Here is a 71,563-nt window from a genome sequence, read left to right as displayed (position 1 = left end):
AAATTGATCAGGGGCCAGATTAAAGCACTGGGAGACCGAGTGTGGCCCACGGGCCTGACTTAGTGTATGAATATATTGGAGGAAATACAACATAATTGAAGACTCTGTGTCCACATTATGGGGACTTTAACCACATGTTGTAATTTCTTCAAACACAACTTCTAATTGACTTAATCATTCTGGAGTTTAATGTGTTTGTGCTGAGAAAAAAAGCAATAAAAAGTTGTTCTTTTTCAGGGAAAGGAAAGAAGAAAACCAAAGTGGTAAATAAAAACTGAGCTGCTCTTCAAGGTTCCTTTTTGTTCAGCAAACTCCAATACAACACACGACTGATTCCTTCACTTTTGTTCTGTGAATATGTAGAAAGATGAGCTGCTCTTTGTCATATTTTGACGTGAAGAAGTTTGGGATCATATTTCCGTGCGAGCAGCAGATGAAGTGTCCTTTTGAGCACGAGCACAAATATCTTTGATTATTTATACATTTGTTCAATGACGCTCAACTTTGTAATGAATTTAAAAATAAAAAATCATGTTACATTTTTAAGTGTCTGGTCTGTGTTCATACATGTGTGACTCTTTTTTTTACTTGATGCATGTAGATGACATCATTTTACAAAGGCATGAGGCTGTAGGCCTGTAACTGATCCTTCACTTTGTCTTCTTGTTGAAGAAAGATATTGAGATGATGAATGTGCAGCGACAGACTGTTGTTCTGCTTGTTTAGCTCCATGTAGAGCGCTGGGCTCAGAACTACGAGTGTGTGAGATCCATCCTGACCCGTCACTGGGAAGAACATAAAGAAGCTTTTAGATTTGGGTGAAGTCAAACTGGAGAACATGAGCTGGAGGGTGGGGCCCCCCTCGGCCCCACCCATGAGGGATTCATGCACAACCACTGTCTGTTGATTGACAGGCGCACATGTAATAAAAAAATATATGGAATAAGATTGTGCACAAGCCAAACTTTATAAAAGTGACAAAACACATGTTGGAGTCGTCAGAGCTCAGTCACATGTCACTGTGTTAAAGAGCCGCCTCCGTAAACGGCTTAAATGAAGACAGTTTGTGCTTTTGTGCATTTGCTCTCATGTTGTAGAAACTTAAGCCGCATGGCTAGTTTGCTACTGTAGCTTTATGAAACAGCAGTTGAAATAAAAAAAGGCTAAAGGGAAATGTGATGGCTCATTTTTTTTATCCTTAAATGTCTTTATTTGGACACTTTGTTGTTGCATTTGCAATACAGTAGGTGGAGGTTTGTACTTTTGTTTTCCTGCAGTCTGCCAATAACCTTAAAGAAGAAGAACAGCAGCTCTTGGTGATGTCACTTCCTCTTTCCCTGGGTAAGGACGGTCAAATTGGGCAAATGCTGCTGAAGCAAAAGTTCATTAACAGCATAGAGACCAAACAGTTGACCCCATGAAAGGTTAAGGATGAGGAGCTAGAGTTAGGACATAGAGGCTATGATTTGATAGTTTCGGACACAGCCATGGTTAAAATATACTTTTTGGTAGAATTAAACACATCTCAAAGCTCAAAGCTGCAAAAGCATTCTAATGAAGTTCTAATAATATATTGTATTTTGTGATATATGTTGTGACTGTGTTGTAGCGTCAAATGAAATGATTAAAAATATCCTAAACCTGAATAAAGACTCCAAACGTCCCAGTGGCTGCTGTCAAGCCCCGGCCTGTTGTAGAAGCATCAGTTCTCGTGATATAAAATAAGAGAAAAACTGTTCTTTTCTCGTTAAAGGGAAATGACATTGTTACAGCCACAATAGACTCAAATAGTAAATAGCAAGAACAGTAACAGATAGAAAATGTACAGGAGCAAAACATCTGACTCAGTTTTACATTGTTGACCCACAATATTGTTCCACCTTCAGTGAGTTCAGTTTGTTGTTTTGTTGCTCAGCTTTTGTTGCCTGGAATTGTAACCAGATGGTTGTAATTTTCAGAGACACATTTACTAACCATAAAAACTCAATTGTAAAGATAAGTGGGTTGTTGAGTTTATTACTATTGTTTATTATAGTTGTTCATCACGATCGTTCACCAAATGTTAAGGTAAAGCTACATTTTCTGATATTTATGTATCTGTCTTTGCCCTAGAAAACATGAAATTATAGTAGTTCATAATTCATTCAACACATGGATTACATACTGTCTGTTTGAATGCTTTGTGTTTTGAGTTTTAAAGTTATAGTTAGTTATAATCTACTTGTTGACACAAACTCATTGCCGGCGCACCTGAAAAAGAATCTCTGATATGAAAAAAAGAAAAGAAAACAGTGGTTCCTGCTCAGCTCTGGGCAGGCGCAGCTGGTGGGAGGAGCCTCTGTCGTCAGAAACACCAAGGATTCATTTGTGCAAAGGTGAAACTCACACAGTCACTCACAGCCGGAGCAGAAATGGCGCAGAGAGCTCTGAACCAGGACGCCATAACTTGTTCCATCTGTTTGGATTTACTGAAGGATCCAGTGACTGTTCCCTGTGGACACAGCTACTGCATGGACTGTATTCAAACCCACTGGGACCAACAGGTGAGGTTCAGCTGCCCTCAGTGCAGAGAGAGCTTCACTCCCAGGCCTGTCCTGGTCAAAAACACAGTGTTGGCTAATCTATTGGAGGAGCTGAAGAGGACAGGGCTCACAGCGCCCCCTCCTGACCGCTGCTACGCTGGTCCTGGAGACGTGTCGTGTGATCTGTGCTCTGGGAGGAAGCTGAAAGCTGTTAAATCCTGTCTGCAGTGTCTGGTCTCTTACTGTGAGAGCCACCTCCAGCCTCATCATGAAGTGGCCATGCTTCAGAAACACCAGCTGGTGGCGCCCTCCGACAAACTCCAGGAAAACCTCTGCTCTCAACACAACAAGCTGATGGAAATATTCTGCCGCACAGATGAGCAGGTCATCTGTTACCTCTGCTGCATGGACCAACACAAGGGCCATGACACGGTGTCCTGTTCCACAGAGAGGGCCCAGAGACAGGAGGAGCTGCAGACCAGGAGGCCCCTGCTGCTCCAGAGCCTCCAGGACAAAGAGACGGAGCAGGAGAGGCTCCGACAGCAGGCCCAGGACATCAGCCGCTCTGCCCAGACTGCAGTGCAGCACAGCGGGGACGACTTCAGAGAGATGGCCCTGCTTTTAGAGAAGAGACGCTCTGAAGTGGAGCAGCAGATCCGGTCTGATGAGCAGAGCCAACTACAGCAAGTCCAAGAGCTTCAGGACAAACTGCAGCGGGACGTCACTGAGCTGAAGAGGACCCTCTCTGAGCTGGACACACTGTCCCTCACACCAGACCATAACCAGTTCATACAGCTCTGTCCTCCTCTGGTGAGAGCCACACAAAGCACTGAGTCTGAGACAGAGTCCAGAATCCAGACCAGGACAAGGAGGAACTTAGAGGACCTGACCAGAGCTGTGTCAGAGCTCAAAGACAAACTGCAGCTCACTTTGAAAGAGTTTAAACTGCCTGAACCTGAGCCCGTCAGCTTTAGAGAGGACTTCCTGAGATATGCATGTGATATTACACTCGACCCAAATACAATCAACGATCATCTGTCTCTGTCTGAGGGAAACAGAAGAGCAACATTAATGAACCAATCCCAAAGTTATCCTGATCATCCACACAGATTTAGTTCTTTGAGCCAGGTGTTGAGCAGAGAGGGTCTGACGGGCCGTTGTTACTGGGAGGTGGAGTTGACCTGGAAGGGATGGGTTTATATCGCAGTAACATATAAAGATATCAACAGAAAAGGATATGATGAATCTGCCTTTGGAATGAATAATAAATCCTGGGCTCTAAAGTGTAAGAATAATCTCTACACATTTTGGTTCAACAGCGTCGGCTCAGAGGTACCGGGTCCAGTTTCAAACAGAGTGGGAGTTTACCTGGACCACAGCGCAGGAGCTCTGTCCTTCTACAGCGTTAAGGATCAAACCATGATCCTCCTGCACAGAGTCCAGACCACCTTCACTCAGCCTCTGCACGCTGGACTTTGGCTTTACAGGGGAGATTCTGCATGTTTTCCAAAACTCACTAGTTTTTATTGTCTGCTCAAAGTTTGATGCCGTACCTGCCATATTTACTGGGACGTTTTTTTTTTTTAAATGACTGCCGTTCATGTGTCTGTCCTTTGTCAAAAAGCTAAACATGTTAAATTCAATAAAGTTAGCACATGGATTTGACCATTATTGTTTTATTTTAAAATTTTAAACATAAACTAGGAAATCCCTTCCTCCACACCCGTCTTTCTACACAACGACAAATCAAAATCATAAATTAAATAATGGGGTTTTATTTTATTACACACAGTGAAAAACATAAATATCTCCATTGTGTCATTGGATGTACAATATCCCTCTCTCCCTTTGTCTGTCAGTGTAGCATTTACTCTCACGGACAATTAATGAGTAAAAAAAACATGCTACGACACCTGCAGTGGCGCTTTTGGCCTCTAGGGGCATGAGAAAGATAGTTCTGCTTTAGGGAATAGGCCACCGCTTTTACATACTGAGATATGTTCTTACCTTTGCTTAGACGAGTTGATTTGAACCTGTCTGGTCTTCATGCGTGCCCTCAGTTACGTAAACACAGCACAGACGCCGTTAGCATTTGTTCTCCTCCTCTTCTCTATAGCTCCAAATGAAGTGAAGATAGAAGCTACCAAGCTCTTCCACGTTTTCCTTATTTAAATATGGTTACGTGAAGTGTTCCACTACAAAGTATAATTACACAAAATTAAACAATGTGGATTTTCTAAGCGGATAAAAGGTGGAACTATATTGTAAGGCGTAATAATATCAGGAGTAGTTCGACATCCGCACAGTAAAGTGAAGATATTACTGCGCGGATTTTGACACTATGTTGCTGCATAAGCAATACACTAGGTGGCATCATGCGCTGTTGTTTGGCCTGCAGTCCGCCAATAACCTTCAAGAAGAAGAAGAAGTAAAGAAACAGCTGTTGGTGATGTCACTTCCCCTGTGTTTTCCACCCTGGGTAAGGACGGACGGATTGGGCAAACATCTCTGAAGCTCCAGTTCATTAACTGGCACGGTGGATTATGGGATGGCACATAGCTCCTAATCACCGGTTAGTTAGCACCAGAGGTCCCTATGCTAAAGAGGCTATGATGGTTAGCATTGAGGCTTCTTTCCGTATCTCCTTCCTATCTGACAGCCCAATTCGGAAGCTTCTTGTCATGGCGGACACTGACGCACATCCGGTTTGGCGTAAGAGCTCTTACCAATTTACTGATTTCGGACGAGACGTAGCAGTTGACCCCATGAAAGGTTAAGGATCAGGAGCTCGGGTGAGGACATAGAGACTATAACCTGATGGTTTCTGACACAGTTCTGTTCAGTAAACTACACCAAAGCAAGCTTTTGGGCAAGCACATTTTGTTGCTCTGTTCTATTCACCTGCAGTGTCTTACCTTAATAATGTCCACAGCACTGACCAGACACTGCACGTGTTTGAAATGCCGGGTTACAGGATGTAGATTTCTGAGCTCAGATTAGAAACCGCTGGATAGAGCATTTATTGAACTTATTGATACAGCGTTTTTGTCTTTTCCTGCACAGATTTGCTTTTGTGGAGTTTGCGTCTGTGGCACATGCGGCGAAGGCTCTGAAGTCGTCCAAAAACAGTGCGATTCAGAAAAGGCCGCTCAAAGTCCAGTTTGGTTTGAAGTGGAAAGCCGAGCCGGCACAAGGTTGGTGACACACCGGACTGCATTCAGACCAAATCAATCAGTAAATGGTGATAGTCGTGCTTTATGATGGTTGTTCCAGTCCCGTCTAAAACCCTGATTGTCCTGGGCCTCCATGAGAAAACCACAGCGGACACTCTGACCGAGGCGTTTGAGAAGATGAAGAAGAGACACAATGATGAGAGCTTGTTCTTTGTGCTTCAAGAGGATCAAGATAGAAACAAAAAATAACAATAATAAAAAATATTGCAATTTATAGATGGTCATTTTGAAATAGGAAAAGTCTTTCCTCCTAATCTCAGAGTTGTTGGTCTTTTCCTTTAGTTCTGCCGGTCAAAGTGCAGGTCATGAGTGAGCAGTAGGAAAAACAGTCTCACATCAAATAGGACAAATTAATCAGACAATTGAAAATGCTGATTGAATACACTGGATACAGTGGATTAACTGGCATAGGCGTGTGGCGCCTCCCAGTGGCCATCATGTGTATGTGGTGATTACAAGTGTTAGGGCTGTCACAATGATTACTATATCGATGTATCGCTCAATAATGACATAAATAAATAAAAAAATCAACATTTATTCACATTTTTTGTCACATTTTTCGAATGTAATTTTTTTTTAAACATTTTTACTAATGTTATTATTGACCATAACTGTATTTTTTAAGCTTCAGAGTTAGGTTCTATGGCAGTAAAAGGTCTTTTACATTTTGGTGGCTCAGTACGTTGAACTTCAAATGTGTTACATTTTGTGTGGCCTGACTCTCCAGGGCCAGAGTATTGGACGCTTTTCTTGAAGTCACATGGCCATTAATTACACATTACAAAAAGTCTGGAGCTTGGCCTCTGTGAATCACTCTCATTTGTTCCTTAGGTTTGGACAAACTCCAGGTAATGAACAATGTACTGAGGGCAATGGTTCATGGGCTGCAGTTCTACATTCAGGATCTGCCAATATCATAAACATGATCCTTCACATGTAAATATGTTTTCAAACAGGTCAAAGTGAGAGAAGCACACTGTGTTGTGCTGGTTTGCAAATCACAACTAAACTAATCAGGAAAGTGTTGATTTGATTCAGTTATTGATGTTCCAGAGCAAACATAAATGTACAGTAGAACTAATCCAAATCCAACAGTTCAGTGCAGACACTTGCACTTGTGCCTTTTAACATCATCAGAACAAAGTACGGAAAAAGCCTCAGGGGCTGGATTGAAGTTCCGGGGGTCCCAAATGTGGCCCACAGGCCGCATCTTTGTCCCTCATGACCCCTGCCTACAGTATGTGGAAGCAAATAAATGCCCAAACATGATCCTAAATTAACACACATTTTAAAGCTTCAGCCGTTGCTTCCAGTGATAGAACATGTGTCTTGTTAGATGCTGATTTCAGTGGTGCAGCATGTCTCTGTATCCACACACTCACCATGTCATTGCATCAGACACAACTTCTAATTTCTACTTGCAGTTTAGTGTCGTATATCGAATTCTATGTTTATTTTCAGTCTATACAAACTTTGTGCTGACTCTAGCAATTTGCTCCAATTTCCTTCTGCGTGAGCTCAATCACGAAGCCATAAATCAAATGGAAAAAGTCATAAAAACACACACTTGATAAAAACACACACACGATAAAAACACACACTCGATAAAAACACACACACGACTGATTCCTTCACTTTTGTTCTGTGAATATGTAGAAAGATGAGCTGCTCTTTGTCAAGTTTGGGATCATATTTTCGTGCGACCAGCAGATGAAGTGTCCTTTTGAGCATCAGCAGAAATATCTTTGATTATTTATACATTTGTTACACTCATTGTGATGAATTTATAACAGAAATAAAAAAAATCATGCCACATTTTTAAGTGTCTGGTCTGAGTTCATACATGTGTGTGTTTTTTTAACCGTAGGCATACAGATTACACAATTTTACAACAGAATTGACGTAACATGTACAGTTAGGCTGAGGTTTTCCAGCTAACACAAGCATGGCACAGGGCTGCAGGCACGTAACGGGTCCTTTACTTTTTTAAATGTGATTTTTTTTTATTCTCTCCTCCGTGGCATCGTTACCACCTTCACTGTCAACGACAACCCTCGCACAAACTTGTTTCCCCTTCCCTCAGTTCCCCCCCTCCCCCCCGTGCGTCAGGACGGGACCCACCTGCTTTTACGCACGCACCCGAACTTGCGCGAACTGAGCCCAAAGCGCGTGTCCTGTAATGACCTCACATCCTGTTTTGCACTTCCTTTCCGAGTGGGCCGGTTTGGGAACAGTTCCACGGATGAAACCGAGCGGCGCAGCGTGCGTTCGTGTTCGTCTTTCCCCCTCCACGCACAGGCACGTCTCATGTGCTGCTGCAGCGTCGTCTCCATCGCTCCGCGGCCCGGGCGGCATGAGGACCATCGAGGACTGGTGAGGGACTATTGAGCTCTGATCGGTGAGTTATTGGCTGTCAGACTTTGGGACACTTTGCGCACGTTGAGACGCAATTCGTAGCGACTGAGGAGTTTTTCTTGACTCTACGAGACCTGGCTGTGGTTTTGACGGACGGAGAAGTGAGATGACGGTTTAGTTCAGAGGTGAAGACGTGTGAAACTTTCAGAACTCGCGGAGATTTTGTGCAGGGTTTTCTAGATTCATCACACAGCGGTTGTATAGATATTCAACCCTAATTCTTACAAGGAGGAGGCTCTTTGATCGAAATCAGTGGTTCTCAAACTTCTCACAATAACCACTTCATAGAATATTTAGCCTCTCACGTGCACCCGGGCGGTTTAAAAGGGACTAAACTGGACTAAATTATACATAAACACTGTAAATCAAATAAATAAGAAACATTATCTGAATGAATTCCTAAAGCATGGATGGAAGTCATCTGGCGCCACATCTGGAGATGGGTCCCCGGGTGCTGCACTGCGCTCCAGCGGCGTAGAAGTGTGGGGGGTCAAATGCAGAGAACACGCTGTCTCTACGGGGATTGTTTATCTTAATGTTACATAAACTAGAATTTCAACAATGGCTGAAGTCATCGCATGTGCACGCAACGACTGAATACACCCACAGAGTTTGAACTGCAACTGCAGCGTCGAGCTATGCAACTGCAGCGTCGAGCTATGCGTCTGGTCACGTGACAGTCGCATCACAAACGCTTTTTTTCTGCGGTTGAAGTCGGTGAAAACAGGACTGGATAAACGATTAATGAACGATTGAGGAAAAAAAAAAAGTTTAGGTACTTCTGGATCAGTGCCAATCGGAAAGCAGGTACCGAGGAAAAAATACATCTTGAGAGACCAGGTTAACGAACTGTTTTATGGTTCTAATATGAACTATATTTTAGCATGGGTACTGGAAAAAGTATCATTCAGGCATTTCCATTGTTGAAGTACCGGTATCAAAATAATGTAACAGTATCCAGCCCTACTGAAAAGAATTTGAATGAACGTTGTGTATCACAGTCTACATCTTATTGCACTGTCCACTTGGAGATTGATTACACAAGATGTACAAGCTGAAGAATGAAGGATTCAGTATTTACTTGGTCGAGACAGTGCATGTTAGTGCAGTATTTTTCAACCACTGTGCCGTGGCACACTAGTGTGCCGTGAGATATTGTCTGGTGTGCCTTGGGAAATTATGCAATTTCACTTAGTTGTCTTTTTTTAAATAAATTCATTATTATCCGCAAATAATGTACAGTATTTGAATGTCTGTGCCCTCTAGTGATCGGCAGAGTAACCATATCATATATTACCATATCAGTAAGTGGCCGCAGGTAGCTCATTTGTGATGATCAATGGCATTGTGGCTCGCGAGACTATATGGTGTTCCTATTCAAGACACTTTGATGAGAACTGAATATAGGCTACAGAGTTAAATGTTTTTACATTTTCTGCTGGTGGTGTGCCTTGGGATTTTTTCAATGAAAAATATGTGCCTTGGCTCAAAAAAGGTTGAAAAACACTGTGTTAATGAACATGCATGGGACGCATGTATGTAAACACAACCCCCGACACTTTTGTCCGACACTCGCACTCTCAACCACACTGTACATGTTTTTAGTGGTGCGGGAAACCCGAGTACCCGCAGTAAACCTACACAGACATGGGGGGAACATGTAAACTCACAGAATGGCCCCGTCCAGGTGGGGCCGTTTGCAGGGACGTTTTTAGATCGCACCAGTGCCTCACAGCAATACTGAAATGGTTGAATTTGTTCTTAAGTGTAGAGTAAATCAACATTAAAGTGTGGTTTCATTATGTGACTGCACAAGACCCGAGTGTATCGACATCACTGAGCTGCACTACAGTCTGTGCGCACTCGCAGCTGCAGGTGGAGCTGACTGAAGGCGGAGCGAGCAGATAGTGCAACAAAACAGCTGTTCCAGTCCCGATGACGCTCAGAAATGACCCTGACACCGACTGACCTGACGTTTTTTTTTAACCTTTTATATTTTGTAACGGGATATCGTTCAGTTGTTGAAATGTGACGTATCTGTCAGCGTTGACGTGGCATTTAATGGTAAAAACAAACTAATGTAAATCAATGGCACATTGTTACTGTTGTACTGTTTCAATGAACTAATCACAAGTGAAAAGATCTATAAAAACTCAATTTCCGCCTGTTTTTTGGTGGGTTCAAAGCTGAATAAATCAAGCTTGGAATTAGATATTAAAAAATCCCTCTGAAAAATCCTTCAAAAATATTGTTAAGTCCGAGACTGGAAAGTTTGAAGTCTGTTGTGCTCACCCACTCTTCATTGCTTTTTTATTTTTGTGTTTCTTTGTGCTTTTTTATTGTGCTCTAGTTGCTTTTCCAGCACGTTTTTGCCGCTCTTTTGTTGCTTTGCTTCGCTGTTTTGACGCTTGTCTTTCAAAAAGCTTTAAGATGTGGGTAAAACCAAACTAGAGAAAATGTGCTTGGTTCAGGTGGGGGTTAAGAAGTTAATAGTTATTTAGGAAAAGCTTTTTGCTAGGGTTTACTGTTTAGGCCACAAACTAGCTTGAAAACCAGACAAATTGATCCTAAACAGTAAACACGTTTGCTCACTGTGCACAGTATAATGTGTCTAACATTAATGTTTGTTTGCAGCAACGTGGCCAAAACAGTTAAGCCTCACCTGGAACTCGAAGTACAGATAAGTTAATTATCTGTACTTGGAGTTCCAGGTGATGGTTGATCGGTAATCCATGCGAAACAATAAATGGAGCTCGCCTTCCCTACGGTCCAGATGTTATGAAGGACTTTCTAAAGTGTAACGGTCACGATCTTGCGGACATGTAGTTCAGCTTAAGTGGACTATTGGGTTTGTTGTGAGGCTTGTGAGCAGAGTAAAAGTACTGAGAGCTTTGCAAAAATATTGCTGTGAACATAAACATGTTTCATTAGCAATAACAATAATACAAGACTGTTTTATGAAAAACATTGCTAAGATCAGAGGAATAGTGTCAAAACCAGACTTAGAGAGACTTATCCATGCATTTGTCTCCAGCAGATTAGACTACTGTAACGGCCTACTCACTGGCCTCTCTAAACGAGCTATCAGACAGCTACAGTACATCCAGAACGCTGCTGCTCGAGTCCTGACAAGAACCAGGAAATACGACCATATTAGTCCAGTGCTCCAGTCTCTGCACTGGCTTCCTGTCACTCAGAGAATAGACTTTAAAACAGCTCTGCTTGTGTACAAGTCATTTCATGGTTTAGCTCCAAAGTACATCTCTGACATGTTAGAGCCGTATGAACCATCTCGGGCCCTGAGAACCTCAGGGAGGGGCCTCCTGGTGGTTCCCAGAGTCAATAATAAACACGGTGAGGCTGCGTTTCAGTTTCATGCAGCTAAAATCTGGAACAGTCTTCACGAGGATGTGAGACAGGCCTCAACTCTGACAATGTTCAAATCCAGGCTGAAAACAGTTCTGTTTGCCCGTGTATATAACTGAAAGTATTTTATCTGCACTCTCGTCTTTTACTGTAATTGATTAATTTTATATTGATGTCCAGAGGAGAAGGAGCGACAAAAACAGAGGTTAGGTAACTTACTTTTGAACGAGCAAGAAAAATAGTGCTCAAGACAGAGCGAAATAGTGCTCAAGACAGAGCGAAATAGTGCTCAAGACAGAGCGAAATAGTGCTCAAGACAGAGCGAGTCAAAACAAGACTTAAAAATGGTGCTCAAGACAGAGCGAAATAGTGCTCAAGACAGAGCGAGTCAAAACAAGACTTAAAAATAGTGCTCAAGACAGAGCGAAATAGTGCTCAAGACAGAGCAAGTCAAAACAAGACTTAAAAATAGTGCTCAAGACAGAGCGAAATAGTGCTCAAGACAGAGCGAGTCAAAACAAGACTTAAAAATAGTGCTCAAGACAGAGCGAATCAAAACAAGACTTAAAAATGCATATAACTGAAAGTATTTTATCTACACTCTTGCCTCTTACTGAAATTGATTAATTCTATGTTGATGTTTTATTGATTGTATTTGTTTTCTTATATTTATGCAACTGTGAAGCACTTTGAATTGCCTTGTGTATGAATTGTGCTCTACAAATAAACCTGCCTTGCCTTGCCTTGCCTTTTGAAAAACGCTTGCAGTGTCACCTATATGTCATAATGGTAAAACTTCAGTGACCTTGGGGGACCTGTAAATGTTGCCCAAATGAGCTAAAATTTGGTGTGTAGTTTCATGGTATCATAGTGAAACTTTTTAGGGAGACTGCACTGGCATTTTCCCCCCCAAATCTTTTTGGGACACCCTATGCAAGGTGACACAAGGGGGCGCCCTTCCAACCTTCTCAGTGTAAATGTGAGTTGACTTTCTTCAGAGTGAGACTTTAGGTCAGACACCATGAGTGACAGTAACATGAGGCTAAATACAGTGAGCTCTTTGTTTCCAGTAAAAAGGCTGAGGCCTCATTGCTCTTCAGTCACAGACTGAGAAGTGAAGAAGGAAGTCATGGAGCTTCTGCTTTAGACAGAACTTCAGACTTCTGCTGCATGTAAGAGTCACATCATATTCTGAAACTCAAATATGTAGTAAAACATATATGGAAAATTCTTATTACAATTCCAATAAGAACTAGAAATGCAATGGCTGCGCCATTGCGATTGACTGCGGAATTGCGGGAAGCGAATGCAGAAATTGCATAAACTGTTCAAATTGCATAAATTGCTTAATTTGCATAATCTAATTTGCATAAACTGGTAAAATGCATAAAATGTCATGTTGCATAAACTGTATAAACTGCATAAAGTGGTAAAATACATGAATGGGTTAATTTGCATAAATTTTGTAAATTGCATAAACTCTTTAAAATTCATAAATCCTAAATGGCATAAACTTTTAAGTTGCATAAACTGGTTAAATCCCATAAAGTGGTTACTTTGCATAAATTATTAATATTGCATAAACTTTTATATTCCATAAACTGGTCAAACTGTTGAAATGGCCTCAGTGCTTGATTGGCAGAAGCTGCACAAACGGCTGAAAGGCCTGGAGTCTCCCCATTGGCTGGATTCCCCCCATACACACCAATGCAAAAACTTCAAACTCTCGTATAAAAAAACTGGAAAACTGCAGAAGGCCAATTTTTTCTCAAAACCCACAAGTTGCAGAAGCTGAACATGCACAAAGTGCAGAAATTGCATAAAATGCAGAAAAAAGTGCAGAAAACCATGGATTTGCGGCAGCCCCATTATAAGTCAATGGGAAAAATCTCCGACATTTTGGCCGATTGCGGAAAAACCATAAGTTGCAGAAGTCCCAAAAGTAATAGCACCTTCTCCTCAACATGCGGAACGTTTTGATGCATAACTTGCATAAATTGCACAAAGCATGAAGGTGCTGAAAGCTCTAGAAAATCGGGAAAAAGATGGAAGAGGAATAATAATAAAGAACATGAAAACCAATAATTGACTGCGGAAGAATTCCGCAGTCAATCAAAAATATAAAAAAAAATGTTGTTTTATTTACTCTCATTCTAAAAAAAAAAAAAGAAGAAAACCCAAACAAACCCTAACCATTTGTATCTGCTGTAGAGTCATGTTTGTCCCAGTTCCTCTGAGTCGTGGTGGGTCATGGTGGACCATGACAGATGTGGACAGGACTGTGATAGATCTACTTTTACTTTGGAGAAAATAGTTACTATAGAAACTGTTAATCTCACGAGCTTCTTCTGTAACATCTGTCCACATCAGTCCTGCTGCACCACGACTCAGAGGAACTGGGACAAACATGACCTACAGCAGATACACATGACCTGGGTTTGTTTGGGGGGTTTTGTGTGTTTTTTTTAGAATGAGAGTAAATTAAAAAAAAAACATTTTTTGATTAGATACATGGTTTTCAAATATTTTTCTTTTTGTAGTTGTAATAATAATTTTCCATATATTATGTTTTTACTACATATTTGAGTTTCAGAATATGATATGACTCTCACATGCAGCAGAAGTCTGAAGTTCTGTCTAAAGGAGAAGCTCCATGACTTCCTTCTTCACTTCTCAGTCTTTGACTGAAGAGCAATGAGGCCTCAGCCTTTTTACTGGAAACAAAGAGCTCACTGTATTTAGCGTCATGTTACTGTCACTCATGGTGTCTGACCTAAAGTCACACTCTGAAGAAAGTCAACTCACATTTACACTGAGAAGGTTGGAAACAGTGTTCATTTCGTCGACTAAAATATTTAGTCTTAATTTTAGTCAAAGTGTTATTTTTGACGACTAAAATTGGACTAAAACTAAATTAAAAGTTTTTCATGAGACTAAAACTATGACTAAAATGTCCAGATATTTTAGTCGACTAAAATAAGACTAAATAAAAATGAAAAGGAGAGACTAGAATCATCCAAACTTCTACTGACCGTCTGAAAGAGCCTCAGATCATGTAAAAACTCTGAGCTTTGTTCATGTGGAGCAGCTCCATGAAGCAGAGGAACAAGATTAGATATGATTATAATGAATATTATAAATGCAAAGTCGACTAAATTCGTCTTAAATTTTTGACTAAAACTAGAATTACATTTTTGTCAAAAGACTAAAAATAAATTCAAATATGTTGTCAAAATTAACACTGGTTGGAAGGGCGCCCCCTTGTGTCACCTTGCATCCAAATGCCCCGAACGTAACAGCGGGTCAAACTGACCCGCGAAGGCAACATAAGGGTTATTCTAACATCCTGCAAAGAAATCCAAGCAGAAACTCTCCAAAAACTCACAAGTTTAATGGATTTAAGAATTTTGAAGCTGCTCAAAGAAGGTTCTATGTTAAAATATAACTTGACCTGTTGAGATGTTTTTGATTGAAATAGGATTTGATTTCAGTAAATATGACGTCCTAATGCTGCAAATTCAACAAATGACCATTTTCAGTTAATTACAAGCTTTAAAATGTATTGAAACGATGAGTTGCATAATAATTTGGAACAGCAGATTTTGAGGGTTTTTTTACTATATATATATATTATTATATATTATATATTAAAATACTGTTTTCACTTAGCCTGGCTAACACCAGACTAAAATCACAAGTGATATTTAGTCTGGGGACCACCAATTCATTTTCTCGTAGGAGAGGTGTGGTTTACGATCGTCCATACTCGTTTATTGGGCGATACGAAAAAAAAAAAAAGTCTATCATGCGTCTGCACGTAGCCACAGCCAATCGTATCATCGTATGAGATGACGTATGAAGTATCCGCTGTAAACTTTTGAGCTAAATTATTTAGAACAAGGTCTAAAGCTTGATCGAACAATAGCATCGCGTCTGCTGCTTATGTTGGATCCGTAAAAAAACTTTTTTTTTTTTATCCGTAAATAAACTACAAGCTTTCGAATAGCGCGTCATTGTCTTGCGTCTCTCCTCGTTCTGTGATTGGTTCCCAAATCCACCGGAAAATTGGGCCATGGTCTCCAGGCTGTTGTGCAGTTCGAAATAATTCGAGCGCACACAGCAGCCTGGTGTTAGCCAGGTTAGTTTTCACTGGGAGATTTCTTTAACCACATTTAAATGATCCTTTACCAGTTAAAGACTTGAAAATTATGCTGACTCTCATTTAAGTTGACAGTTTTGGAAATCAGAGAAAAATGTCATTTGCATAATCATTTGGAACACGGTGTTCACATTTTTCTCTGTATAGTGTATAAATTAAGAGCAGAGTTCTCAGCATTGTCAAAGAACTGTTTGTTTTTCTGACAAAACCTTTGTCAGATACCGAGAGGGCACATTAGCGCATTCCAAAAATCCTAAAACTAAGACCCTAGGGGAAAAAAACCTAATAAACAAACAAACATAAAGGCAGTAGCAATACCGTAAATTTACATTGAGGGAGACTAAAAGGGGCAGGGCGGTCGGCGAGGGCCGATAGTCGCCGCTTGCGGCTATATTTTCATATTGACGTTTTCTCAGTTGTTGCTGTCAATAACAGTGTGGACTCACCTGCCATAAGGAAATAAATTTATATGGTTTTATGAGGATTTATACCTGGGTTATCATGCTACAAGAGGCTGTAAATAATGGATGACTTTACAATCAGTGCAATTTCCTTAACGCTTGTCCTACTTCCATTCACTTTCTCACATAATGAACAAAAGACACTAAACATCCTTTGTTTTCATGAATGGGTGACTTTGACTGTGGTCACCCTGAGCCCCAACCTGAGGAGGGGGCGAGAGTTCAAGTGCTGTTTACTACACCTACTGACCAAAAGACTCAACCAAAACCAGATGAGGAGAGCGGCTGGTGGAAATATTAACCCGCCTTTAATGTTTACAAACTTTACTCCCCGTCTCCGTCTGAATGGGCTCGTTTCCTGACCACGTCACCTCTGAAAACAAAGTGAATGGACTTTGTGCTTGTGTCTTTGTAATCAGGCTTCGAAATCTAATCAAATGTGTTTAGATCATGTATTAAGTTACCTGGAGCACATCGAGCATCGTCTTTACTGCCACGGTTTGAGAACGGGTTCACGGTGCTGATGTGCAACATAAAACACATAAAAACATACAGCGCAGAATCTGGATCAAAAATAAGCTGTAAAACTTTAAACTATAAGGCTAAAGATTCTTACTGTGGGATGGGCGTGGGTCACTAGTTGATACCCACGCTTCTGTTTCTGCTTTATTGGTGTTTTTGTTTAGTCGCACTGATAATGCATGGAGCAGAGGTCGCTGCTCTGTGATTAGACAGAAATTGGCACAGGACAAAGGTTTGTGGGAGTCACAAGCTGCTAACATGCCAGTAATGGGTCTGGGATGGCGCTTTTATTGTTGCCATCTACTGCACAGCTGGTGGATAAGGGGCATGCTTGGGTTCCTTCAGTAGAATGTGAAGTACATTAAGTTAGAAGTGGGCAAGTATTGTGAATGCAGATTTGCTATTTTAAAGAGGGGGTATTATGTTTTTTTTCAATCACACAGCACCAGTCTATATCACACTACGATGATGACCAAACCTTCTGTTGGTCTGTAAAGTAGAGCTGCAACTAACGATTATTTTGGTAATCGATTAATCTACCGATCATTTTTACGATTAATCAATTAATCGCTTGGCTGTGAAAGGTGCATGGAAATTGTATTTTTTCAAATTTTTTATCATATAAAGCTAAAGTGGCGCCGCTTGAAAACATGTTGATGGAGTAAACTTAAAGTAAACATTTGTAGGAGGCTCTTTGTGCTAATTCTGCTTTCTGATTGGACGAGACATAGACGGATGTTTATGAAATTTAGAATGTACAAAACACTGCAGACCCTAACTTTAAAAGCAAAGTAGGTTTTCATCCAAAATACATAATTGTCATGTCGTTTTTGCTCTATTTTAGTCTGTGTTTACTAGAAAAGGATTAGTCGATTACTGAAATAGTTGACAACTATTTCAGTAATCGATTAGTTGTCGATTAATCGATTAGTTGTTTCAGCCCTATTGTAAATGCAGTAAATTAGAATAACTGCCTTGTATAAAATTGCTCTCTCAAAATGGCTGTAGTGAATGTCTTGAAATAGGCCTCTGTCTCTTTAAGAACCTCTGAGCCTTTCCGACACGCCCCCTCCACACGCTGTCTGTGGCATCAGTGGGGAGGGGGTTCTGCTGAGGGGCAGTGGTTGGTTACTCGGCTGGTGACGAAAGCTCGGAGGCGTCTCCAGGAGGTGGGGGCGTTCCTAGGAGGACTCAGGCAAACCTGTCCCTAAAATGGCCGCCATCAGAGTTTTTACAGATTACTCAAAAATACGTGAATGTGCCAAGGCAACACTTCAGGCATGTTTTTAATGAGGGAATGACAGAATAACATGATGTAAAGCTTGAAAAAGTCGATTTTTCGGTTGACGACTTTCAAAACTTTAACTTTGATGGGAAGTTCCTGGATGACTGAGCACATTCACACACACTTGTATTGAATTGTACACAGTGAAAGAAATGTTGATTTTAAAACCTTAAACACAAATCTGATGGTAGCGGCACACGTGTCAGACAAATCCTACTACTTGTTCCAAAAACATACATGTCTGCAGAGTCATATTGTTATTTATTTTGTATTCAATCTTGAAGCCGATCATCTTCTGGAGTTTGTTCGAATATTCCAGGCTGAGTGAGGACTTTGAGTTTATGAACCCTCTTGTCAGACTTTGTCACTTTGATGGATGCTCGGCGTCATTACTGCGTTTCCCAGGGACTCAGTGAACCTGGCGGGTTGTGACTCGCTCCGTAAGTGTCTAAAGGCTAAACTGTCTCCTCTATACACCACTGTTATCTGAGCCTTTACACGGCTCCACGGCAAACACATAACGGGAGTTTATTCATCATGTTGTTATGTTAATAGCTATTATGTTATTGTGGCGATAATTGCACTTGTTCTTAGGGCAGGCGCAATACGGAGACCTCTGTGTTTTAGCCTTGAAGCTAAAGGCTAGCGTACATTTGACGCTAGCATGTTAAAATGACACCACCATCTTAACACATTTTTATGAAACGCACTCGGCTTAAGTTTTTTTTATTTTTTTATTAAATGTTATTGTATTTTTATGTGCGCTGCATTAGGGCTGCTCGATTATTGAAAAAATCATAATCACGGTTATTTTTGTCATCATTGAAATCACGATTATTCAAACGATTATTTGTCGCCTTTAAAAAAAAAGGCCTTTATTTTATTTATACATTTATTAATTTTAAAAAAACTGTGCTGAATATTTTCTGTTTTCTGAACAGTCATAAAAGTACAAATGATTTCAAGTTTGCCTCGATTAAGGAGAGGTCTCTGGTTCACACCTGCCCCCTGCTGGCCAGCCCTCACACCTGCACAAGTAAACTGAGCAGCGCGGCCTGATGACATCATCACACAGCGCCGTTTGTTTTTATGTCAGGCAAAAGCATGAGCCGTGGCACGTGAAATGTGAAGGGAAAATAACCCCAGCGGCGTGAAATAATGCAAGTCTGCTTTGCTAAATAAATAAATAAAAAAAATAATTTAAACATTTTGTAATAGTTTAGTGTATTAATCGAAATTGTAATCGACTTTCAATTAATTGCACAGCCCTACGCTACAATGTGGACACTGGACAGGAAGTTGTCTGCACCCTACACTGGCCAACAGGAAGTTAGCGAAAAACATTCTGTGCTCAGTGACAGTTGTTAAATGAAACATAAACGAAAACCAAACTGTCGAGAGTTCCACAAACGCATCACCTTAATCTTAACCTCTCCAGCTGAAATAACCAGAAAAATAAAAAGCCAGTTATTTGTTTATCCCGTGTGTTTTAGGAGGCGTTCTCCGGCACCATGACGACAGGAGAGGTGAAGATCCTCAACCAGGGCCACGAAAATGAGATGGTTCGTACAAAAACCCTTTCCCTGGTTCTTCATGTCTTCATTGTGACCTGTTCCTCTGGCCTCCATGCTGCCCCCCGGTGTGACCCCTGTTGCCTGTGTCCGTCAGGAGGTGTGGGGGTACCGGCCCTGCGTGTGGAGGCTGGCCCTGGTGTCCGTGGGGGCGGTGTGTTCGGGCGGCCTGCTCCTGCTGCTGCTGTACTGGCTGCCTCAGTGGGGCGTCAAGAGCACCAGCTCCAAGTGCAGCCTGAGGGAGGCTCGCACTCTGCTGCTGCGCTCCACGGTACTGCCACTGGAGACCCCCCCCCCCCACACACACACACACAAAAGAGTTGTGCAACCTCATGAAAGAGTTGTAATTGAAATATATCCTGTCACCTGCGGGTTTAGGAGGAGACCGTCACCTGGGGGACACTTCTTTGAATGAATTTACTCATATGAATTCTAAGAAGTGTAATTATTTTTGACAGATATATACGCTTTATTCAAGGGCTGCACGATGTGAGAAAAAGACTGCAGCGTTCGATTACTGGCTTGAATAAGAGACAGGAATCCTCAAACATCCAGGTGGATACATTAAAGGGACTATATAAAGAGTTTAAAAATGTTAAAATGATGTATTTTCCTCCCCCTGCATGTTCCAACAATGTCCTAAGGTGTAGAATGAGCCCAGACATATTCACCACAACTGCCTCTAAAATCCTCAAAAAGTCACTCAAAAAGGTGTTAATTCGGGTCCGAAGTGCCGTCATGCACGAGCTTAATATAGAAGCTGCAGCTACACGTATGACCTGAGGTGGCAGTAGTGAGTATAAAATGGTTAACTTGCATCCAGCCCCTCTAACTAATCTGATACATGTGCACAAAATGTACTTTGGTCCTCGAGAAGTGATTGGGTTAATTACAATCAATCCATTTATTGTAGAAAACCACTAAATTTTAAAGAACATTTAAGGAATTGGTTTGTCTTTTAAAGGGGCTAGACGCAAGTTAGCCATTTTATACTCACTACTGCCCCCTCAGGTCATACGTGTAACTGCAGCTTCTATATTAAGCTCGTGCATGACGGCACTTCGGGCCGAAGCAACACTGTTTTTGAGTTACAGTGCAGGATTTTAGAGGCAGTTGTGGTGAACAGGTCTGAGCTCATTCTACACATTAGGACATTGTTGAAACATGTAGGGGGAGGAAAATACTTAATTTTAACATTTTTAAACTCTGTATAGTCCCTTTAATCAAACGATGTTAAAACAATGACTTAAAAATGCTAAATAAGAATCAAAACGAGGCTAAAACGGGAATAAAATCATGACAAAAACTAAACGTTTGCGCATTAAGTTACTGTGTTTTGTTTTAGGCCCTGTTATGTCTTGATGCATCGTGGCTTCTTGTGATATGTAATTCAGTCTTCTCTGAAACAACAATATATTTGTTCTACAGATCATAAAGTGCTTAAAAAAAACCTTCCCTGTCTGTGATGTCCACAGGATGAGTTCAGGCAGTGGTTCCGGGCCAGAGTCCACGTCATGTCCGCTCCAGGACGAAGACCGTTCGAAAACCTGGAGCTACTGTCCGGAGAGAGGAAGAGCAGCCTCTCCACCAAGGAGCATGATGGGATATGTCTACAGGAACACTCTGCACAGGTCAGATTATATACACATTAACAGAGTTGTGGATACAGTTCCCTTTTAGGAGACATGTTTCTGTTTCTTCTTCTCTGGTGTCAGGGTTTGGTTCTGTTCTTCCTGTACACAACTGTGTCATTGTTAAAACTCCAAACTGTCCTCCACATTTTTAAAGTCCTTAACCCAACATCAGATCAGTTCTGAGCCGTACTGCTCAAAGTGTTTATCAGAGCGTGTGATTCCTTCAGTTTTTAATCACACTGTAAATGGAAACGGAAAGTTTATTTTCTATAAGTTATTCCCACAGCTGCCAGCAGGGGGAGCCCCAAGTCTTCATCAGCTCTAGCGCTTTTATTTCTTTGTTACTATTTATTTCTCACAGACAAGACATAATTTCAAATGATAAAACGTAAAATACCAATACCGAAGCACCAAAATAATGCTTTTAAGTGTCATTTTTTGCCTCATATCGTTAGCCACATAGCATATTTGCCTAAGTCATCAACATTTATGCTGTGTGGCTAACGACAGGATATGTCTACTTTGAAATGTGCTGTGATGGATTAAGTTTTGTCTAGAAAAGATTTATCACTATCACTTTTTTAAAATCTCTACTTCACTGCAGATTAACTACTTCACGCACCACAGCATAAAGTACTACTGGAACGAAGCCCTGCAGAACTTTGAAGTGTACAAGTAAGTTATTAAAGTAAATTAGTTCCCCTCAAGAAATATTGAAACATGTTTTGATTTGTTGTGATTTTATATTTTATGGGGGGAAAATGTCACATCAAAGGTGCATAAGAGTCGAGGGAGTAACCAAATAAATCATCAATCAGAAAATCACTCACTGCCCAACTTGCCAAATGATCTTTATTTGGTCATCACAGCTCTATGTTGGAGCTAAGGCTTTCTGTACAGAGATTGACAACCTGTAGACAATGAACAATTTAAAATTTGGCCAATTTTTTACCAATGCATATAACTTAGCATTGTTTTTAATGAGGGGTGCTAATATTCTATCGGTTAGACTAAACTAAAATCCAGCATGGTTGTTTGATGCTCCTGTGGTGAACTCTGTGCTGTGTGGTTTTCTAGAGGCCTGGACGATGTGAAGGTGAGCTGTGCGGAGGTGCACTCTGAGCACAGCTCTGGACTGTCCAAAGCACTGCAGGACTACAGGTACTCGACGCCAAAGTCACAAGAATCTAGATTGAATTCAATGACTGGTTTCCGACATAGATTTCTCTTCCTTGTGCCGTTGACAGGCGGTTGTTCTTTGGAGAGAATGAGATTGCTGTGAGAGTGCCCTCTCTGTTCAAGCTCCTCATCAAAGAGGTGAGTTCAGTGACATTTTGGAGACACCAGACTAAACCGACTCCTCTAATCTGTTCCCCATCTGTGACTTTGTCCTTGGCAGCCGTCTCGCCATTCTCTTCCTCTCTGCAGTTATTCAGTAACAGGGCAATCCGTGCACTTGCGTCCATCATTAACACACACATGATGTTCTCTCTCTTTTCTTCAGGTGCTGAACCCATTCTACATCTTCCAGCTCTTCAGTGTGATCCTGTGGAGCGCAGGAGACTACTACTACTACGCCTCAGCCATTGTTTTCATGTCCATCATCTCCATCTCCCTCTCCCTCTACACCGTCAAAAGAGTGAGTCCTCCAGGGTGACTTTAGATACATGCAGTCTGGAGGGTCTTTGTTTACATCGCCGTGCTTTAGTGTGAGCTGAAAGTGCTCAAGTAGATTGTTTAACTAAAACCATACTGTAGACTGTAGAATAGTGATGGACTAAGTTAGAGTGGCTTCCCCTATAGCATTCAATGTGGGCTAACTGAAACTCGTTCATGCTAGAAGTGTGACTGTTTTTGAGCCGGCTCCTATATTTATGACAAGCCTGTGTTTAACAGTGTTTGTAATAACAACGTTTAACGGAGTAATCTAATTCATTACTCTCCCTCTCGCTACAACGGCGTTATCATTATTGGGTAAACAAAAGTGGCACGTTCCAATTCGACTGAATGATCGCTGCGTGGCCACCGCAGCTGTATTCTTACTGCAGGAGCATGGGAGAGCAGGTTGGGTGGGCAAAAAGTTTAAATGGAAAGTCCGTTAGAGCAAGAGCCGAACGGAGCCTCCCCATTACCTTCAGCAGCTGATAGTTACGCTACATCTGTGCTTTTCAGTCTGTGTAAAACACTGCTATGCAAAGAGAAATTGACATACATGACTTTAATACTTTTGAAAATATGACTTATTTAAATGGATAACATCTGTTTTAAATAATACATCTAATTATATTTCTGTGAAGCAGCAATTTAATAGAGAAATGTTGAGCAGAGAATGTACTCACTACTGCCACCTCTGGTCTTGTGTGTAACAGGTCTGGGCTCATTCTACACATAAGGACATGGCTGGAACATGTAGGGGGAGGAAAATACTTAATTTTAAACTCTGTATAGTCCCTTTAAGTCAGGGGTGGCCAACTAGTCAGAGACCAAGAGCCGAAATGTTCAACCTTGATCCTGTGAAGAGCCATAAAGGCACCGACCATTAGCGAGATCCCGGGGCGGTAGTTTATTGTGATCAAATAGAATGTGACCGTTTTATTTAATCACAGTAAACTATAACTTTATGCCTCACTTTTTGCTTTTTTTTTGTTCAATAATTGTGTTAGATTTAATGGTTTTACTCCTTACCAAGATTGAAATACATGTATATTAGCTGGAATTTTGTGCTTTCTGCTCTGACTGAGACAGAATTAGATTTTTATTTTTACTTTTTTTTAATGCTGGGGTGTGTTTGTTTGTGGGGCCCTGCCCACTGAGCCCCCGTCTCTGATTCGCCCCTGGCCTGTGCGCTCTGTGCCTGCAGCTTCATCCTGACTGGACTGTGCAGAGAACGCACTCTCGGCTGCACAAAGTTCATAAACTTTAATCAGGAGCCTCTTGACGTCTGGGAGTCTGTTTTAAGTTGTATTTGGTACAGTTTCTGTCACATGTGAAATAAAAGTCATGACTTTGCGTATTTCCGTGTTACGATGTCGCGCTTCGCATCATATGCTTCATAAGAGCTCCGCTTTTTTCCCTTTCCTAATTTCGATCTTTTTCTGTGAATATGAGGCCAAATTTCATCAAATAAAGAGTAGCTGATCAGAAATCTGAACAGCAGAAGCTGATCCCAGAGCCACGATCTGCCTGCCTGTTGTTTAACCTACATCCCGCTTTGAGTGAGGCTGCTGCACCTTACATGCCGCCTCGAAAAGGAGGGAGATTCTCATTCTCTCATTCATGTGTAGAGATTGAAACCGGGTCTGTAGGACGATGATTGGATTTTTGGTCAAAAACTGTTTATGGGAAATATTTACCAATGATTTTGCAAAGAGCCGCATTGTATTAAACATATCCAATCATGCAAAGAGCCGCACTCTGATTGGCCAAGAGCCACGTGTTCGCCACCCCTGCTTTAAGTTAATGACATAGATAGAGGTAAACTTCCACAGCATTTTGTCTCATTTCCCATTGACTTAACATGGTTGGCACGGCAACAGTTTAAAATGGTCACTTCCGGTCGGTGTCCAATAAGGAAGTGGAACTAAAAACTGGGTTCATTTTTAGCAAAATCTTAAATTTAATTGTGTTAACTATGTCTTAGCAAAAGTTGTGTCTAATGCGTCATATGCACTTTCAGGGACAATGTACAGAGACATTAAACTCATGGTAAATGTCTGCTTTTATAAGTGATATTGTGCATATGCATGGAGTTATGAAATTATGTCATGGATCTACTTGTTTGTTCTCATTGCAGCAATATGTGATGTTACGGGACATGGTGGCAGCTCACAGCGTGGTGGGCGTATCGCTCTGCAGAGGAGATAAAGGTACCGAGTTTTGGTTATCATTCCTTTATAGACAACTCAAAGAATAAATAATCCATGAAGCTAATTACACTAGCAGATTCATGCACCTAAACGTTCTACTGTGCCATCTAAAGTCGCTCCAGTGTCATTGGTGTGGTTTGTGCTTGACAGAGGTGGAGCAGGCCATGTCCACAGAGCTGGTTCCTGGTGATGTCCTTTTGATTCCAGCCAACGGGATGATGATGCCGTGCGACGCCGCGCTCATCCAGGGCACATGTATCGTCAATGAGAGCATGCTCACAGGTGTGAAGAGAGGCTGAAGACTCTGCAGCACTGGGCTCTGGAGTTCGCACAACAGCTTTAAATCCTCTTAGAAGCTGCATCAGACCGATACCAAGATGTATTCACTGCACATGCCTACAATGTATTATAATAATTTGATCATGTTTCTTTGTCCTGGAGGTCGTGAGGTCTCATGGTGATGATCCTTGTCTCTAGTTTAGTTTAGCTTTATTTGTCACACACATGTACAGGCGCTCGTCATGTAATTAGAATATCATGAAAAAGTGCATTTACCTCTGTTAAACTAATATATGATAGACTCATTACATGCAAAGTGAGATGTGTATAACCTTTATTTGTTATCATTTTGATTATTATGACTCACCGCTTGTAAAAACAAAAACAAATTAAAAATAATATATACATGTCACTTTGCATGTAATGAGTCTATCATGTATTGGTTTCACTTTTTAAGTTGAATTAAAGAAATACATTAACTTTTTCATTATATGGTAATAATGTGACGAGCACCTGTAGATACATACAGTAAAACATGTATAACGTGTTCCCTGTGTGTCCACCAGGAGAGAGTGTCCCTGTGACTAAGACCAGCGTGCCCAGTGCTGGGGAGGACGGCGCCGACCTCTTCAGCCTGGAGCAGCACAAGCGCCACACTCTGTTCTGTGGGACGCAGGTCATCCAGACGCGCTTCTACAGCGGCGAGACGGTCAAGGCTGTGGTCATCCGCACAGGTCAGAGACACCGAGGCTACTACTGCAGTCTGCAGCACAGCCAGAGGTCAAGCACTTTTACTCAGTGTTTACCTTTGAAAAAACATGAAATACTGGAAATGAAGATTCCAAAATGACAAACTTTATGAGGTACAATTTATTTTATTCATCAGGAACAATGCAGTCAACATGGCTACAAGGTGGGCTTTCAGCTGATGCGATGCTTAAAGAACTGCATAAAAAACTGCATAAAAAACTGCATAAAAAAACTGCATAAAAAACGTTGAAATCGGAGAGAGCCAGGTTTAAAATTGTTGTTGACATATTAAGGCGAGACACGGCAGGTGAAAGTATTGATTTTTCACGCAGTGGTCGAAGTGGAGATTTTTTATGTATTTTCTTCCCTTTACATCTTAGTTTTCATGTCAGATATAAAAATGACAAAACTCACCCGCATGATGTTTATTTTATGATGTTTTGTCTGTGAGGTGGGGGCGACCCGGAAGTAGCTGCTGCGCCGCGTAGAAAGTCCGTCTTTCCCGCGGGTTTTTATTCATAAATATTGACAGATTTGACATCCACGTGTGCTGCGAAGGGGCCCCGTGATGACGCTTTCACCCAAATATGGTGTTTTTCCTCCTACGAGACGCTTGGTCAGAAAAGTGGAAGAACGGGCCGCGCATGCGCACTCGCTACAAAACTTCAGGGCTGGTTTTCTCTGAATGAGAGAAGCCGCACTCGGGCAGAGCCTGAGCCCTTATAGAAGCTCCCACAGACTCCAAACTTTACAGTTTGAGACATAACAAGATTTTGAAGGTTTTTTCAGAGGGATTTTTTAATATCTAATTCCTAGCCTGATTTATTCAACTTTGAAACCAAAAAAACAGGCGGAATTTGAGTTTTTACAGATTTTTTCACTGATTATTAGTTTATTGAAAAACTAAACAAAATATCCAAAATCGTCTCTGAAAAAATCTTAGTTACTAATATGTCAATAAAATAAAACCATACATTTAATCTGTCTCAATTCATTATTTTGATTTCGTTGCCCAAAATATAGGCAATTTTGCTCAAAATGCCTTATTTTTATGTGAAAACATAAAATGACAGAAAAAGTGCAATACATTTTTTTCTCATATTTATATCTGTAATGTTCAGCAAAAGTTTCAAATTGATATCTCTTTACTTTACTTTACTATTCACCTGCAGTGTCTCGCCTTAAATAGGCTGTATCGCCTTTGCTCTGCCCCATCCCGTCAGACCTCGAAGCTAAGCAGGAAGGGCCTGGTCGGTATTTGGATGGGAGACCGCTTGGGAAACACCAGGAAGCCTGGGGAATGTAGTGAGTGAGTGTTTGGTGGAGGTTAGAGGAGCCGATGGCACAGACTGGTTGTCTCACTTCCGTCAGTCCCAGGGCAGCTGTGGCTACAATAGTAGCTTACCCCCACCAAGTATGGTGTGAATGAATAGTGCAATACAAAGCGTCTTTGAGTGTCCAGAAAAGCGCTATATAAAACCAATGCATCCATTAAACTGAAATGATTAAGATTATAGAATTTTGTCTATTTTTTTAAAATAAATTCTCAACAAGTCAGCTGAGGAATTTATTATGTAAAAAGAAAAAGCACAAGTATGGATGTTCAACAGCCCATAAATATATAGGCTTAAATAACAGAGCATGCTAAACATAATGCTAACGTTAGCTTCAGCTGTGGGTTTTCACTTCCTCTGGACAATTTGCTGTGTTTCTACTGTGTTTTTATCTTATGTACTGTTTTATGGATTGATCCTTTCTGTCTCAGGCTTCAGCACAGAGAAGGGAGAGCTGGTGCGCTCCATCCTGTACCCCAAACCCACAGACTTCAAGCTGTACCGGGACGCCTACCTGTTCCTGCTCTGCCTGGTGGGAGTGGCTGCCGTCGGCTTCGTCTACACCCTGGTCCTCAGCATCATGAACAATGTGCGGACGTTACTAAGTCACAAATCACCACGCCAGTCAGAAATACAGTCAGAATACTTTTACTTTGAATCTAGAGCTGGAACTGAGAATCTCCTTCCGCCGGTTGCAGGTCCCGGTCAAACTAATCGTGATCAAGTCTCTGGACATCATCACCATCACCGTGCCCCCCGCCTTACCCGCCGCCATGACAGCGGGCATCGTGTACGCTCAGCGGCGGCTCAAGAAGGCGGGCATCTTCTGCATCAGCCCGCAGAGGATCAACATGTGCGGGCAGCTCAACGTGGTCTGCTTCGATAAGGTCAGCGCACCCTCATAGAGACGCCAGGCCCAGCATGTCACCCCTCGCCCCTTCTGAGCGGTTTAGAAGTGTGACCTTATTAAAATACAACAAAAATACTGAAAATGCTATCAAGTCCTTAAAGGTGCTATACCTGATTTTTGTTCTAGTAGTGGAGCGAAATTTGCTTTGTCCTCTTTAGCGTGTAAAACTCTGGACATTTGCGGAAAAACTGTGCCTCTACATATTTTTATTTAGATTTGGAACAATTTCATGAACTTGCAGGATAGTTTTGTAGCGTTTCTGAGGAATAGACCCTAAAAAGTGACCCTGCAAGTTGTGAAATGTACCCATAAACTTGACTTGGTAGGCCAGAAATATATTTTGGGTAAAACTGAAAATGTAAATGAAACTTATTGGTTAAAAATATCCAATAACTTAAGATTTAATGTTATAGTTAGGTGTAGCTTATGCCAAATCCTGCTTAGCAATTGTATTACAAACAGTGAAAGATGAAGCTACTGAATTAAAAAAAAAGTTGTGTCCAAACATGTTTCTAACTTTCTACACATTTGTAGCATCCCAGTTCTTCACAGTTTATCAGCACATTTCACAACTTGCAGAGTTACTTTTCAGGGTCATTGTCACAGAAATGCTCGAAAACAAACCTGCAAGTTGATGAAATGAATACAAATGCTTTATAATTAATTGCACAGTGTTTTTTTTTCCCACAAATGTATTTACAATAAACTAAAGGAGGACAAAACTAATGTCGTTCCATTACTGGGAAAAAAAACGGGTATAGTTATCCAAGTTGGTCATTTTATACTCGCTACTGCCACCTCAGGTCTTGCGCGTAACTGCAGGTTCTATATTAAGCTCGTGCATGACGGCACTTTGGACCCGAATGAACACCTTTTTGAGTGACAGTGCAGGATTTTAGAGGCAGTTGTGTTGAACAGGTCTGGGCATTAGGACACACATTAGGACATGGCTGAACATGCAGGGGAAGGAAGATACTTTAAAGGGGGGTATTATGCAAAATCGACTTTTTCAAGCTATACAACATGTTATTATGTCATTCCCTCATTAAAAACATGCCTGAAGTTTTGCCTTGGCACATTCACATATTTTTGAGTAATCTGTAAAAACTCTGATGGCGGCCATTTTAGGGATAGGTTTGCCTGAGTCCTCCTAGGAACGCCCCCACCTCCTGGAGACGCCTCCTCAGCAGAACCTCCTCCCCACTGACGCCACAGACAGAAGGTGTGTTTAAGATGAAGTGCGCCTCGCCTCGATTCCAGATGAGACCAGGCAGTGGCGTCAGAGGGCGGAGAAAGGCGCCTCTAATCAAGGCAGACACATCTCAGCCCCGAGGACAGAGAGGAGCCTCAGATCACGCAGCGTCTCGCATTTGTTAGAAAGAGTTCTGGAATAAAACTATTTTAAAAGTTTGTGAACATTTCTGCTTCTCCCACACACCAGACAGACCCATCACTACAGCAAAAATAATAGACTCTCCACTTACAGTTTAGGATTAGATAAACTTATGCTTATTTAAATGTTGAACACACTGGCACTTTCTGTCAAATATGAACCCTGTGAAGCATTTCTGCAGATCAAAGTAGATCTCTGTGGTGAGAAAAGATGAGGCAGGAGCTGCAGAGCGTCAGGGCATCACGTTTCTGATCTAAACACTCATATCCAATCATCTGTCAGTCCTCTGTCAGCGTACGTGTTTACAGCACTTCATTTCCCACAATCCCTTTGACCTTTGTAGTTCAAAAAGCAACTTCACTCGCCTCCCCAAGGCACTCCAGCCGCCTCGGTCTCACGAGAATACGGGCACCGTCGCACAGGTGGCGTCAGAGCGAGGCGGGGCCATCTTGGACACGAATCTGACCGGCATGCACCGCTCGCCTGCAGCCGCCTGCAGCGCCTTGCTCATCTTAAACACACCTAGTGTGTGGGGGGGCGTGTCGGAAAGGGTCAGAGGTTCTTAAAGAGACAGAGGCCTATTTCAACACATTCACTACAGCCATTTTGAGAGAGCAATTTTATACAAGGCAGTTATTCTAATTTACTGCATTTACAGACCAACAGAAGGTTTGGTCATCATTGTAGTGTGATATAGACTGGTGCTGTGTGATTGAAAAAAGCATAATACCCCCTCTTTAACATTTTCAAACTCCGTATAGTCCCTTTTAACTATTCTTCAAGCTACTAAGAGGTAAATAATGACTGTATTTTGGAATATTTGTCTCTAACTACTGAGCAAATTTAAAAATTCAAAGTTTATTTACAGAATCAGTAATTTTCCTGAATGTTACTTGGCACCAGTTTAGTTGGCATCTCTTCCGTTTCCTTTTATAAATCTAAATGTCGCTGTAATTAAGCATTAGCGCTGATTGTTTCAGACTGGGACTCTCACTGAGGATGGACTGGACCTGTGGGGAGTGCGGCGAGTGGAAGACGGGAGGTACGGTTCTGAATACTTAGATTTTTTGTGCGTGAGTAAATGTTCCCCTGCGTTAGATTCCTCCCTCCGGAGTCGTCGGTGAGCGGCGCAGCCCTGTGCTCCTCTCAGTTCGTGGCCTGCATGGCGTCCTGTCACTCTCTCACCACCATCGAGGGGCAGCTGTCCGGAGACCCCCTGGACCTCAAGATGTTCAGCGCTACAGGCTGGGTGAGACGATGCCACTTTTGATTGTTGTTCTAGTGATGCTTTAAGTGCATGTCACACAAAAAGCATCAAAGCATCTCCAGGTTTGATCTTTGGACACACGTGTTTGTTGTTGTGACGATTATGAACTGCCCGATATATTGATGTCACAAGAATGTCTCACCAAGTACCACCTAAATCAGGGGTTCCAGTTTGGCGTTACCCATATCTCAAGGCGTCCTGGGGAAAAAAAGTGTCAAAATAGTGACAAAAGCAATGATGAGATGCCAGAAAATATTACTAAAACGTGACAAAAGAGTTGCGCAAAAAAGTTAAAGGAATGCAACAAAAACGTGACGAAAAAGTATCAATGTGGCAACAATGGAAAGAAGGAATGGAAGGGAAGGAAATGGAAGGGAAGGAAATGGGAGGGAGGGAAGGAAGGAAGGAAGGAAGGAAGGAAGGAAGGAAGGAAGGAAGGAAGGAAGGAAGGAAGGAAGGAAGGAAGGAAGGAAGGAAGGAAGGAAGGAAGGAAGGAAGGAAGGAAGGAAGGAAGGAAGGAAGGAAGGAAGGAAGGAAGGAAGGAAGGAAGGAAGGAAGGAAGGAAGGAAGGAAGGAAGGAAGGAAGGAAGGAAGGAAGGAAGGAAGGAAGGAAGGAAGGAAGGAAGGAAGGAAGGAAGGAAGGAAGGAAGGGAAATGAAAGGGAAGGATGGGAAATGAAAGGGAAGGATGGAAGGAAGGAAGAAAGGGAAATGGGAGGAAGGAAGGGAAATGGGAGGAAGGAAGGAAGGGAAATGGGAGGAAGGAAGGAAGGGAAATGGGAGGAAGGAAGGAAGGAAGGAAGGAAGGGAAATGAAAGGGAAGGATGGGAAATGAAAGGGAAGGATGGAAGGAAGGAAGGAAGGGAAATGGGAGGAAGGAAGGGAAATGGGAGGAAGGAAGGAAGGAAGGGAAATGGGAGGAAGGAAGGGAAATGAAAGGGAAGGAAGGAAGGAAGGAAGGGAAATGAAAGGGAAGGAAGGAAGGAAGGAAGGAAGGAAGGAAGGAAGGAAGGGAAATGAAAGGGAAGGAAGGAAGGAAGGAAGGAAGGGAAATGAAAGGGAAGGAAGGAAGGAAGGGAAATGAAAGGGAAGGAAGGAAGGAAGGAAGGGAAATGAAAGGGAAGGATTGATGGAAGGAAGGGGAAGGAAGGAAGGAAGGAAGGAAGGAAGGGAAATGGGAGGAAGGAAGGAAGGAAGGAAGGAAGGGAAATGGGAGGAAGGAAGGAAGGAAGGAAGGGAAATGGGAGGAAGGAAGGAAGGAAGGAAGGGAAATGGAAGGAATGAAGGGAGGGAAATGAAAGGGAAGGATTGATGGAAGGAAGGAAGGGAAATGAAAGGGAAGGGAGGAAAAGAAGGAAGACAGGAAGACATTAAACATAATATCACTGAATCATATGTCGCTATCACCAAACGTGTTCACCTCCCCTTCTCGATCTGCAGAAGATATTCCAGTCTGGTACGGTCTGTAGGAGGGAAAAAGGACGACTGCTGTACATAACATCGCCACATGCCATGTTTTAAAACGGAAGCAAAAAAGCATTCTGAAAAAGTCAAAAAAGCAACAAGAGTACGATTGTGATGTGATCTTGTGATTGTCAGAACTTGGAGGAGCCCACCCAAGACGAGACGGTCCTCCACGATCCCATAATGCCCACGGTGGTGCGCCCGCCCAACCACGCCGCGGGCGCCGGCCCCGCGGAGGCGACGGTACGTGTGCTCTGTGCGCAGTGACACTGTCAGAACCGTGCAGCTGACGTGAGCCTCTGCCTTTGCCCCGTCAGCCCTGCGAGATGGGGATTGTGCGTCAGTTCCCCTTCTCCTCGGCGCTGCAGAGGATGAGCGTGGTGGTGCGGAGGCTCGGGGAGAAGCGCATGGTCGCCTTCCTGAAGGGGGCGCCAGAGGTGGTCGCCAGACTGTGCAAAAGTCAAACAGGTCAGACACAAAAGCCACTCAAAACCTGTTTGTATTATTGGTGGGTGAACTCAGTGTATGATTTGGGGAGATTTTCAAAAGTCTCACTGAGCTTATTGAACAGTGTTTTTATCATTACTACATTACAGCATCACGTCTACAGTCTGATTGTTTAATTAGGCACGGCAACTTTATTTATAACGCACATTTCACACACATGCAACTCAATGCGCCACAGAAGAAGATGTGCGAACAGGTTAAAGTTAAGGCAAAGCACATACACAAAAACATCAAGACATGGGATATACACAGCACACGGGGCCACGTGTTGACCCATCGACCCATCGACCAGGGGGCAGGGAGTTGAGAAAAGGTCATGAACACAGATGCAGTAGGATTGGGGCGTGGCTAGGAAGGGATGTGTGTGCAGTTCTTTGCATAGTCTTTATGTGTTTTATAATGTAGTCGATTTGTTTGACTATTAGGTCAGATTTGCAGTATGTTTTATATAATTATAATAATGGCTTACCCTTGTATTGCGCTTTACAAGCCTGTGTTACCAAGTTTCCCAAAGCTACCAGTCTGTGCCATCGGCTCCGACCACCACCAACCACTCACTCACTACATTCATTCTGGCCTACCGGGAAACCAGAATACCCGGAGGAGAAGTCCCCTGACACAGGGGAGAACATGCAAACTCCACACAGGTGGGAATCGGACCCCGGACCTTCTAGCTGTGAAGCACGAGCGCTAACCGCTGTGCCACCATGCGGCCCGTATAGGGACTTAGTTCACGGTGCAGATTTCAGATGACTTTAGCAGTTCACATTTGTTTTCTCTCAAATGTTATACAAGAAGCATTTCTAACCATGTTTGTAGAGAAGTGTGAACTGTGAGGTGGAGACAGGTTTGGTTAAGCTGTAGATGAGACACAAGTTTCTATATGTGAAAGCTAAGAACAAGCAAGGAGGAAGGGTTATTTTTTAAGTCATGTAGCTGCACCAGCATAATTAGGACTTGATGGAGGAGGGGGATTGTGGAAGTAGGAGACAGTGTCTTTATTTTTGGAATAGAAGCTTATTTCTATAACACTTTAAGTCCTCCATAGCGCTTAGTGGTGAATTTGTACTTCTGTGTGGGACAGACTGACTGCACATCTGCACACATCTGCTTCAATGGACCGTGGTCACATTTCTGAAATATGTACAAAACGTCCTACTTTAATCTAAATAAATAACAGTGCTGTAGAGATCGATGTGTTCCCCTGTTGTGACTTCTGTTCTGCTCATGTGTTGTGCTTCAGTGCCGGAGAGCTTCTGGGAGACGCTGGAGAGCTACTCCGGACAGGGCTTCAGGGTGATCGCCGTGGCCTATAGGCAGCTGGACAACAAACTGTCCTGGCACAAAGTCCAGGCGCTCAGCAGGTGGGGCTCCTCACATTACTCACTCACTCACACTATTCCACATGGATTACGTACCCAAAAACAGGAGCTCCCCTGCATAAGAAAACTGAATAAGGGATCATTTCTAGTGACTTTTTTTTAGTTCCATTCGACAATAATTAAATCCACGTATACCGAGTACAAGGCCATGGAAACCCAGGGTGCTGAGGGTGCTGAGGGTGCTGCAGTACCCCCTGGTGGATACTTTGCAAACTGCAGGCAATATTAATAAATGGGAAATATGCATAGAAAAAGCGTTTTGGGGGATAGTTTTTGTCCCCTAGCTGTAATATCTTCCCATGGCTCTGCCAACGGGGCTGGATTTGAGTCTGGACAACATTAACCTCTTGACTCCCACCTGAACATGTTTTCTCCAAATTCTCCAAATCTAAAAGCTTCTTCAAAACAGAGGCAAAAAACGAGAAGAAAATGAGAATGTAAATGCAACAAAAAAATGTTAAAAAGTGACCAAAAAGAGCAACAAAAAAGTGACAAAAATCCAGCAAAAAAAATGACAAAAATCAAGCAAAAAAAGATTTTAAAAAAAGCAAAAAAAAGACAAAAATCCAGAAAAAAGCAAAAAAAATCCAGAAAAAAGTGACAAAAATCCAGAAAAAAGTGACAAAAATCCAGCAAAAAAAATGACAAAAAATCTAGCAAAAAAAGACAAAAAAAAGCAAAAAAAAGACAAAAATCAAGCAAAAAAAAGAAAAAAATCCAGAAAAAAAGACAAAAAAAAGCAAAAAATGACAAAAATCAAGCGAAAAAAAGATAAAAATCCAGAAAAAAAAGGCAAAAAAAGACAAAAAAAAAGCAAAAGAAGACAAAAATCTAGCAAAAAAAGACAAAAAAAAAAGCAAAAAAAATGACAAAAATCCAGCAGTAAAAGACAAAAATCCAGCAAAATAGTGACAAAAGAGCAGCAGAAAAGTAATAAAAAAGTGACAAAAACACAAAAGGGAAATAAAAAGTGACGACAATGGCAAAGAGGAGAGAATGGGTTTGGTTTGGGCGGGGGGTAAGAGGTTAAACGGTGGAACAAACGTAACCGTGAGCTCGTGTGTTGCAGGGACGTGATCGAGAACAACATGGAGTTCCTGGGTTTGATCGTCATGCAGAACAAGATCAAAAAGGAGACGGCCGGTGTCCTGAGGGACCTGCACCAGGCGCACATCCGCACCCTCATGGTCACAGGTGAAGACTGAAATGTTTGGGATACACGTGTAGTGCGAAAGAAGCTATAATCCAAATATGGTCATTTCCTTTCTGGTAGACAGCAGACTCCAAACCTCCCAGTCCTGGACGTATTATTTCCAAGGTTTATTCCAGAGGGTTTTTTCCTCCAGTTCAGTTTTACCCTAATCTGAAAAGCTTCTTGACAGGAGAAACAAGGCGACTAGGCAGCTTGTTTAAAAATGCTGCGGTTTCAGGAGACAACATGCTGACCGCCATCTCCGTGGCGCGGGACTGCGGGATGATCAGACCCCATGAGAAAGTGGCGATTGCAGACGCTGTTCCCCCGAAAGACTTCCATCCCGCGCACATCACCTGGCTCTACACGGAGGAGCCCGCCCCCAGGAAGGACGCACAGGTCTCAGAGACTCACTAAAGCCACTGTCGAGTAAAGAGAAATAAACGTGTGTGTCATGATGTCCATGTCAGTCAGTAGAAATCGTCCTGGAGGAGCTCTCGGACAGGCCGGAGACTGAGCTGCATCAGTTCCACTTGGCTCTGAGCGGACAGGCCTTCACCGTCGTCATGGAGCATTTCCCACAGCTGCTCCCAAAGGTGCGCCCATACACTCGTTTTTTTTTATTTACCTTTATTTAATCTGGAATGTCCCATTGAGTTTAGAAACCCTTTCAGTTTGGACTTTAAAGCTTTCAGTGGGACAATTTAGATCTGTGCAACAAATGTAACAGTCAGAGTCAACTCTTCTCCGTGTGATTACATTACACTAGGGTGGTCAAAGTACTTTGTGACTTGAGTAAAAGTACAGGTACTACCAGTCAAACATTGCTTAAGGCGAGACACTGCAGGTGAATAGGGAAAAAAATGTATATTTACAGATATCAATTAGAAACTTGTGCTGTCGATCACTGGCATAAATGTGAGAAGAAAATACACTGCAAGTTTTCTGTCATTTTATCTTTTCATATAAGAACAAGGTGTTTTATGCCTAAAAATGCCCCAAATTTCCCATCTTTTCGGCGACGAAATCTGAATAATGGATAGAGCGACATTCAAATTTATGGTTTCATTTGATTGATAAATGAGTTGCCAAGACTTTCTCAGAGGGGATTTAGGATTTCTTGTTTAGTTTTAAAATAAGCTGTTTTTTAGTGGAAAACTTTGTAAAAATGTAATTTTCGCCTCATTTTTGACATTCAAAACTCAATAAATGGGGCTTAAGGGATTAGATAATAAAAAATCCCTCTGAAAAAATCTTCCAAATATTGTTTAGTCCAAGGCTGGAAAATTTGAAGCCTTTAGGTCCGACTGACGTGGACATAGTGTCGCCACAATGACAGAAAAATGTGTTTTGAGAAAAAGGCCCTTGAAATTGCATTGTCCCATATAAGTCTATGGGGGAACATTGAATCAGCGCAATATTTAAACATGTTATTGTGAAGATTAGGCATATTTTCTGTTTCCGGGTGAAAGCTTGTATGTTCAGAGACCAATTTGGCCCAAAACCTGAAAACTGAAAAAAATTGAGTTTTGCTGGTAGTGTCTCCCCTTAAATAAAAGTAAAGGTTGCTCAGTCAAATGAGTGAAAGTGCTGAAATCTGCCTAAAGAGCAACTAACCCCTAAATCAACTTTTTCTGTCCTAATAAACTATGATATATTGTTATATTTAATAGTGCTGTGTCTCAGTCATTATTTTGACATTCAAGTGTAATTGGTTTAAACCTTAATTTTGAGGTTAAAACTCTTCTTTAGAAACAATATAAATAAATGTTGAAAGTTTGCAGCATCAAAAACATACATTTTGGCAAATTTTTCCCCTGCAAGGCAACAGGACAAAGCTTTTTCCTTGTCAATGGCTTTGACTTTGCATCTGCACAGCGCCACCTGCTGTTCTGGAGTCTGCATTTTAGGGCTTTAAAACCCTAGGTCAAATTGACTTTTTACTTTGATGCATTTATGGAAATGTAGTGGAGTAAGCACTATTATATTTATCTTTCATTTAAATGGAGTAAATGTAATTGCAGTGTTTTTGTTGAGAACTTGCTTCGGCTTCTAAATAAACTTGTACCATTGTCCCAGCCTCCTGGTGGATAAAAAAGCCCTCCCACTGTAGAATGCAGAAGCGACTGTCACTGTCAGAAGCGACTGTCACTGTCAGCACTGTCTCATATCGTTTGTATTTCCCTGCTCTGTCCACCTGGGGGCGCTGCAGCTCGCCTTAGGGGCCACAGTCTTCGCTCGGATGGCTCCGGACCAGAAGACCCAGCTGGTGGAGGTGCTGCAGAGCCTAAAGTGAGTTGAGCTGGACTTTTCCACTGTGTGTGTGCGTGTTTGTGTGTGTCATTGTCTCTGCTTTGTTTTAGTTACACTGTGGGAATGTGTGGAGACGGAGCCAACGACTGTGGAGTGAGTACCACCTGTTTCACTCTTTTCAATGTATGTTAAGGCAACATCGCTGCAGATGAATGGGAGAAAATAATAAATTACGAGTTATCAGGTTGAAACCTTTGCTGACATAGAAAAATATAATGCAAGTTTCTGTCATTTTATTCATTTAAAGATAAGGTGTTTTATGCATAAAAATTGCCAAAATTGTCTATATTTACAGCGATAAAGTCTAAATGGATAGAGCCAGGTTTAAATCTATAGTTTCGTTCTGTTGATATTAGTCACAGATTCAAGATTTTTCAGAGGGGATTTGATCTAGTTTTTAACCCCTTAACTCCCACCTGAACCGAGCACGTTTTCTCCAGTTTGGCTTTACCCCAATCCAAAAGCTTCTGGAAAAAAGGTGTGAAAATAGCAACAAAACTGAGATGAAAACAATGATGGAAATGTGACAAGAAAGTGAGAAAACCTTGACAAAAAAGTGACGAAAAATGTATGGAAAACTGGCAAAAATGTCACGAGAAATTGACAAAAAATGGACGAAAAAATGACAAAAATGTGATAAAAAATGTATTAAAAATTGAAAAAAAAAAAGACAAAAAAATGACTAAAAAATGATTAAAAAATGACTAAAAATGACAAAAATGTGATAAAAAATTGATAAAAATGTGACAAAAAAATGATAAAAAATTGATTAAAAAATGACAATAAATTACAAAAAAATGATTTAAAAATGTGACAAAAAATTGACAAAAAAATGACAAAAATGTATTTAAAATTGACAAAAAAATTACAAAAAAATTACAAAAAAATGACTAAAAATGACTAAAAATGACAAAAATGTGACAAAAAAATTGATAAAAAAATGACAAATGTGATAAAAAATGTGACAAAATGTGATTAAAAAAAATGATAAAAATGTGACAAATGTGATAAAAATTTGACAAAAAATGACAAAAATGTGACAAAAAAATGACAAAAAAGTTACAAAAAAGAGTTGAATACCCAACAAAAAAATAATGGAAAAAAAATCTGATGACGTGAGGAAAAAGATCCTCTCGGTTCAGGCGGGAGTTAAGAGATAAGCTATGCCTTGTTCGAATCTCAATAAATCAGGCTGGGAATTAGATACTAAAAAGTCCATCCAAAAAAAACCCTTCAAAATATGGTTCTAATTCTGGAAAGTTTAGAGTCTGTTGGAGCAGCTAAAGAGATGTTGCTGCAAGAGTATAAGGAAAACCTAATCTAAAAGCTTTCTCCTTACTTTACACAAACCCCTGAGATATTTGTAAGAGTAAAATCCCTTTGCTATTAAAAGTGTGGCCGCATGTTTTGTGCAGGCTTTGAAGAGGGCTCACAGCGGGATCTCTCTGTCTGAGCTGGAAGCTTCTGTGGCTTCTCCCTTCACCTCCTCCACCTCTGACATCTCCTGCGTCCCCAAACTCATCAGGTACTCACCGCCGACCTTACGCGAGCCGTCAGCTGCTTTCAGACGACACGGTAAAGTGTTTTTTTTTGTTTTGTGTTGGCTCCACAGAGAAGGCCGAGCGGCTCTCATCACGTCTTTCTGTGTCTTCAAGTTCATGGCTCTGTACAGCATCATCCAGTACCTCAGTGTGACGCTGCTCTACTCGGTAACACGGCTGCCTTCTTCAGACAAAGTTGTTCTCTCATCAAGAACAGACCTTTAGCTGTGTCTCGACCCACTTGTGCATCTTTGAGTAGGCTTTGAGTCTTCCCCAGAGGCTGTTCTTTGCATCGTGGATCTCTTGCTAAGCTTAATTCTCTCATTGTGAAGTAAAAACACTCATTATAGTTTCACTTCTGACACACAGGCTAAAGCCATGTATCGAAAGGGAGCAAGAGCAGGGAGGGTGGGAGGGGCTTACGGTAGCTCATGCATAGGATCAGGAAGTGAAACTATTGGATATTTTATTTTAGCCGTTCTAGATCAATCTGGCTTTTTCTAACCAACAAAGTGTAAGATAGAGATTCACTATCATTTTTAATAGTTTTATACCAATTTTGGCTCAAAGATTTCCTGTTGAGTTCATTTCTTTAAATTGTCACAAAAAACAGCAAAAAGATGTGACCAAAAACTCACTTCTTGTTCTTCCATTTTGCAGATTCCCAGTAACTTGGGCGACTTCCAGTTTCTTTTCATTGACATTGCCATCATCCTCGTCATTGCCTTTACGAGTGAGTAGCTTCATCTTTATAAATCCCAGTCTAAAGCCCTAAAGCTGATGCGCCGCCTCCTTTGCCCCAGTGAGCCTGAACCCGGCCTGGCAGGAGCTGGTGTCCCAGCGGCCCCCCTCCAGCCTGATCTCGGGGCCCCTGCTCCTCTCCGTGCTCACGCAGATGCTCACCTGTCTGCTCTTCCAGCTGCTGGTCTTCCTGCTGGTCCGGGAGCAGAGCTGGTACGAGAAGTGGACGCCCCAATCCAAGTCAGTGTCCATTGTTTACTAAATGAATCAAAGTGTAAAAGTGACAATTATGTGGCTTTGTGGTGCGTCTTTGTCGAATTGGGTTGTTTGGAAACTGATATTGTATTAAGCAAGTGTTAACATTAACCCCTTAACTCCCACCGGAACCGAGCACATTTTCTCCAGTTTGGCTTTACCCCAGTCCAAAAGCTTCTGGAAAAAAGCTGTGAAAATAGCAACAAGACTGAGACGAAAACAATGATGGAAATGTGACAAAAAAGTGAGAAAACATTGACAAAAAAGTGATGAAAAATGGATGAAAAAGTGGCAGAAATGTCACAAAAATGTCACAAGAAATTGACAAAAATTTGACAAAAAAATGACGAAAATGTGACAAAAAAATTACAAAAATGTGACAAAAATGTGATAAAATTTTTTTTTACCAAAAAATGACAAAAATGTGACAAAAATGTGATAAAAAATGTTTTTACCAAAAAATGACAAAAATGTGACAAAATGTGACAAATAAATAACAAAAATGTGATTAAAAATGGATGAAAAAGTGGCAGAAATGTCACAAAAATGTCACAAGAAATTGACAAAAATTGATGAAAAAATGACCAAAAAAATGACCAAAAATGACCAAAAAATTACCAAAAAATGACAAAAAAAACTACAAAAATGTGATAAAAAATTTACAAAAAAAATTGAGAAAAAAATGACCAAAAAATGACAAAAATGTGACAAAAATGAGTTGAATACCCAACAAAAAAATGATGGAAAAAAAATCTGATGACGTGAGGAAAAAGATCCTCTCGGTTCAGGCGGGATTTAAGAGGTCAATAAACCAAATATTTATATCAGGGCCGGGCCTTTTTCAATTAATTCCAATTAATTAATTACATGAGGTTTAATGCGATAAAAATATTAATTGAAATTAATCACACTTTGCTTTAGCTGCACAGACACTTCCTGTTTCCTTTCTCCTGTAAGACGACGCTTAGGGACGAACACGGTGTAAAGCCAAAAACAATTTCATTTCATTGTATTCAGTGTTTTTTTTATTTTTAGATGCAGAACTGAAATGGAACAAATAGTCAGTACTAAAATGCATTTCCGTCTAGTCTTGTGTGACATCCTTACTTAAAGGGACTATACAGAGTTTAAAAATATCAAAATGATGTATCTTCCTCCCCCTACATGTTCCAGCCATGTCCTAATGTGTAGAATGAGCTCAGACCTGTTCACCACAACTGCCTCTAAAATCCTACACTCAAAAAGTTGTTACTTCGGGTCTGAAGTGCCGTCATGCACGAGCTTAATATAGAAGGTGCAGTTACACGTATGACCTGAGGTGGCAGTAGTGAGTATAACATGGCTAACTTGCATCTATCCGCTTTAAGATCAGACTTTATTGATCCAGAAGGAAACCGGTTTGGTCACAATGGCTAAATAATACAATGAAAAGCAATCTGAAAAAGTAAACATGAAATATAATGGTACTAAAATGTGAGTGAAATTAGGAAGTCCGTTGGGAAAATCCCCTGGTTAAGTTTTTCTTACTTTTGTTCTTTGAGTTCTGCTGTGCTTTGTTTGAATTCATTAAAACTGTGCCGTTGTCTGTGTTTTGTCAGTGCGTGTAACCTCAGCACGTCTGGTCAGCTCTTCAGTGAGAACAACACGTATGTGGACATCAAGAACATCAAGAACTACGAGAACACCACGCTCTTCTTCGTCTCCTGCTTCCAGTATCTGACCGTGGCCATTGTCTTCTCCAAAGGCAAACCGTTCAGACAGTCCAGCCTCAAGAACTGTAAGTGTGTGATCAGAAACTGTAAAAGCAGTATGGTGTGTTTGTATTTGAATGAAGAAACAAAAATCAAATCGGATATACACTTATGGTTCATGGACATTGACGAGACAAGTTGACATCGACATAAGTATTGCACTTAATAGTATAGGACAAATAAAGTATAGCACTTTATTTGTGCTATACAAATTAAGTGCTATATTTTATTTGTATACCACACATTAACAACGACACTGGGTGCCCATAAGTAATAATTGAAAAGTCCCTATATCTGATTTTATTCATATTAGTGGAATGAAATGTGTTTTGTCCTCCTTTAATATAATGTAAAACACTGTAAATCTAATTATAAAAGCATTTGTATACTTTTCATTTTCTTACTGCCATGGATCTGTATAGAGCTCCACAGTCCCGCCTCCTCTCCGGTCCGGAAGTAAAATTCCCCATCCTTTGAGACCGTATTGATTTGGAATAAAGTCTTTAACTCCGTAACTCCGTCAGCTTGGGCTGAATCCAGCTCTGTGGTTATAAAGCGGCCGCAAAGTCAGACGCAGGTGAAAAAAGCACGTATGAGATTGATCTAGTTTACGAAAAAACACAGTTTAACTGCGAGCCTTCGTCCTAGAACTACATTACCCAGGATGCTCGGGAGTCCCATGATCTACTACGAGGCTTTTGATTGGTGGAGCTTCACGTTCCCCACGTATTTATTTATTGTAATGTAGACGACATATTATAAACAATTTATTGAAACATAATGCAGGCAGATAGTTGACGTTTTATCCATATCTAACACTGAAACGTCAGATGGCTCAAAAAAATGTTCCCAACGATCCAATTAAACAAACCACCATCATTTTTATTCCAATTAGCCTGATTCAGATTGTTTAATAGTGAAATAATATAGAACTGTTGTCTACAAAGTAAAAGAAACTGGCCGTGTTTGCTGAAAACCTGGTTGCCTTGACCAGCGGGCGCGATGTCGCAATGGCTCTTGGGATTCGGAGTTTCTATAGTCAGGAAGTGAATGATGTCACAGCCTTGTACCTTTTGCCTTTTCTTCAACATGTCGTCTTCTTTTTGGATTGAAATGAAACATTTTATGGTCACGAATTGCTACACAGCTGATTAGCTTTTGCGGTGACGTTAAACCCTTAATATTTGAATTTTTGGAAAATCGACGGTCGTGTAGACGGGGATTTTTTGCTTCCGGAGCAACAGGACCGCGAGGGGCGGGACTGTTGACTATAAAAAAAAACATGGCAACTATTCACCTTATTCCGGAGGCTCGCGTGGGCGCCGCCATGAATTGTGCCCGCCCCTTTTCTCCTATGTGTTAACATGGGGCTGGAGAAGTCCACATAAAATCAGTCACTACACGAAAACAAAGCCGTTTTCAGGCCGCGCAGAGAAATGCTGCAGTGTCGACATGTCGGTGCAAATGAACATCGGACATTTTACACAAATCAATCTGTTAAACATCAGATTTGAGCGGAGAATATTTTCCCTCGTTCTCCGTTAAAATGAACGGGCTTCGCGCTCGAGACAACGCAAAAAGTGGCAAAAGTGGGCGGGGTGGAATAAGGTGAATACAGATTAGAATGTGTTTTCGATTATAACTTTTTAATAATGTATTTTTTTTGCCCTACCTTATAAGGTTCTACTTATACATATTCATAGATTAATACAGAAAATACTCTGCAGATAGGGGCATAGACGGGAGCAACAGTCAGGCACTTTTGCAGACTCAACTAGCCGCTGGCCATAGCTGCTGGTTGGCAACTAGGTGTAACACTGTTTATTGTCCCACCGAAACACAGAAAAGGGGTTCCGCCTAGTCCACTCTCTAAAACAAGGTCAACGAGTGCCGCAAAAGTCGACTTGTCTGTTAATGCCCCAGTAGCCGCGTGTGTATAGTAATGACTTCCATTTCCCATAGGCCCATTTGTGTTGTCCTGTCTTGGCCTGTACATCTTCCTCTTCGTCATCATGCTTTTCCCCGTCCCAGCCATCGATAAATTCCTTGAGGTATGATCTGTTTGCATGTTGTGCGTTATGCGGGAAGTCCATTAAGTCCATCCGAATCCCATAAGTCTTTCTGGTGGTTTCAGATTGTGTGCGTGCCCCGTGCGTGGAGGCACAATCTGCTCATCATCATCATCGTCAACTCTGTAGTTTCCGTCATACTCGAGGTATGTGCCCCTCCGCAGCTGGCCCTTCTGAAATCCAAAACTCATTTGCACCGAAATCCTTGTTTCTTCTGCTGCTTGTTGGAGCCAATCACACGTGTTGTTGGTTTTCAAATGGATGTGTGTCCTGTACCACTAACCCAATCTGTCGCCTGTGATCTGCTGATTCTCAAGTTCACTGAAATTTCCCGTAGACGTTGATCGTAGACGGACTCATGTGGAGGCTAGTTTTCAGAGACAATCACAGCCCTGTGCCCGCGGCGCCCTCTGCTGACACGCCTCAGGTTTGACGCTTCTGACGCTCTACTCTTCCTACTATGATGTTTGTACATTTTTCACACATGTTCGTATCGTCGCATATTTAACTTTGGGATGTAAGAAAATGTCAATGCGGTGTTCAATCAAATCAACAGCTGAACTACTTTGAATTAAAGGGGGGGTATTATGCAAAATTGACCTTTTCAAGCTTTACATCATGTTATTATGTCATTCCCTCATTTAAAACATGCCTGAAGTGTTGCCTTGGCACATTCACGTATTTTTGAGTAATCTGTAAAAACTCTGATGGCGGCCATTTTAGGGATAGGTTTGCCTGAGTCCTCCTAGGAACGCTCCCACCTCCTGGAGACGCCTCTGAGCTTTCGTCACCAGCCAGGTAACCAACCACTGCTCCTCAGCAGAACCCCCTCCCCACTGATGCCACAGACAACGTGTGGAGGGGGCGTGTCGGAAAGGCTCAGAGGTTCTTAAAGAGACAGAGGCCTATTTCAAGACATTCACTACAGCCATTTTGAGAGAGACATTTTATACAAGGCAGTTATTCTAATTTACTGCATTTACAGACCAACAGAAGGTTTTATCATCATTGTAGTGTGATACAGACTGGTGCTATGTGATTGAAAAAAGCAGAATACCCCCTCTTTAAGCCTCTTTAAGCAATAAAACAGTGACATGATCGACTGTGGCCAAAGTCCCAGAGGCTCCTGCTTTTGAAGAGAGAGCAGGAGTGGCCGGTCAGGCTATAACCGACGTGGTGGGCATGAAAAGGGCCCTGGACACGGCCTGGATCCAAACCTCATTCAAGGCGAATAGCTCTGTCCCAGGCCGGTGTCCCGACAGCTGATTTGAGAGAGGGGTAAAATAAAGGGGGCCATTTGTGAGAGATCGGTGTGACGAGGTTTGGATCCAGGCCATGTCCTGAGCCCGCACTTGTTAAATAAAGTGTTAAACTTGCCAGTAAAAAGAAGCTAATATTTGCTGTGTTCCAGGAGGCTAACTCTCGCTGGGGCTCCAGTTTTCTGTCGTGGCTCTTCTGTGGAGAGAGACGCCCGCCCAGGCAGAGGTACAGGCAGCTGGCCCTGGAGCTGCAGGACGACCCGGAGTGGCCGCCCCGTCCCGGGTCTGTTATTTACTCCACTGCGCAGACACACTGCTCTGCCTGCCTATGAAAGTGAACGGCACACTGAACACTGGATATGTGAGTGAGCTGGAGCCCATCGCGGCACATGGACGGTACTAAACTCAATGTAGTAACGATGGCAGGGCCCAAAGTCGGTCATCATTTCAGTCGAGCTGCTATCTTTTCTTCTTTGTGGAATGCACTGGAGCCTTTTCTACTGTGAATATCCGGCCATGAGCTGCTAAAAAAAGCCTTTTTTTTTCCCACTGAGCCAGTACCGTCCCCTTATAGCGGAACAACCATTAGAGCATCAAGGTTCACTCGTGCCGCATGTCGCAGACCGATATGACCTACAGCCCATTGTTTAGTCTTTTTATTAGTATAAATCATGTCTAGAGCTAACGTTGACATTACAACGCGTGTGCTCCTGTTGTATACTGCGGGGAGAAACTCAAGAAGCGGAGGAAAACTATTACAAGGTTAATGGACCAGTGAGAATTCCATATTTGTAATGATCTGTATAGTTTTATAGTTTGTAAATGTTACGGTTAATTGCCCTTGTCAGGAAATTTGCACACTGCATTCGCCCCCTCCATCGATGCCGTCGTGCCGGGACAGGGGCCGAGGCGAGGGGATGGGGTGACGACTTCTCCACTGCCATGAGCTGGAAAGTGGGAAAAATGCATCGATGCGGCACATTTCAGAGCGATTTTGACAATAAGAACTGACCCCATGTAGAGGATTGATTCTGTCAAAACAAAGCGTTCACTGCTGACCTTTCCGTGGACAGAAATGTTAAGTTATACATATGAAGAACTGCTTGATGAAATGACGAAGTTCCCTATGATTTTACTTTATAATATTTGACTTCGATGCGGTTGGAAGCTTTTAATCTGAAACACTACCCGGGTTAGAGGAGATGATTAAATAAATGGCCTGTCAACATTTCGCAAAAGGGCCTTTCTTTGCAAAACAACAGAATGTGGTGGAATCAGTGCACACAAAAAATAATCCCTGCAGTATTTTGTTTGTCCAGAAGAAGGGAGTGGTCACTAGCATTACAGTGCAGCTTTGTTTTGAGGTTTCAGGACAGTATCAAGCACACTTTTGTTTTTTTTACTAAATTCAATTGATTTTTTATTTCCTCTAATAATTGACTAACCGATTGACAGTATATCTAAGCTGTGCCACATTGTCTGAAAAATCATGTTGATTAAGTTTCCATGTTTTACTGGTAATGCTAATTATGTTCAGTAATTTGTAAAAAGAAAAAAATGCTGCTGTCAAAGATTTTTAACAACTGATTTTATTTTTGATGATCTGCTGTTTTACTTGTTGTAGAAAATGTTAAGACTTTTGTATTTTTTGTATTACTGTACTTTTGGAAACTTTTTAGTCTAATTTTATAATTTTTGTTGCTTTTTTTTCACATGTGCTTACCAAACCCTGTCGGATGAGTTCCATTAAAATCCATACGATTTGAACAATCGAGTGATCATTTTAAAGATATAATGGTTTGGCGAACTTCCTGTTGGCCAGTGTGGGGTAAAAACATTTCCTTGTGCACATTTTTTGGTAAATGACAAAGAAAATAACTGAAGAAAACTTAAATGTCAGTGTTTCATAATGAAGTTCAGATGGAGCTGTTTAGCTCTTTGTTAGCATCATATTTTGTTCAGTAATATATGGCCCGGGCCGCAGGCGGAGATTATTTAATCTGGCCCTGCCCTGTAGAGCATAAATTCCAGAGTATGTAAAAAAAAGTCTCTAGCCCATTCCTGAGCGGAGATTTTAAAGAATAACCAGAATGCTCTTTCTAGCCACTAGGGGGCATTACATTTTAAAAAAGGAAAGAGTTCCACACGTGTCCAGCAGAGGGCACTGACATAAGAGCTAAGGATGTGAACAACACATTATATAGCCACATGGTAAATGGACAGTCTGCCCCAGGGCGACTGTGGCTTCCATAAGAGCTTACCACCACCAAGTGGTAAATGAATAATGACTATATATACTTGTAAAGCTTGTAAAGTGCAATACCAGTGTAAGCCGTTGTTATTAATGAAGCTACAGTCAAGTTGGGGCTTTGAGCAAATCACAGCTCATTATTCATTTATTGGAAAAATGTATTACCGTATATGCATCCTGTGATCCACCGTGGGAGCTGAATTTCGGCCCTTAGTGATGAGTACATGATGTCTCAGTGTGTGTGTGTCACACACTTTTACAAATTGTGTCCCACAGTATCACGCAGTGTTGGTAGGCTTATAAGCGCCATCTGGTGATGAAATTGCATTGCAGCAATGAGCCTGAAAAAAGCAAACTCAACACTGACTGAGCTCATTTATTCTTATTCACAAATATGAGCCAGATTGTCAGGATTGAACTGTTTAACCAGCTGAGAGTGAGAATTTAGAAAGAGGAAAACTGCTCTGGATAATGAGAATAGAAACAAATAAATGAGAACCTTCTAAAAATGAAGTCACTGACCAAGATTTAATAAAGGATAGTGCCTGTAACAATAATATGACACCAGGAGTGTTTCTGCTTATGTTCACCAGTGGATGTAAAGACTAAACTACCATAGACCATCATTTGATTGGAACTCACGACCCTGTGACCTCCAACCAAGCGCTCTGCTTACAGAGCTACATGAACAATATATCATATATATATCAGTCTGTGTTTGTGTTGCACTTCAATATGGATGTGAAAGAGATGGCTCTTGTGCTTTACACGCTATCTGTTGAATAATTTTGTTATCAGGGCAGAATTGGAGAATTGCCTCGTGCCCAAAGATTTGGGCAGCCCAGGCCGGACACTCGAGCCCGGGAGCACCCGCAGGATCGGCGTGTGGTACATGAATCCCGAAAGACAACATGAGCCAGGCGATGCTCTCGTTCAGCTGGCGCCCCCTGCTGCTCGCCGCTGCACGTTGCGTACGACACTACATGATACAAAATGACACAGTGACTGTCGGTCACGTGACTTTTCTCAAAGTGATGCGCTGGTGATACCGCTCGGCTGAGGCATTGCTTTCAGCGCATGATACGTGTATCGGTGCCTCGGCTCAGCTCATCACTACTAGTGCTATTGCACTCAGTTCTAAACATGGACGTCTCTGGTAAAGTATTTACATCCCGGGTAAAGTTAATGTGCTGTAATTATCCGACAGAAGATTGTTTTCTGCCAAACAGTGTTTAGATGTATATTTCAACTAGACACGGCTAACTCTGTAGAAATTAAACACACAGGAAAAGGTTTACTTTTGGAAGTTAGCATCATGTTGCAACAGTCTGTGCACAGCCTATTGAATTCAAAAAATGGTCTTTTGAATGATAAAGTTGCCCATAACAGAAAGATGTAATGTAACCTATGCTGCTAATTTGGGATTTCAACTTGCTTCATTTCCCTTTTTTTGCCAGCAGGTGGCGTCGGGCACAAGTCGACTGAAATATAAATTACACGCCACAGAAAGAAAAACACATTTTCCTTTTTTATAATTGTGTGTCTGAAGTGTGCAAAGCAGTGTATGTTCTTTGGAATGTGTGGATGCGATGTCGACTGCTCGCGCTCATAACTCCGTGTATGGACCCGCTCTCCGCTCCGTCGTGGGGGGCAGACCCTGGACTTCACTGATCAATTATGAGCTTTCCCAGCCTGCTCTCTGCCTGGCATATGGGCGCTTAAAGGCCTGCGGAGGAGCTATCATTTCATGTGGAGATCAGGGCCTACGCTGGTGAATGGGCGGATTTGGGGGGGGGGGGGGGGGAGTACTCTTGAATACGCCAAGGGGGCTGCGACCAAAGCTTGTACCCACAGAAAGGACTGTCCCGTAGAATATTCATGATGCGTACGAGGAGGTGTCATGAATTTGTGTCTCTGCGGATCATCTTTTGGGCAAATAGTTTGGTGAGCCGGGATATCCTGCTTAAGGAGGTCCATGTTTGCCGTGTAGTTTCGGGGGATAGTGTTGCCTCTTCACAAAGCAATACGGGGTTTTGTGTACGCTCTGCTGTATTGCCTTTGTGGCGTAGCAGCAACAGATGGGCATAAAGACACTAAAACACACAGCCATTCTTCCTCACAGCCAGCCCCACGCTGCTAAAGGTTTTCTCAAGCTTGGCCTCGGCGCTGCGCATTTTCAACATATTGGGCCATGTCTCTGTTTGTTATTCAATCCCAAACATTTTTCTTTCCCCCTTTTGTCTTTGCTTAAACAGATTTGTAAAGAAGCGGCTGAGAAGTTGCCACACACTCCAAGCTAAGTCTTCCACAGCAATGAGCAATCCTCCAGCAAACAAAGCGTGGGGGTTTTAATAGTTAAATAGGTGAGAGGGAGAAAATACAATTTCCATAAATGATTATATTAACTATTTTTTAATTAGGCCTCGATAGCTCTGTTTATTGTATTTTTTTAAGGATTTTATTTTTACATTCCGAAAAGGATAGCTAGTGTGAATGGAGAGACATTCAGCAAACTGTCATAGTCATTAATTTATTGGCTGCACACTTTATTTACATTTCAGTTTAAAAATAATATTGGAGAAAGATTTGGCAAGTAGGCAACATTTTAGGCATAAATGTCACACAAAAAGCCAGTGCTTAAAGGCCCTATTCCTGGGTTTATTTACAGACAAGATGATGACGGAGTGAGTACATTTTCTATTGTTGATTGTGGTCCAAACTCATTAACTTTCCTAATGCATTTCTAACAACACAATTCTTCACATGGATGAGTTTATAACTTTCAAAATGTCTGGGAGCAATATTGTCAAAGTGGTGCAAATATCTCCAACACTTATAAGTGTCTGAGATATGTTCAAATATAGAGCATATTTAGTGCTCTATATATATATATTTATAGTCACATCATTTTGTAATGTTATGTTGGCCAATGGTGCATAGCAGTCTTGTTTATTGCATTTGTATATGAATGCTAATGAATTTGGGTTTGTCTGCTTGAAACACTTGTCTATGGACAACAGGAGATATATAGCATTTTGGCTAATTCCAGTACATTGATATTTGTTCATAAATGTGCATTGCCCCTTTTAAAGGGACTATACAGAGTTTAAAAATGTCAAAATTATGTATTTTCTTCCCCCTACATGTTCCAGCCATGTCCTAATGTGTAGAATGAGCTCAGACCTGTTCACCACAACTGAAATCCTGCACTGTCACTCAAAAAGGTGTTACTTCGGGTCCGAATTGCCGTCATGCACAAGCTTTATATAAAAGGTGCAGTTACACGTATGACCTGAGGTGACAGTAGTGAGTATAAAATGGCTAACTTGCATCTAGACCCTTTAAATAAATACATAAAATGAAATAAAAACTATGGTGACACATAAAAAAGTTGATCACAAATGCTACGGTAAAGGGCTTTTATGTAGCCTGCAGCTAACAAACCACTTGTTACAGGCTTAATTAACACTTAAATGTTTTTAGTGCAATGTCATCACAAAGGTATGCTAGGGGCCCTTACTATTGCCAATCAAAGCTTTATAATTTAGTCAAAATGACCATTCTTTAGTGTTGCTGCACGTAGGCAACCACACTGTGTGGCTACACATATCAATGTCCCCTTGTCAAACTTTTGTGTCTGCCTCCATTTTCGGTTTTCTTTCTCCCAACTGCAAATGTTTCTCAGATGGTTCCAATAAAAGTCACTTTCCTCCAGCCCTGTATTCTTTGGGCAGACAATCGTCAGTCTGCGGCGGGATCTCCTCCAAAGGCTCGCGGTCAGTGATTGATGGTCGGGACACAGGGCCGACATGATGCTAGCTTACGGTCGGCCTCATTTTACTGGCGACACAAAGACGCTAACGACTGCTAAAAGGCTGGTGACCCTCAGACCTCTCCTCCTTCTGTCCCCAGACTGTGGTCCCCTCGCTGGCCGGCCTTCCTTTATCACTGCCCGGGGTCTGAATGGGCAGGGGCGTAAACCGCAGGGGGGCAGGGAGGACAGCGCCGTTCACAGTAAGTACGCCTACTGTATACTGTTTGCTTTTTGGTCCAAACTCTAATTCTGTCCTTCTATTTGTGCCCGATGTGCGACCCTCAGAGCAATATTTTATTAAAAAAGCTGTCATTAAGGTCCTAAGGCTAAATAAGGTGCGATTGCCTGGATCAAACCTCTGCTGAGTGTATCCAGTTTAACTCTTTAGAAAAATTAACTATTTCAACTGGACTTTTAGTTTTGATTCAATGTTGTATCAACTAAGACAGGCATCTCCAACCAGTAGCTCGCCAAGCCTTTCCAGGTAGCTCGCCAAAGACTTTTTACATCTCTACACGCTTGATAACTCAAATTACAGATGTATTTTCTGTTTGTTCTGAACATGCTGAACACAATCTGTGAACAGTTGGTTCAATATAGTAAAGTATAAGGACCAAACTCAAGTCACTTTCTTTGAAATACCATCTTGGCAAGTAATTCTTCTGGATGAACTCCACCCAAGTGCTTTTGAACATAAGTAGCTCTCCAATAGATACAGACGGCATCTCGTCATAGAAGGGGGCGTGGCTTCGCCGAGGGGGAAAATAGAATCTTCAGAGAAACACAATTTTTCCTCTTTTTAGACATTTTCTGGTGGAATATGAACTTATTTATCACTTAAATAAAGTCCAGTGTAAATCGGGCCCATATAGCTATTTTCTCACAGCAGATTGTTCAGTAGAAGTGAAAAAATGGCAGTTGTAGCAAGCACTAGCTAGCCGTTAGCATTAGCCCGATGCTAACATGTAGCATCAAGTTAGCATTCTCCGTTATTTATGTATTTATGGGCTGTTGAACCACTTTGCTCCTCCCCATGTCTTTGTATCATTATTTAGTAGAAAACTATATTTATATTTCAGCATTTGTTAAAGTAGTTTTTGAATAATTAGAGAAAATTTTCATTTTTTCAAAATTGTTTTCCCCCTTAACTGTTTTCAAAAATGACCATATATGGGCGATTCCAGAGATGCCGTCTGTATCTATGTTCATATTGTGTAAAAGTAGCTTGTTGGGTAAAAAAGGTTGGAGACCCCTGAACTAAGACGTTTCAACAGTCATCCAACTCTATATCCAACTGGATGTTTCACTGTATTTGCAACTGTCTGTGTCTGTGTGCCTCCATTCAGTCGACACAACATGCAGCCCACAGTGGAAAACGTTTAGACACCCCTGTTTTAGTCCAATATTTCCATCAGTTTTACTTGAAAAAGGTTGTTGTGCTGTGATTTGGTTCAAACAGTGCTTCACCAGGCGAAATGTGTCCGATGGTTTACATTTATGTTGCATTATTCCAAAAATGCTTTGCTCAGGACCTGAATCCCACTGTTGGAGGCTTGCAATTGTCTGATGGGACAATATTCTATCTGGCGAGTTTAAGAATCGTTTCCTTGCCTTCAGACCTTGCACAGTGGTTTGCGGTATCGTATCCTAAAAGCACATCGCCCAACATAAAGTCCCCTCCCCACAGAAGCAGTCGGCCTGACATACTTGTGTTTTTGTCACTGCTTTTGTTCCGGCTTCTTCTTCCACCCTCCGCTGCGGCGTTAAAATGATAGATCCGTGCGTGTGAATGGGCGCTGTGGTTGGTCAATAAATTCAGTGATTCAGGGGGTGGACAGTTGCAGCCGTGTTACCGTTTGTTCACAGGCTTGTCGGAGGGACGGGCCCCGCCCCAGGGCCCTTTGTCTGCCTCGGGCCCTCAACAGGTTAGAAGTCAATGGAGGGCCTTGTGCGGAGGTGGCGGGGCACGGACGGACCGCCTCTCACACGGCGTTCACACAGGGGGAGGACCGGCCCTATCACTGGGACACTTGTTACTGTGGGGCCACACAGCGTCCCGGGTCGGCGCGTCCCCCAGGACCTGCCTCACTTTAAACAAGCTAAATGCCGAGGGCTGAGAGCCGCGCTGCCGAAACTCGATCCGCGCTCACAGGACGACAGTGGTACCGGATGAAAAGAGTGTATCATCCAATCTCACCTTACAGATTACACTGACAATAAAAACCAGGTCAGGCCTTATTCGGACCGCTATAGGCGCTTTAAATTAGACATAGAGGGGATGCATCTGCTTTTTGTTTGCGGAAAGGCATGAGAACGGGACGCTCTGCCAGCAGTGAAAGAAGACAGGACCTCAAGTGTCCCGACTTCTGCCATAACAAAAACACATTTGTCCGGCATCGACAGAACACGACACAATGCGCTGAAACACGTGAGGGAGATGTTAGTCATAACCATATTATTGTATAACGTGCGCGTCGCGTCTGCATGTCCAAAAAGGCTCATCTGGGCACAAAGGGGCCTGAGGCGGGGCTGTCTTTGTGGTAACAGATGGTGGAAATAGAGCGGTACAGCGATTAGATGACTCGATATAGTTATCAAAAGTAGCTGTCGTCGGTGCTTTGTTGTTCAAAGAGGACTAGACGGAGTTTAAACATTTAAAAATGATGTTTTTTTCCACCCCGCACTTGCTCCAGCAGTGTCCGAATGTGTAGGAATGACCTGTTCACCACAACTGCCTCTAAAATCCTGCACTCAAACTCAAAAGGTGGTTAATTCGGGTCCAAAGTGCCGTCATGCAGGAGCTTAATATAGAAACTGCAGTTACGCGCAAAACCTGAGGCGGCAGTGGCGAGTATAAAAATGTCAACTTCTATCTAGTCCCTTTAAAGTAGAACCTCTGGCCCTCAAGATGATTTTGAGAAACCTTATTACACAAATCAGAGAGTACTTGTAACACTATTAGAGTTAAATGGGAGAAATAAAGGTAGAAATACTGTCAATGCACCCAATGAGGTCATGTATTATGTACAACACTGGCATTTGAAAGAAGTGCACTGGAAAAAGAATAATCGTTTTAAGGAACAAATGACATGAATCTACTTGAATTAAGAGATTAAATCTAAGGTTTGAGTAGATTTGGTCCTTTGAGACGAGATAAAACCTCTAGTAGTAGTTATTCTCGTAATTCAGATAATTTTCTGTCATTTCACATGATTTCAAGTGGGTTTTATTCTTGCTCCATTGGCGCTATAGGATTTGTATCTCGGATTAGTTCAATCCGACTCAAATTCAACATAGAAGAAGAAGATGCACTCACTTTTCTCTGTTTTTCAAAATAGAAGAACTTTAATTCAAGCAATTTTAAGTCATTTATCTCATTTAAGATGGTCATTTTTCCAGTGTTGTGCGTTACTTTGGGCTAATAATCAGCGGCTTCGGCCCTTGGTCTGTTTACAATAAAGAAAAAAAACGTGCCATCCCCTGCTTTAAAGGTTGATATGGGATGGGTACCATTCGTTTTCATTTCAATACCACTACATTAACGATGTCTGCTTTCTGATACCGGTGCCTTAACAGAACTTTTTTAGATTCCCTTTCATCCATCCATCCATCCATTTTCTTCCACTTGTCCGTTGCCGGGTCGTGGGGGCAGTCGTCCGAGCTCATCACTCAGTCACACAGCACCAGTCCCTATGGCTCCTCCTGCAGATGGTGGGTCCACAGAAGGACGGCCTCATGGTTCTAGCCGGGCCTGTTGGTCTTTCGTAAGGGGCTTCTGATTGAATAAATCTAACCCTATTGCTCAGGATGTCCTAGAACAGAAGTAACACAGGCCGCAGCAGTGTCACCTGGAACTTCATGTTTTGAGCAGAATTTTCAGCAAAAAAAAGTAAGGACGTTATTACCTTCTGAGCTGCATGGACCAGATCCACATCATCACGCCGGTTTCTTTCAGCTAAACTTTTATAACCACCAGCTCTGTCATCTCTGATAATTACAAAAGTTTTAATAAGTTATAGCCTTGCTTCGCTTTGAGTAAACAGATGCATTTGCGCTGAAGCGGTTATTATCTGCTCACGCTCATGTTGCTGTTTTTAGTTTCACTGTGGGTCATATATTGACTTCTGGAGAGAAAAAGTACCGAAACTTTGGCACCGAAATAATTTTTACTGGAGCTTTTCAAGTAGGTACCATTTAACAGTACCCAGCCCTGATTGGCATATATTCAGCCTGGTGCTAAAAGATCGCTGCTGACGAAGCCTCCAGAAATGACAGTCGAAGCGTCTCCGAAAAAACTACCCAGTACGGATGGCGACTTTGGCTTTGTCAACGATAAGACATTCACGGACATTAACCGCGGCACGGTGGCGCAGCGGTTAGCGATCACGCCTCACAGCAAGAAGGTCCTGGGTTCGATTCCCACCTGGACGGGGCCTTTCTGTGTGGAGTTTGCATGTTCTCCCCGTGTCTGCGTAGGTTTCCTCCGGGTACTCCGGTTTCGCCTACCACTAGAAACATGTACAATAGATTCCCCTCTGGGGCCAGGACTATAAATAAAGGTCAATAAAAATAAAAAAATTCACATAAACAACAGCTCAGATATTTTACATTACGTTAGCCACATAGCATAATCGCCTAAGTCAGGGGTAGGCAACGTCAGGCCCTCAAAATGATTTTGAGAAACATTATCACACAAATTAGAGAGCACTTTTAAAAAATATTAGAAAAAAAGGTAGAAATACTGTCAATACACCCAGTTAGGTCATGTATTATGTACAACACTGGCATTTGAAGGAAGTGCACTGGAAAAAGAATAATCGTTTTAAGGAAGAAATGACATTTAACTTGAATTAAGAGATTAAATCTAAGGTTTGAGTAGATTTGTTCTTGTTTTTAGATGAGATAAAACCGCTAGTAGTCGTTATTCTCTTAATTCAGATAATTTTGTGCCATTTCAAGTGAAAAACAATTATTTGGCTGATTTCAAGTGGGTTTTATTCTTGTTCCATCGGCGCTATAGCATTTGTATCTTGGATTAGTTCAATCCGACTGAAATTCAACATAGAAGAACTTTTATTCAAGCCATTTTAAGTCATTTATCTCATTTAAGATGCTCATTTTTCCAGTGTCGTGCTTTACTTTGGGCTAATAATCATCGGCTTCGGCCCTTGGTCTATTTACAATAAAGAAAATCGGCCCTCCGCCAAGAAAACTTGCCTACCCCTGGCCTAAGTAATCAACACTGAAACATGATCTAGGCAATTATTCTATGTGGCTACTGATTTTTAAATCTCATTTATTATTTCCCTTTCCCCCGGAACGGGCTTTGTTTCGGTCTAACTTCCTGTTGGTCCGTAAAAAAGGATAAAGACTAGACTTCCGGCCCACATTTTAACATTGTAAGTGATTATCCAGCAGCTGATCCACGTAGCTCCATGTAGACTGTAAATAATGTTTTCTAAAATGTTATAAAGTTGCACCAAAAGGCAGTTAATCACTTTTGGATTGGTCGCTGATGAACTCCTACATCTCCTACATGATACAATAATGGCACAGTCCACTGAAGTTGCTGTCAAATGTTCTCAAGCTTTTGTCCGTCATATTGTAAACGCGCAGCTGATGAATACGTTTTGAGATGTGTTTCTTATCTAAAGCCTGGGAACAGCCAAAGTTGGTGCTAAAAAAAAAAAAAAAAAAAAAAAAGACATCGATGCCTGACAACAAGAGAAGGCTTTGGCGGACAGAGAAAGACACAGAGACGAGGCTGAAGAGGGACTTAGCGCCGCGGCTGAAGCCAAACTGTCATGAGAAGATGAGGGTCTCCATGACGACGCAGGAGCCACCCAGGAAGCATGTGAGCCGGGGGCCGCCGGATCACATGCGCTAACCAGGGATTATGTGCATAAGAGATGAGCGCTAAGCCCGGCAGGTGAGGGGGAGGGAGGGCCCCCGGGGGAACGAGCCCCCAGCGGCGCCCTGCCAAGACAGACACGGGGTCCGGGGGAAAAGAGCAGGCTGAGCTACCCCGAGTGAAGGGGACTCGGCTAGAGGTCCTCCAGAGCTGAAAGGGCAAACCCCCGGGCGCCTTTCACGACCATAAGTGGCCAAAACGCCGGTCTTGTGAGGCATCTTGAACTGCAGAATGGGGCATCTTCACATTCATAAATCCCAAGGCAAACACACTTGTGGATATATGGATAAACCGGATTGGGATCAGGGCCACTTGGCTTCGGCACGCCACTGTGTCGACCAAGTTTTTGGGTTAGAAAATGAACAAAATTAAGGCATTTATTCAAGAAATTACACTAAAAGAAAGAAAAAAGAAAGAAAGAAAAAATATTCTCACAAAGCACAATATATATTTTTTTAGAATGATTAAAATGTAATTGTTTTTGTATTTAGTTTGTCCTTCCCGAGAAGAAGTGCCACCACCCCAAGGAACGCCCGGTAACTTTCATTAAATGTGCTTGTCTATTCACTGTTCGAACTGTTCTTCTGTTTGATCACATCAGCAATATTTGGAACAAACGATCGACAGATACAGGGAAGCTCAGACTAGAGCCGCTGCTCCTCCACGTGCGCCAATGAAGGAGTGAGCGCCAGAGCTGGAGTCAGCGGTCACTGCAGGGTGAAGTGGTGCAGAGCTGCTCTGGGTCAGTCCTCGTTCTCAGTCAAAGGGACACAGTTATGGAGCTCGTTGCCAGTGGGGCTAAAGTCCCAAATGGACCCGAGACTTTTCTCCCAGAGGCTGAAGCTGTGGCTAAAGAACAAACAAAAGTGTGAGACTTGGGATGTGAAGTGGTCAGATATGTCTCTCTTCTTTCTTTTTATTGTTGTATTGTTTGATGCTTTTTACTGATTTTCCGTCTTTCGATTCTTTTATATACCTTGAAAAGCCTAACCAGGGACAGGGGCTGCAAATTATCATATGGCTAGACGCCTTAACATCGGCCACCTAGTTGGCAGTGTTTTCTTGTGCAGTGTTTTGTTGTGTTTTCGCAGACACAAGCAAAAAGTAACCTCGAATAAATGACATTTTCTTTCTACATTCTCTTTTCAAGAAATCTGTCCATGGGGCCAAACTTGCTTAACGGACAGATTTCTTGAAATTAGTCCCTTAAACACCTTTCGTGTAATTTTCTTTTTGGTATGCCTGCCAGACAATACGTTTGTGTAGACTAATACTCATCCTGAAGTTACCCATTGCAGTAAAGATTTCAATATCATCGATTGGACTGGGTTGCTTGGGAACGTTTCGCTTCCATCTTCAGAAACTCCTTCTCCTGCTCGTTCCATGGATGAACTTAGGTGTCTGCAAAAAGACTGGTCATCTCCACTTCTACTGATGCTCATGAAATGGCCTCCGAACAGAAAAGAAAGAAAATGCCTTCCCGAACTATGTCCCGTGCTTTTACCGAAACACTGCCCTGTCCCGTTGAACAGCTTTGCCCAGTCTGTCCTGCTGTCACCGCGTCCGTCTCCGTGCAGCTGGTTTCGGGCTGTTTTTGCAGTCGGGGATCAATGCCCCGTAACATCCATGGCTTTACGTGAATGCGTTTGAACCTGTCTGCGCACAAAGGAAGCCACATTCCCATGGTGCACCAGGAGTGGACGGTAGCGCCGCACATATTAAAATGCAAATACACTTCGATACTGTGACAATGCACTCGAATGCATATCATCTACATGCTAACTAGCGCTCTAAAGACTGGCCGCGCATGAATGTGGCCGCGCTGCCCTTTCAAGTTGGGGTTTTAAAAATTAAACGTGAGGCCTCGTCTCTGAGTTCCTTTGAGTTCGATGAGGGATCGGGCAATGACTGCTTGGGCCTATTCAAAGCGGAGCCACAGTTCAGTAAGGCTTAGGTTTTATTGCCTCAGCGCTGACGAATTAAATGTTTTAAAGGGGACCCGGGCGCACAGACAGATGGAAGCTTGTTTTGACTCTTGCCGTTCAAAAACACCTTTCTACGCTTTTGTGTGTGCCTTTAAAATGTGCATTTTATTCCCACAGGTGTCTCCAGCGTCGGTTTAGTTGACCTTCTATCTAAAAGAGTGAAGCAGAGGAACGTTTGACTGAAGTTCCTTGCCATATAGCAACAAAATGAAAGGGTGAGTAAAGGGTGTGAAGAGTGAAGTCTCAGCATCGAGAAAATGTCTATTCAAGAATCTTCTAAATTAGTAACATTGCTACAAAGCTGCCTCCATGTTGGGATAGAAAGGGAAAGGACCCTGCTAGTGCTAAATTCATTCTTCACTTTACTGCGCAGTAATCTTCACTTTACTGTGCGGATGCCAAATTACTCCTGGTATTATTACGCCTTACAATATAGTCCCCCCTTTTATCCGCTTAGAAAATCCACATTGTTTAATTTTGTGTAATTATACTTTGTAGTGGAACACTTCACGTAACCATATTTAAATAGGGAAAACGTGGAAGAGCTTCTATCTTGACCTGTTTTGGAGCTATAGAGGAGAGAGGAAGAGGCTAAATGCTAACGTCGTCTGCGCTGTGTTTACGTGACTGAAGGCACGGGTGAAGACCAGACAGGTCCTAAAGAACTCGTCAAAGCTAAGGTAAGAACATATCTCAGTATGTAAAAACGGTGGCCTATTCCTTTAACACACTGTAGTGTCTAAAGGCTGTACGGGAACTCTATCTCCAGTCTTTAAAGGTATATCTTAAAATCTCCATTTGTTTACCATGTCCATCCATCTGGGTCGCGAAGGCAGCTGTCTGAGCAGAAATGCCCAAACTTCCCTATCCACACATACCTCCTCCAGCTGTTCTGGGTGTTCCCGTGGCCCCCTCTCAATGGGACATGCCCGGAACACCTCTACAGGGAAGTGACCAGGAGGCATCTGAAATAGATCCCCGAACCACCTCAGCTGGCTTCGCTAAATCTGAAGGAGCAGCCCGGGTAACTGAGCTCCTCACCCGATCTCGAAGGCTGCGCCCAGCCACCCTGAAGCTCATTTTGACCGCTCGTATCTGCGATCTTGTCCTTGCGGTCATGGCCCAGATCTGAATGACCATTGGTTAGGGGAGGAACGTAGACTGACAGACTCAGCTCCCTCTTCAACCACAACAGTCCGATACATTTCCAATTAGCTTACCAACACAGAACTAAACCAGAACAGGGGAATTTTGTCAAGATTCTTGCAACTGGAGGCCAACTTTCACAGTCCCAACGCTAATGGGAAACTGTTGGCGGCATATCTGTGACCTGTTGAATGTAAATAGTTTCCAATGACTGATTGTGCTTGAATGGTTGTGTCAGTGTCTCCTGGCAGACATCCAGGACATAAACTGCTGCCCCCCTGAGCCCACCCTCCCTCCTGTGAACCTTACATGGATGGGCCTCCTCTGATGTGATCGATCTTCTATGGTTTGTGGAACCAACAGGTCTTATATAAAATGTCTTGATGTGTTGGGTATTTGTTCGGTGTATGTGGCGTGTCCGCAGCAGGCCGCCGCTGGGCTACAGTGCGGCCGGCGGTCGCCATGAGCCTAATCCGGATTCTCTCTTGATGGCCGTATAAACAGGCCTGAATGGACTATAGAGGCTTTCATCTCTCAAAGTTTAATCTTACACCTCTTTTACATCTCCACTAAATTCAACCATATTTTTTGATGGGTCATGTTTCCATGACAACGGGTGATTTCCCCCTCCGGCTCCACCGTTCCATTGATACTTGCGCCTCCCCCGACGCCTTGTGGTTTTTGTCCGAATAAAACAAAGCGCGCTGTGAAAGGGCTCTGAGGTAGGTAAATGTATTCAGTGACATCAGCCGGAGCAGTCCATTCGGCAGGATTCCTGTACCACTTGTTTCCAGCCTTGTCTGGGGGCCGGACACTCTGTTGGCCCCTTTGTGCCTGCTGTATTCCACACAGCTCCACAATTAAAGGAGGCCTTGTCTAAGGCTCCTGGAGCAGAAAGTGGCGTCCGGGAGGGGGGACAAAGGCCGGGCCGCGAGCCGCTCTGGAGCTGAGAGCGGCATGATCCTACTGTCTGTGCGCCCTCTGCTCGGCTCCACACACGCCGCTGAAAGAGCGCGTGATGGAGAGGGCCACTTCACTGCCGCCTGGAGGAGAGGCACACTTACCGAGAGAGCCCACTGTCACACACACCCTTTTATATCGTTACTATCACGTGTACATGGTGAAGGTTTATGGAGCTATTATTGCACATGATAAGCAGGTGTAAAATGATCACAATAATAATAAGAAGTGCATATTAAGTGCATATGACTATAAGATTAGACCCAGAACATAGTTAACGCACACTTTTATTACTACCAGAGGCGGGTAGTACTCAGTTACATTTACTCAAGAATGTACTTGAGAACATTTTTTAAGAAGTTCTACTTCTCGAGTACGTTTATCCTACGGTACTTTTTACTTCTACTTGTGTAAAATTATTATTCAGTATCTGTTTCTTACTTGAGTAAAACTAATAGTTACTTTTTCCACTGTGAGTACATATTTAAGAGGGTTAAAATGGAAAAACACGCACATCCAATCTAAATAGTGTGCAGGACCAAAGTTGACTATGAAGATGAAAAAGAGAAAAGTCCGCACAACTCAGTGGCTCCCAGAAAAAGTATTTATTTATTCGGGCCTACACCCTTCCTCTCTTTTTCATCTTTTTCATCTACATATTTAAGAGGCAAATGCTTCATTTTGATCGATAAAGTAGATGTAGTTCTTGTGCATCTTGTTCTTTAGAATTATTACATTTTCTGGATTTTCATGCCATTTTTTGATATCTCCATTTTCTTGGAAACATCAAAAATTCCACATGATTTTATGTTTTGTTTCACACAATTTACTCATCGAAAATAAATCTTTTTTTTTCTTTTTTTTTCCCCCGCTCAAACAGTTACTCAGTACTCACACTACTTAAAGGAACAGGCCACCGTTTTTTCCATACTGAGATATGTTCTTACCTGAGCTTAGACGAGTTAATACGTACCTGTCTGGTCTTTGTGGCCACTTCTAACTTCACCCTGTTTGGAGCCATAGGAACACATTGGGAGTTGTCAATGCTAAAAAACATCTTTGTTCTTTTTATGCAACTGAGGGCGTGCACAAGACCAGACAGGTACACATCAACTCGTCTAAGCTCAGGAAAGAACATATCTCAGTATGGAAAAACGGTGAACTATTCCTTTAAAGGGGCTAGATGCAAGTTGGACATTTTTATACTCACGACTGCCACCTCAGGGCTTAAGCGTAACTGCAGGTTCTATAATAAGCTCGTGCATGACGGCACTTCGGACCCGATAACTTTTTGAGTGACAGTTTTAGAGGCAGTTGTGCTGAACAGGTCTGAGCTCATTCATAATTTTAACATTTTCAAACTCCGTATAGTCCCTTTTAGTAACATTTTCTTCAAGTACTTTCTTTACTTTTACTTAAGTGATTGTTTTGGTCATTGCTTTTTACTTTACTTTCTTGAGAAAAATTATTTCAAAGTAAAGTTGCTCTTACTTGGCCACTACCCACCTCTGATTACTGTTGTCACAAATCATAGTTTCTCTTGGATTGACATTTTGCGATATTTATAATTGATCCTTTGGCGCAGGATGTAAGGCATATATGATTCATATTGATCACTGTAGGGAAATGTGCATTTGACCCGTCCTTCTATCCCGCTGGGACAACATAACGACATAAAGTAGTAGAATTTCCAAAAATCTTGTCCTGCAACCATATTGAGCCCATGGGCCGTGAGTTAGTTGCCTAAATGCAAGGATGGAGCTGGACGGGTGCCCTGGTGTGGCTCTTGGCCCCACACCAAGTGCAACCCACCCCGTGTCACTGAAAACCTATCTCACTGTTATTAATCCATCCATCCATTTTCTTCCACTTGTCCGTTGCCGGGTCAAATCACATGGCTCCAGCCCCCCATGGCTCCTCCTGCCGGTGGTGGGTCCACGGAAAGGACGGCCCCACGATTCTAACCGGGCCTGTCGGGGCTTCTGAACCGCTCTTGTTCTTACCCTCAGTTCTCAAATGGCCACCCCAAGTTAGGTAGTGCCTGCATGTAACCCACTGCAGACCAGATAAAAGTACTAAAGCAGGATCACACTTTTGACAACTGCCGCACTTGGACAGCGATGTCTCGGACAGGGGAAGATTGCGCGTTTTAAACGGTCTAATTCTCTGTTGTTTGTCCCTCCGCGGACTCTGAAGCCGCGGCGTTCCCACACTGATACTGATCTGAATTGTGCCATAAACCTCTGTCCACGCGGTCCGCTCAATAAAGGCTCGATTGTGGCGGCGCCGCGGAAAACACCACTGATGGCTCATAATTTATTGGAGCCGGGCCCCTCGGTCATCTGCCGAGGAAACAAGGAGCCACCGCTGTTTTGGATGTTCAATGGGAATCTAGATTGGAATCGAATGTTTTAGGTTTATCGTTGCCGTAATACGCCGTTTTACAAGGAACGAGCAAACAGTGGAGACTAACAAAACAAATACAGTTATATGACAAACCTGAGGCGCTCTTTGGTTATTTTTGGGCCGTGTGAGGCGATGCGCTGGAGCCTGACGGGGGGGGGGGGGGAGCCTGTGGTCAGTCTGACCTGCTTCTCTGGGTCACTTCCCTGCTCCGGACACACTCACTTAAACAGAGGCTGGTCTAATGCTCTGGGGCTTTAAGTCCATCAGCGGACACAGGACATCAACCTGGGCCACATGATGTCTACATTTCTCAAGTGTGCCTTCAAGAGACTGGGCTATTAGTCTGCTATTCTCAGTGAATAAGCTTTGGCCCAGAGCGGTATTTGTGAGGGCCACATTTGGGCTTTCAACAGTCGTTGGACGGGCCGGGCAATAGTGGATATATGATTTTTTCATTGGAATGGACGAGGAAACCACTGAATTTATCTATTTGTGGCATCCCAATGCAACATGGATGGGTGCCTCACACCATGAAGGTCCTGGACAGAGCCGTGGGAAGATATTTTAGTGAGGGGGCGCTGAGGGACACAATTCACCCCCAAAATACTTTTTCTGTGCATAAATCCTATTTATTAACCTCTTAACTCCCGCCTGAACCGAGAGCATTTTCTCCAGTTCAGCTTTACCCAAATCCTGTAGGCCAGTGTAACGCCTCATTTGAAAGACCTGCAAAACTAAATTGATGTTTTTCCTCACATCAGATTTTTTTGTATCACTTTTTTTTGTTGATCTCATTTTTGTCCAATTTTCGTGACTTTTTTGTCACTTTTTCGTCAAATTATTCGCATTTTTTTTGTCAAATTCTTATCACTTTTTCCTCCATTTTTTCCTCCATTTTTCGTCAATTTTTTCTCACTTTTTTGTCCATTTTTTGTCAATTTTTGTCATTTTTGGTAAAAAAATGTGTCACTTTTTCATCAATGTTTTCTAACTTTTTTCACATTTTCATCATTGTTTTCGTCTCAGTTTTGTCGCTATTTTCACACCTTTTTTTCCAGAAGCTTTTGGACTGGGGGTAAAGCTGGAGAAAATGTGCTCGGTTCAGGTGGGAGTTAAGGGGTTAATATTGCCTGCAGTTCACAAACTATCCACTAGGGTGTGCTGCAGCGCCCTCAGCACCCTGGGTTCCCACGGCCTTGGTCCTGGGTTCGATTCCCACCACGACAGGGCCTTTCTGTGTGGAGTTTGCATGCGCTCCCAGTGTCTACGTAGGTTTCCTCCAGGCGCTCCGGTTTCCCCTACCACTAAAAACATGTACAATCGGTTTCCCTCTGGGGCCAGGACTCCCCTGAAAAAGAGATCTCAGTGGGACTTTCATAAAGGGCAAATAAAAAAATGTGTTTATAGGCACATTTCACAGCGTGCAGGGTCACTTTCACTAAAATGTGAGAAAATTAGCCTCCGCAGTGTTTACCCCACCAAAGTTTAGAATCAATGTAGGCCTCTTGTTATTGGGCTATAGAGCTCCACAGTCCCACCCACTCCCGGTCACGTGTCGGGGTACAACACAAAAATCCCAAATCCGATATATATATAACATTGACTTTTCGAAAAAGTCTTTAGAGTTTAATGGCACGACGCCTGCTAATCAGCTATGTGCTAACTCACGGACAGTGTTATTTTGACTATGTCATCATATGCTAACTTCAAGGTTGTGAATCTTGTTTGTGCCAAAGCTTATTGGCTTGTTGCACAATGTGGCTACGCTAGTTCCTCTAACCTGAAGTTATGGGCGCTAGCACTTCCTGTTCGTATTAATTTCCATTAAAATTAGCTTAGACTTGTTCGAATCATGGTATTTCCTAAAGATTCTGTGGTGAACAGTGAGTTCCTGGTAGATGATCACTTCCTGCAGGTGAACGAGTTGCTGTACAGTGTAAATATTTCCGTAGAGGAGACGTCTATGTTTATAAGGATCAGTGAGTTTGTCTTGAAGCTAAAGGCTAACATTAATTTCATGTATTATACAATTTGAAATAGTGCCTTTTATTCATTTTTTTAATAGCATGTTAGCCTTTAGCTTCAAGACAAGCTCAATCCTTTATGATCACAGGTGTCTCCGATCTAGACAATATGATTATTATTCCAGGAAAGGAATACAGACAGGAAGTACTGGCGCTCACAACTTCAGGTCAGAGGAACTAGCATAGCCATACCGTGCAACAAGCCAATTCTGATTCGTATTCTTAAATAAGATAATAAACAGGTGGGAGGCCTTTTCTTGTTACAGTAACTCGCCTGCATATTTTCTCTTACTGTCAGCTAATAGCATATAGCTAATAATCGTACGCTAATGATTGAGATAATTTGTTTTCAGAAATCGTGCCTATTGAATCTTCAAACACATATGAATTCTGTGTCTGATCGTTTGTGCTGTAAAACTAAAAACATTTGTTTGCGCTGTTGTCGTTTTTGAGAGACGTGCGCGCGCGTGTCAATGGCGCTCATCAACACACACACAAACACACACACAAACACACACAAGTCCGCATAAACCCCTGGAGGTGCGCAGCCAATGGGAGCCTCGCGCCGCTCGAGCCCGCAGCCTCCAGGCAACTGTGCGCGCGCTCATTGGATACAGCGCGCGAGACCCGTGGAACGACGCACGAGCCGTTCGCGTGCGGCCCCCGTCGTCTATAAATAAAACGTGAGCGGCTGGACGCAGCTCACAGTCTGGCGCCAGGACGGAGGAGAAGAGCGGACTTTTGGATTCGACATCACTTTGACTTTTCTATTTTTTTGTTTTTGTTTTGAAGCGCGGCCCACGGAGAACATGCCCGCGGGGACTCTGGAGCAAACTACCCCGGACTCACTGGTCCTCACCCCGGCGCGGACTGACCACAAGCCCCAGGCTGCGTCCGAGAGCAGGAAGGTGCGTTCGAGATCCACATAGGATAACTTTATTTATTTAGCCTATTTTATTTATTTAGTTTTCAAAATTTATTTTTATTACAGTTTCTTGCGGAGGCCAGGGAAATGCGCTGACATAGTGCACAGATTTAAATATAGCCCTATAGGATTAAGCATGAAAAGAAATTTAGTAACTTTATATTTTTATTTTTCCCATCGAAAGTCAATGCACTTAAAGCAAGCGTCCATTTTCCAACAGGCCCGATAGTTTATTTTTTAATTCATGTGTGCATTTATTTTGTTATGTTAACTTACATTAACTTATATTATTAAATCATTTTATCTTTTCTTTTTTTAAAGGCCTTTTGATTTGTTGCAACTTATTTACTTATGGCTTATTATACATTTATTGCATTTATTGTTTTGACGCTCTTTAAATGGGCCTATGCTCGATACATATTCAACGCCTATAGCCTTATTCATATTATATTCATAGCCTTATTGAGCCTATTTGAAGAACTTTTTATTATTATTTTTTTTATCCTTAAAGCGCTGTGTTGCTTGCTTTATAGAAACAGATTTACAGTATAATAATCCACGTCTCATTCCGAACTTTTCTCCAGTCGTCCAAACCGATCATGGAGAAGAGGCGACGGGCCAGGATCAACGAGAGCCTGGGCCAGCTGAAGATGCTGATCCTGGAGGCGCTCAAGAAAGACGTAAGGCACTGATACCGTTCGATCATGTTTAATACACGTTAGTTATCGTTAATAACCTCGACTTTTGCCGCTCCCGCAGACGTCCAGACACTCCAAACTGGAGAAGGCCGACATTCTGGAGATGACAGTGAAGCACCTGAGGAACCTGCAGCGGCTCCGGCTCACAGGTCTGTCTTCACGCTGAATACAACTCAGAGAAGAAAGTTTATATTTGTGTGTGTTTGACCTTGTAGTGACCCAGTGGCTGTATGATTGGTCAGCACGGGGCCTTTACTTTCCTTCACGGTGCTCTCTGGGGCGCTCCAGGATCACTTATGTGGAAGGTTTTGATTCTGGAGCGTTGTAGAGACCACTGTGATGGAAAGCGGAGGCGCCGCGCTGACCACTCATACGGCCACAGGGTCACTACAAGGTCAAGGTCAGGTTTTTTTTTTTATGTATATGAAAAGTTGCATAATGCAGCTTTAACTGGATTGTTTTAAAAGTATCATACTGGATGGACAGATAATTGCTCAGCTAAATAATACTTTTTACTCTTGTTGCTATTTTTTTAAAGTCAACCATATGAAGCAAGGGTTAGGCAGCGTCTGGTTCAGGGGCAAAATCCGGTCCTCTAGAACTGTGTATCCCAACCAGGGGTACGGGGACCCTTTAGTGTACTCGAGCACTTAGTAGGGGGTACTTGGAATGATTTCAGATTAAAAGAGAAAGAGAAACTGAGCGAGTTTTTCAGTGAAAGGTTAGATTTTGACAGTATTTTACCTATACTCTGAACACAACACACTATTAAATACTGAATCATTTAGTTTAGTCGGTCACTTTGTAATAATTTTGGCAAAATCCTCATGGTAGGGGGTGCTCGGTGTGCATAAATGAACGACTCAAGGAGTATGTGAGACAAAAAAGGTTGGAAACCACTGCTATAGCACATAGGCTGTTTTACAGTGACAGTGTTGCCCTCACTTTGGGAACCCCTGCTCTAGAACCTCTGTTAATAATCAATATCAATGATCAAATACCTGTTGGCGAACTATAAAAATGTTGAAAAACGAGTGCGCTGTTTCTTACTCTTCTCTCTTATCCCGTCCAGCTGCCGTCCACGCTGACCCGGGGCTGCTGGGTAAATACCGCGCGGGCTTCAGCGAGTGCGTGGGGGAGGTCACCCGCTTCCTCTCCACGTGCGAAGGCGTCCACGGCGAGGTGCGCGCCCGCCTGTTGAACCACCTGGCCTCTTGCGTGTCCCAGATGAGCTGCGGCGCCCTCTACCCCGCCCCTACGTCCCCCACCCTGATGCTGGGCTGCAAGGCGGCCCTCGGCCCGGAGCTGGTGAGCCTGTACTCGGGCGTGCAGCTGCTGCCCAGGCCCGAGGGACACGTGGCGCTGCTGGTGCCCGGCGTGGCGCTCTCCCCCGCGGGCCCCCACAGCCTCCTGTCCCCCGCCGGGCCCGCGCTCACCGCAGACTCTGTGTGGAGGCCCTGGTAGCGGCGTCAGAAGGACTTTCTGCTCAGACTTTTGTACATGATGTAAATACGCTGATGATTTGGACATTTTTATTTGTTGATGTTTTGGATTGCTGGTGTTGTTGGGTGCAGCTCTCTCTGACACAGGACACAGAAAAAGCACTAAGTGAACACTTTTTAGCTATAGCACAGAGGTGACTCCGAGGGTAGAGCTAGCGCCCAACAAGAGGTTTCTATAAGCTGTGTTTATACGGCACATGTGTTTGGCTCATGCAGCCGACAGATTTTTGTAAAGCTCTTTTTGTGAGACTGAATAAAATGATTGGTTACCGAAAGAATTGTGTTTTTCCGACAATATTTTATCAAAAACAATCTGAAATCACCAATGATCAGAGTTGCCAGATGTATGAACTATGTGGGCAATAGACCTTTACCTCTGTATAATACATATATATATTCCAAATATAAAGTTAGTTCAATTCATAACCCTCTGCAGCGCTTCGCAGTCTCAGCCTCTGTATTCACGTGTGCATCAGGGGTCAGGGGCGGACTGGCCATATGTCCATTCTGGAAGAGCACAGAAGGGCCACTGGCTCTAGGGCCACCGGTACGGCCTCTCACTTTACCTTACCCTTACCCCCGGGCGAAATCGAGCTTTACCCAAATCTAAAAGCTTCAAAGAAAAGCATCCAAAAACAAAAATGTGCTGGATAAGCAACAAAAAAGTGACAAAAACACAACAAAATGTGACGAAAACGTGACGACAAAGCAATGAAAAAAGCCATGAAAAAACACAACAAAAACGCGCCAAAAAGCCACAAAAAAGTAATGAAAAAGCAACAAAAACATGACAAAAATGCAGCGACAACGTGACAAAAAGTGACAATGACTTTTCTAGATTTTATCTTTCAAATGAGACGCTACAGTGTTGCTCTCCAGTCAAGAAGCTTTTAGATTTGGGCAAAGCCGAACTGGAGAAAATGCTCTCGGTAAGAGGTTAACATGTGTATTTGTGGAAGTGTTACATTTACGCTAATTTGGGCCAGGCTGACCAGAGTCCAGGGCTATTTTTCAGTCCCAGTCCGCCCCTGTCAGAGGTCGTGTCGCAGTGGCATTACCAGGGATAAATTCAGCTTCTAGGGAGTGTATTATTTCTATTTCCATAAGCTTATGTGGCAGTGTGAGGGCTGGTCAGCTGGGGGCACTAGACTTTACTCAAAAAGTAAAACTCTAGTTTTTCAGTGTTCGTCCTCTGGCTGCTTATCCTTCCTGGTTTTGGTCTCCTGGTTTTTTCCTAGGATGGGAAAGGGCTTTTCCCATTAATTTTTGTGTTTTTAAGGTTAGGGTTAGATTTAGATCTACGGGTAGGTTGGATCAGTTTAAACTAGAGTTGTTCTCAAATGTGGCCTTTCCCATTCTAGTAAAAAAATGCGGCGCCCTGCTGATGGATGTCAAAGCACTACGTCACACATGTCATCTCTGTGTAGATTAGCAAGTGTTCAGAGGGTAAATCACTTTTGAATATAGGCACTTCGGCTTACTCCATTTGAGTTGTCATTACTGTGTAATGATGTGATGATGTAAATTAAGAATGTAAATCGCTCAAATAAAAAAGATAAATAAAAAACTAGATTGGACCGGTGTCAGCTGCCTTCACACCAAACTCTTTCTGCCCCAGAGTACGAAAAGGGGGAGAAAGGACCTGTTCAGCCGCTCTCAGGTCGAGAGCCCCTTTAGGCCGGCTTAACCAGAGCAGGTGGGAGGCAACATGTTTTCACCCCACCACTGTACTGGAACTAAAGTTGGTCTTAAAGGAACAGGCCACCGTTTTTCCATACCGCGATATGTTCTTACCTGAGCTTAGACGGGTTGATACGTATCTGTCTGCTCTTTGTGCGCGTGGAAGATCTTGGTAGCTTCCAACTTCACCCCGTTTGGAGCCATAGGAATATACTGGGAGAGGCCAAATTCTAACAACATCTTCGGTCGTTTGGCGTGACTGAGGGCACACAGTTCTTTCATGCTGAGATATGTTCTTACCTGAGCTTAGACGAGTTGATACGTATCTGTCTTCTCTTTGTGCCTGTGGAAGACCTTGGTCGCTTCCAACTTCACCCCGTTTGGAGCCATAGGAATACATTGGGAGAGGCCAAATGCTAACAACACCTTCGGTCGTTTTGCGTGACTGAGGGCACGCACAAAGACAAGACGGGTGCGCATCAACTCGTCAAGGCTCAGGCAAGAACATGCCTCAGTATGGAAAAACGGTGAACTATTCCTTTAAAAGGGTTTAAAATAATAATAATAATACATTTGGATGTGACCCGGAGTATCACCTGAAAAAGGCCAACCCTAGTTTGATATATGAACAAATGCATTATTTTTCTCTCTTTTCGCCAGCATTTATTGTGCATTTATTTTACTTCCAGACTGCTCTACCACACAATGAACTGAGGAATAATCACCGTGGTCTGAAATCTCCTCGCCCCACTCTATAACTCTATAAACCCCTCTTAATGTTTGACTTCCATTCAAAAGGCCCATTAAATACTTAAGCAACA

General features: G+C 42.4%; 3 protein-coding genes across 5 annotated transcripts in view; all 3 read left to right on the top strand.

Moving 5' to 3' along the window:
* The window catches only part of LOC306972797 (tripartite motif-containing protein 16-like), a gene marked incomplete at both ends in the record, with an annotated part of 12,667 nt that extends 8,600 nt beyond the window's left edge, over nucleotides 1–4,067 (top strand). Inside the window, one exon of the mRNA XM_079569503.1 lies at nucleotides 2,401–4,067. Coding sequence (XP_079425629.1) covers nucleotides 2,401–4,067 — 1,667 coding nt within the window. The remainder of the gene's footprint in view (nucleotides 1–2,400) is intronic.
* Nucleotides 4,068–19,461: 15,394 nt separating this feature from the next.
* Nucleotides 19,462–46,315, top strand: LOC306972491 (polyamine-transporting ATPase 13A3-like). Of its 2 annotated transcripts, XM_079569136.1 has the most exons (31): nucleotides 19,462–19,525; nucleotides 19,632–19,805; nucleotides 21,010–21,165; nucleotides 21,773–21,843; nucleotides 22,246–22,329; nucleotides 22,416–22,485; nucleotides 22,673–22,807; nucleotides 24,962–25,034; nucleotides 25,185–25,316; nucleotides 25,880–26,047; nucleotides 27,829–27,986; nucleotides 28,096–28,284; nucleotides 30,681–30,742; nucleotides 30,799–30,949; nucleotides 32,566–32,673; nucleotides 32,748–32,898; nucleotides 34,181–34,301; nucleotides 35,389–35,513; nucleotides 35,750–35,910; nucleotides 35,982–36,107; nucleotides 37,724–37,803; nucleotides 37,875–37,917; nucleotides 39,240–39,349; nucleotides 39,437–39,533; nucleotides 40,026–40,098; nucleotides 40,169–40,346; nucleotides 41,960–42,138; nucleotides 44,075–44,163; nucleotides 44,247–44,327; nucleotides 44,519–44,608; nucleotides 45,593–46,315. In XM_079569136.1, exons 1-31 carry the CDS (start codon nucleotides 19,475–19,477, stop codon nucleotides 45,770–45,772), a joined length of 3,666 nt encoding a protein of 1,221 aa, XP_079425262.1. In that variant the 5' UTR covers nucleotides 19,462–19,474; the 3' UTR covers nucleotides 45,773–46,315. The 2 variants fall into 2 exon arrangements, with proteins under 2 accessions (XP_079425262.1, XP_079425263.1); XM_079569137.1 differs by lacking the exon at nucleotides 44,519–44,608.
* A 20,348-nt stretch (nucleotides 46,316–66,663) lies between these two features.
* LOC306972539 (transcription factor HES-1-B-like) lies at nucleotides 66,664–69,119 on the top strand. Of its 2 annotated transcripts, none has more exons than XM_079569204.1 (4): nucleotides 66,664–66,845; nucleotides 67,447–67,542; nucleotides 67,622–67,709; nucleotides 68,633–69,119. In XM_079569204.1, exons 1-4 carry the CDS (start codon nucleotides 66,747–66,749, stop codon nucleotides 69,022–69,024), a joined length of 675 nt encoding a protein of 224 aa, XP_079425330.1. In that variant the 5' UTR covers nucleotides 66,664–66,746; the 3' UTR covers nucleotides 69,025–69,119. The 2 variants fall into 2 exon arrangements, with proteins under 2 accessions (XP_079425330.1, XP_079425329.1); XM_079569203.1 differs by having other exon boundaries at nucleotides 67,402–67,542.
* Nucleotides 69,120–71,563: the final 2,444 nt, after the last annotated feature.

Source organism: Gobius niger, assembly GCF_951799975.1.
Source record: "Gobius niger genome assembly, chromosome: 13".
Lineage (NCBI taxonomy): Eukaryota > Metazoa > Chordata > Actinopteri > Gobiiformes > Gobiidae > Gobius > Gobius niger.
This window is presented reverse-complemented; position numbering and strand designations above follow the sequence as displayed.

Coding starts and splice junctions, on each gene's coding strand:
- LOC306972491 (XM_079569136.1), top strand. CDS start 19,475: ATGACGACAGGAGAGGTGAAGATCCTCAACCAGGGCCACGAAAATGAG. Junction 22,808..24,961: donor CCCTCTACACCGTCAAAAGA/GTGAGTCCTCCA, acceptor TTCTCATTGCAG/CAATATGTGATGTTACGGGA. Junction 25,317..25,879: donor CAATGAGAGCATGCTCACAG/GTGTGAAGAGAG, acceptor TGTGTCCACCAG/GAGAGAGTGTCCCTGTGACT.
- LOC306972539 (XM_079569203.1), top strand. CDS start 66,747: ATGCCCGCGGGGACTCTGGAGCAAACTACCCCGGACTCACTGGTCCTC. Junction 66,846..67,401: donor CTGCGTCCGAGAGCAGGAAG/GTGCGTTCGAGA, acceptor TTATAGAAACAG/ATTTACAGTATAATAATCCA. Junction 67,543..67,621: donor TGGAGGCGCTCAAGAAAGAC/GTAAGGCACTGA, acceptor CCGCTCCCGCAG/ACGTCCAGACACTCCAAACT.